This window comes from Gossypium raimondii, chromosome 4 (genome assembly GCF_025698545.1).
Source record: "Gossypium raimondii isolate GPD5lz chromosome 4, ASM2569854v1, whole genome shotgun sequence".
Taxonomy (NCBI): Eukaryota; Viridiplantae; Streptophyta; class Magnoliopsida; order Malvales; family Malvaceae; genus Gossypium; species Gossypium raimondii.
In genome coordinates, this window is record NC_068568.1 from 49,710,148 (window position 1) to 49,781,508 (window position 71,361).

Here is a 71,361-nt window from a genome sequence, read left to right on the forward strand (position 1 = left end):
TTGAGTGGATCAGGCAGCTGGGAATGCATTAGGTTTTGCAGATGATTTGGGCCCACAAGATGCTGCTGCAGGTTTTGAGGAAGACTTAGAGGGAGTTGATGAGTTGGATTAGATGTTTGCTGCTGCTGAAGGATATTGTTACTTTGGACAAGGGCTTGAGGCTGCAAAACTTGACTAGAGGGTAGAGGCTGAGCAACCAAATTTTGCCTCGACTGCTGAGTCATGTCATTCAGCTGTTGCGGCTGAATAATGGATCCCAGTGAGTTCATTGTAGATGGTAGCTTTGGAACTTGATCAAGTTGCTGCACTTTCTGAGGTAGCCTATGAGCATTGAACTGTAAGTTGTTGGGTTGAGGCATTTGTGGTGCTGAAAGGCCCATTTGATGGGAAAGATCTGCTCCGTCAAAGTTTTGCATAGTAGACCCAGCCAGAGACTGCATGAAATTTGGCTGCATAGAGTTTGCCAGCAGAGGATTTTGCTGCATGTTCATCCACTGGACCAAGCTAAGCCCTGGATGGGCATCGGAATCCTTCAGGCATATATCATCACCAAGCCAAGGCATTGGCCTCTTGAATAGATTATCTAAGTCGGAGTATTCATCAGCTGCAAAATTGGTAGGCAAGGTATGCAGCTAAACCGTGTCAATAAATGAAGGATAAAAATGTTAAAGAATCCAATCATCAGCATAACACACTGAGAGAGTGCGATATTTAATAGACCAAAAATATCAATCAACATGGGAGAAAAGAAGGAACATATTCCTAAACCTGGCCCCAATCAATTTGCAGCACTCATTGCACAATCACAATCAGCAGATGCTATTTACTCCTAATCATTTCCACTCTACAGAAGGCAAAGTATCTGAGGGGGAAGAAGGCATACAAACAACCAATAGAAGGCAGCCAGGGTACTTCCGGGGAACAAAACTCCCTAAGTACATGAACTTCTAAGAAACTATTCTGGCATAAAAATAGAACTTGATTATGCAATGATAAGAGGCTATAAGATCTACTACCCGGCATTCCAGGTTGCCTAGGGCGCTTAGATCTGAACAATGGAGATGGACAGATGAAAAATGGAGCTGTAACTGGTTCGATTTCCCAAATGGATACTCGATTACGTCTTTCCCCAGCAGTTGACTCGTCCCAGCCAACCTATTGAGTTAAAAACATCATCACTAAAAGGAAAACACTCGTATTGCTATCATAAATATAATGGAAAAAAAAACTACAAATAGTTATGAAAAATTACCTGCAAATTATGCCATTGTGAGTTTTTCCATCTTACAGGGTCAATATCGCTGATTCCTGTAATTGTACCCATATACCTGAAGGGAAAAAGAGTTATTCCAACCATTTTTTTAACAAACGGACAAATCAAAAGTTTCTGATCCAAGAAAGCAATCAGACTTCTTAATGCTCAAGTCACATCTAAACCAAGGTTTACAATTTCCAAGTTCAATATCAAGTAAGGCAAACAGTAATTTAAATGCTTAAACATCTCTATTTGAGTTTGCCAACATGAGAGCCATAGTTAACATCCACTTTTATAACTCAATATATGGCTAATTCAGAGATACTAATCAATAATAAAAAATGGACAAAGGCTTGAAATACACTACCTTCTTGTTCCTGACTCCTCAGTTTCAAACATCATTCGAAAGCGCATGCCAGGTGATATTTGATGGTTGTACACAGCTTTATAGTACTTGGCTAAAGGAATAACAAATTCAGATAGGCTAGCCCTAAAAAACAAAGATTATTTTAGAATGAAATATGGGAGAGAAATTCTCTTCAGTAATATATACTAATAAACTCTTTTGACAAGGCTGAACTTATTTAAATGTGAGAAAGTTATTGCTTGGACCTTGGGTTATAAAACACGGTAAAGGGGCTATTATTTGCTGCTGCATGAGCAGCTGCAGCGAGGATGCCAATATGCATGCTATCACTAGACAGTACTGATGATGATAGATTGGCAGGTTGCCTGTTAGCACGCCTTATACCCAAGAGAAGCTGCTGTGTTTCATCTCTGCTCACAAATTTTGAACATCATCGTAAGAGTGATAAAACTGCCTTTGTTTTTTCTCTTTGGAAGGGAGCAGTAAAACCATAAAGTTAAGTGATTTGACAATGTTTCTGTAAATAAAGAGACATTTAACTTTGTGAAATCAGTAATTAAAAATAAAGATTCAAGCAGAACCATTACCATTACCTAATGAATAAAACTGAGTCACCAGCAAAAAGTCTCTTTCCACTAACAAATAGACTCCATCCTGTTGTAAGCAAGTGGCGCTGTGGTTTTCCTGAAATTAAAAACGAGGGGATGGAATTAAATAGATAATGTGTATAAAGCACAAGCAAAAGCAAAAGAATTATTAATAATACTGTAATGGCAATCCATAGATACAACAAGTGAAAGTTCTCAAGGCAACAAAATGAACATACCACGATAGATATGGCGGAACTTCCAGACATTTTCATGCAGATCCCTGGCCTCAAGTTCTTGAGCAGGTTTTTGCATCGAGAAATCCTGTCCAAAGAATCAGGAAAGGGATTAATATCTAAAGTTAACACAACCAACCTTCTAGATTAAGTAAAATTGCTTACAAGAGGAGGGAAAATCTTTTCGGCGGCACGTCGAGGAACAGAAAAACCTCCATGAGTGCTCGTATCACTTGCTGTCAACGTCTTACAGAAGAATTCCGGTTGTGGCTTATTTGACTTCAGAGAAAGATCTGATCTCAGTAACGCCTCCTTATCAAACTGCATAAAAATGTCAATAGGTTAAGTTCTTACATCCACTTACATATTCAAAACTCTATGATATAAGATTCTCCTAGGCATTTAGGATTATAAGCTCTTTACAGAAGAAACAGGCTGGAGGGTCATCTGAGCATAGACTTCATCTGTCTCTGGGTCTGCCTGCAAAACCAGTCAAGAAAAAGTGGAGAAACTGAATTTGAAAGCTCTAATCAATATTTCTAAAAGGCAAAGAAACAAAAGAAAGAATGAATTAGGCAGCAGTACATGCAAGGTGACATTATGAAGGAGACATAATAGCTTAGAAGGAAGATTTGGGTAGTTCAGAATTTGAGCATCCACATCTCTCTTCATAGATGCTGCAACCTGAGATTGGGATTTTTATTGAAGTTAGTACACATATTTAACCAAGATGAAGATTAAATGTTAAAACAAACAACTTCTTTCATGTTCCCTATCGTCATGAAAATATATATATCGGAATAATGCGACTTCTTACCACGATAAAATGTCAACTACCTGCTTAGTATCTACTAAACCAAGTTTTCAAAATCCCCATGACAACAACACTCAGGAAATGAACAGGGCGCAACTGACAATGGGAATAGAAGAATAAAAGAGCTGCTGTAAATGCAGTGACAGTAGTATTGCTTTGAAACCAATATGGCAGACGGTGCATATATAGTACTAGAAATGCGAACCAATTGTTTCATAACTATAGTAAATAAATGCACAGAATAGAAGGAACTAAAATTTCTTTTGTCACCAGTAGTATAACATAAGCTACAAGTATGGTAATTCAACTATATGAAAACTAATAAAATTACAAAGACAAAAAGGAAAATTATTCCAAACATTATGTTCTCCTCCCAACTACCTCTGACACGATTCAACACCCAACTACTTGAGTAAAATTCTTACACGAGTTATTAATAAGCAAATAAAATTACCCATATTCATTTTTATATTTATTTATAAAAGAATGGAAATCACTAAAAAAAATAGAAAAGGAAAGAAAAAATTGTTGTAGTTATTGAATGATCCAATTAATGTAAGAGAGTTGGCAATTAGTTTACCTGTTCACTGTGACCTTGAGGAAAGTAGACAACATGGGTCCCAGCAGCCGGCAGGTTCACCAGCGGCCCAGCACACGCCTGCCATAGCTCCGGGTTGATGTGCCTTCTCTCCGGCGCTTCACCTGCATCATCACTCAAGCAACCATCTGTCAACTCGCGTTCCCCCATTTTTCACTCTTTCGCTGGTTTGTTTTCCGTGGAAAATGAAAAAGAATAAACTTTATTTTTCGATTTTAAAGTAGGGATCGATTGAGAGATGTAAGAAATTAGACCTTTTTAGCATAAACAAAGTGAAAAGTCAAAACAAATAAAATCAGTGAAAGGGAAAAAAAAAAAAAAAAAAGAAGAAGAAGCTGACCTTCAGCTGAACCCGGAGCTGCCGGGTTGGATGTAGATTCAACTCCGGCGGCTACCACATTCATTGCTTTTTATTTTATTCCTTCAACTTTCAGACAAGAAACAAAATCTAAACATTTGAGCCACTCATCTCCGATTTGCTTGAAATATAGATTGAGCAAAAGACACTAATAAAAAACGTTGCTGGTTAGCTCAGATCAGCTTATTTAGTAAATTCAAACAGTAGAACTAGAAAAGATAAAATCTTAATTTCTCAAAAAGGAAAAAAATTCTAAGCAGCAAAAGAGAAAAAACCAACAACAACAGAAACAAGAAGGATTCCGGTAAGATGGCTGGAAAAAAGGAGAAAAAGTAGCCGGCCGGGAAAACAGCAGACAAAGGGACAGTAATCTAAAATGTTAAAAATAACATGGGTTTTGAGCTTTGAAGGAATTGTAAAGTTTGTCAAAGACCGAATGCTGCAATTTTCAACTACATACAATGAAAATATACCCACACATTTCCCTTCCTAATCCTTTGTTTTTGTTTTCCTTCTTGGTTCTCTCAGCTCTCTCTCTCTCTCTCTCTCTCTCTCTCTCTCGCTCTATCCATCTGTATTTTCTGTATATTTTCATATTAGGTAATAAAGTCCACCAATCGTCATCCATGTAAGTTTTTCAATTTTTTAATTTTAGTCCTCAATTTTTATACTTTACTAATTTAGTCCTGATTTTACATAAATATTATAAACAATTAAAATTCTTTTAATTTTACAGAATTCAAACTTAAAAACTTTTCTCAACTTCTCCTTCACCCTTGTTTCTGCCTTCCTTGTCATCGTCATCGTAGCATAGTTGTTCCCTCGCCTTCCGTGTCGAGTCTCGCTGCTAACGTCAGTCCAATTACACGGGCTTTAATCGGCGGGGGTCAAAATAACCCAATCATGGAGCCATCCATTTGGACCGTTACGCTGAGAATCTCTGACCCGAATCAGGATTTTGCGAGTCTCCATTGCAAGAGACCGCAAAAGCGAAAATTTATAGAACCCACAGAAGAAAGAAAATCAAAGTATTGAAATCTGAACTTCTCATTTCAAAGCAAAAAAAAAAAAACAATTGAAAGATCATGGCTTTCTTACAGGTTTGCATTTTCTTTTTTTATACTTTTTTCAAAAAAAATTGTATTTTTTTAATTTTAATTTTTTTAGGTTTTTAAAAACTTTATTCAATTTTGATTTATATGTTAACTTTTTATGTATAAATATTTATATTTTTTATTTAATTTTTTAAAATTTATAAAGATATAAATTATTAAAATAGTGAAATTACTTTTTTACTATTGTAAAAATATATAATTTAATTTCGACCCCACCCAACAAAATTTTCTAGCTCTACCAACATTGTCAGTTTAAGAGGACATGAGTTCAAACGCGTTGAACTATATTTATCCTCTTATTTAAGAGTTGAAAGAAGTTATGAATAGTCCTAATTATTGTATAAAAAAATAATCATATTAAAAAATTTTAAAATAATTTTATTTATTTTTATTTTATATCAAATTACAGTCAAAATATTAGACTATATAAAAGTTATAACTAAATTTATCATTCTACCAATTAAAAAAGTGCCACGCCATCCTTAATTTAGTCACTTAACAGCTAAATGTTAAAAAGGTTATAATCTCAAAAACTTTGGTGATTAAATTATAATTTTTTAAATTGATTGATCAAAACAAAATTTATACATACTTAAGTGACTATTGATGTAATTTATCATATATATTATATATAAAATTATTTTTTGCATTTTTACTTAAAACTTTCGATTAACACGAAACTCATTTTTTTCGATTTTTAAAATCGAGTTTTGTTTACTAAGCAATTACAAAAAATTTATTTAGTTATAATATTATATATTGTATAACAAAATTATAATTGTTATATTCACTCCATATATCTATATCTACAATATATAATATAAAAATACGAGTTTGGAAGAATTTTTAAAATGACGAGAATATTTTTATTTTACATCATATTATTATATTCATATTTAAAAATAATTATAATATTTAATTTAAATTTATTAGTTAAAAAAGTTTAATAGAAGTATACATTTAAAAAATGTTACCCTAATTTTAATAGAGTTGATACTTGAATAAAACTCTAAACATAAATTCTAAGAAAAAGTTTTGCTGATTATAATATGCTAAATTTATTTTTAAAATATTGTGCTAATTTTATTGATATAAAATAGAATTATTGCTTACATGAAATTATAAAAAAATGTCACTTAAAATGCTTTAATTATTATTTGAAAATTTTCTATTATAATATTTAAATTTAACGGTTAATATATTTTAATTATATTTCATAATTAAAATAATATTATTATTTCATGTTAATTACTGTAATTAAAAATATAATATTTGAAAAACTAATTAAATATTAAATATGTAAAATCATATACAACACATGTGACATTAAAAGCTAGTATATATAAAAGCACGAGTTAAGTTACATCAGATATATCCCAATATCATTCTTTCAGGATGAGATAAAAGATATTCACTTGATGAACGACACCTTAGTTGCCTAAGTGATGAAAATGGAAATGGTGGTGGAAAAATTCAAATTGAGTGTGACCCCACGCCAAATTTAGGGGAGAGAGGAGATGTTGCACAAGCTAGAAATAATACCACTCCCACTCCTAGAGTTCGACAAAGACCTAATGGTTCGAGAGATTTTTCGGGATTACCCCTTACCAAAAACCGATGACGATTCTTGTATAAACTTGTAGAAAAGCCCGTCATCTGGAATTTTGTGAAGACAATGAAGGAAATGGTACGCCAACATAACCTTCAAATGATGATTATTACTGAAACTAAGGTAAGGACATCTAATGTTCCTGTCATTGTTATTAGCTTACCATTTGATGCCTGAGCCGATACCACAGTTATTGGGCATTGTGGGGGTATCTGGCTTTTGTAGCTTTCACTTGTTGTCACATTGACCGACTCTGCAATATCGAACAAAAGATCTAGGTCATTATGAAGGTACATGCTCTTTACTCTCAGTAATTTTTATTTGTTATATATGCTAGTCCTATATTAGGTGAACGTAAATTACTTTGGTATAATCTTAAAAGCTGTGGCGGATAATCACAATTTACCCTAGCTTGTGACGGGTGATTTTAATGAAGTAATCTCTATCTTTACGAAATTAGGTGGCCTCTCGCCATCCTGTACTAGAATTAGGGAATTTTATGGTTACCTCAATCACTATAACTTGATTGATCTTGATTTTAAAGGGTCGAGATTCACTTGGTCGAATCTTAAGAGCCTCTTAGGCCTTATTTAATAGAGAATTGACTATGCCTTTGCCAACCCTAATTGGCGCTTACAATTTCCTAATGCGATGGTCACTCACCTTCATTAGGTTTGCTCTGACTATTGCCCCTTACTTATCAATTGGGAAATTTTGATTGGCTTGTAAAAAATAGCCCTTTTAGACTTCAGTTGATATGGCTCGATCATTTTGAGTTTAAACACATCATTGAGAGCTTTTGGGTCAATTCTAAAAGCTCGTTGCTAGACATCGTTGAATTGTTTGCACACAACCTAAAGCAATGGAACCGTACTACGTTTGGTAACATTTTCCATAAAAAGAAGAATTTCTTGGCCTGTATGTCAAATATTGAAAGAACTCTAGCGGAAAATCCCTCTGGCTTTCTTAATAACTCCATAAAAGTTTACTAAATGACTTCAATATGGTACTTAGAGAAGAGGAATTGCTTTGGGCCTTGAAATCCCGTGATAATTAGATCACTAATAACGAACGCAAAGCCCGGTTTTTCATCTTTCAACCAAGGTCCGTAAAAATTTTAATAGAATTATTGGGCTGAATGATTCCACATGTAGATGGGTTACGGATAGGAAAGAACTAGAATCACTAGTTCTTAACTACTTTTCCAACCTATTTACACTTTAGAGACTACTTCTACCTCCCATTCCAACCATTGGGATCTTAATTGGATGAAACTTTCTGAAAATGTTGTGTGTGGGAGTCACTAATGTAGAGTTTGGAGAAGGAGCCCTTCCTAGCTTTGAGTTGATATACGAGACAAATGTAGAGATTCATGGGAAGGTAAGCCGAAAATATAGAATAAAGAAGGAGAGGAGAGATGGGTCGGAGCCTTTAATGGCCGAAAACGACTATATGAGATGGTGTGACATCGGAAAAAGGCCTATTCTCTCACAAGTAGCTAAAGGTTCTTTTGAGAGAAAGAAATATGATTTTTTTAATTGCACTTTACGGTAAGATTGAACTACTTCAAATCTTATAGTAATTTAACATTATAAATAGTTTTTCAAAAACCAATCTAACTTGCAAAGTTTTAATGTCCCAAGTTTAACTAAAGATAAATTAGGTATTCTTAGTTTATATTTAAAAATAAAATAAATGAATGAGGCATGAAATTATTCAAGTGATTTGTAAAATTAACATTGAGCTATTCGATTTTTTCAAGTCAACTCGAATAAGTAATTCGAGTTTTGAGTTCGAGTCGAGTTGAATTTTACAATTCAAATAACTTGAATAATTCGAATAACGTATTAGTGTAAATACCTCTTTGGTCCCTGTCAATTTTGAAAACAAACAAATTGATTTTCTCTCAACCAAGATTACAAAAAGAATTCAAAATAATTTTCAAAAATTCTAAATATTTATAAAAATTTTAAAATTTATATTTTAAAAAAATTATAAAAAATTCTAATGAATATATAAAGAAAATTAAAAAATTTAAAATTTTCAAAATAATAATTTTGGGAAGCTAAATAAGTTAATTAATATTTGCTCTAACATGAAATTAATCATATTATAATAATATTTTAATTTCACATGTTTAAGTTTTAATCTAACTCGAATAATTTTACTTAATTTGAATCAACTTGAATTTTATTTCATACAACTTGATCCGAAATTTTCAAATCAAATTAAGATATAAAATATTACTCGTCAACCCAATTAAAAAATATATTTTAAACTTATTTCATAGACGTTGCCCTAGAAGCCAAGTGATTGTTTTGTATCTTATATCATCGGTCATCGTTTTACCGAAAGGTTTTTAGTTATTTGGGATTTAAAGAAAAAGAAATTAAATTCTTTAGTAAGCAAAACCCTAGCCAGTTGCCATAGTTGAGACCAAGGGGAGGAGGAGGTGAGGTTTATATATTACTTAAGGATCAGGGATACATGCATGTAGTAAAGCCTTCCCCTTCGCTCATAGCTTTGAAGCCTCGCCAAGTTGTACTTCTTTCCAACCCGACCATGAAAATGGAGGCTTCTGCTCCGTCCTTAACTCCCCACCAGAACTCTCTCCTCCTCCTCTCCATTGCCCGCTTTCTTCAACGCAATTCCTTCTCTAAAACCCTCAAGAAGTTTCTCTCCGAAGCCCAAATCCAGGTATCTTCTTTTCTATTTTAGTTTTCTCTGTAGGTATATTCGAATGTGATTGTAGATGGGTTGTTTTGGATATTTGAGAACCGATAGTGTAAATCCATTGTTCTGCTCCTAAATGTAAAAGTACATATTTTCTTTTAGATCTCAGTGGTTGTAGTGGCTTATCAGGTTACAATAAACAAACCTACAAGCTCAAAGGCATAAGCCATCTATTTCCCAATGTAAGGACGTTTGTCTTAATCCGCTACTCTGTTTCATCGATTTCATGATTCTTAGACTTAGCTAGTATTTTCCTGAGAGATTTGACCTTTTATTTACTGAATATATTTTGGTTTATTTGCCTGTGGTTTTGATGTTAACCGGGATTGCAAAATAGGCCAAAGGTCAGGTATCATGTGCTTATAACCATTATTTAGGATGCTTTAACTGCAAAAGAGAGGGGTTTCGTGCTGCACAAGCAGCTTCTCTCAAGTTTCTAATGATTAGAAAATGGTTCTTCTGGGAAGATGTCTACTGTATAGTTGGGTCTCTGGCGTTAGTCTACCCAGGAAAGTTATTTGTTTTTCCTTAAAAAGTGACATTTTGGATCTCAGGCTGCAGGAAGTGTATACCACTCCCCCATTAATTGATAAAAATCGTAGAACCATAATAACTTGTGTTTTGAAAATAAAAAATAAAATTGTGCACTAGTTCTTTTTTCCCCTGAACTATAATGTCGAGGATAGTAGCCAATAGTTAACTTAATTTTCCTAATTGTCTCAATTCTTGACATCAGTAGGTGAATCTCGTTTTTTCCTGGAGCATTTGATATTTTTATTTTTGTAAGTTGGAAGGTCATGAATAATAAAGCTTTCTCAGTGTCTCTGTATGTGTGTGGATCCTTTGTTTTGTGTTCTTGAATCATATATTGTTTCCTCTGTTAAGCAGAGAAGCTTGTTTCTGAAATAATGTAACTTTCCCTCCTTTGTCTGCCTTCTTACTGCTTGAGTGTGTGCGCGCCAGTCACTTAATTGCATTATGAGTTTTTATTCATTCTCCCATGCAAAGTTTCTGTTAATTGGCTTGACTCTCAGTAGTAATTTTCTATCTTTTTTTTTTTTGCAGAAAGATGTTTTGGCAGGTTCTTCTCTAGCTTTGGAAGAAATGTGCTGCAAGTATCTGGCGAAGAGGTAGGATGAGATTTTTTTTTCTTGATTGATTAGACTTTTATTTATTAAGCGGGATAATCTCTTTCTCCACGAAGTGAAGGATAAGGCCTCACCAATTGTTGCATGTTTAATCACCTTTGCCTTTACACTTACTGATTTCATTGCAATTATGACTTAACATTAAACTTATGCATGTAATGACATTGAGAGTGCATAAATATAATCGTACAGTTATCTGCATGTGAACACAAAAGTGCATATGGTCTTTTCTTTAGCTTCGTTTCACATGGTTTATGTTTTCCATCTGGAGTGTAGTAAATTGTTATGATGCATGAGTCTCTTTAGTTTACCCTTTAATTCTTAAAAATTTTGATGGTGTCCTATATTGAGGGAAACTTATAGAATGCCACTTATTTTGGAAAAACAGAGGCACAAATAACCGATGTGATATTTGTGTTCTTTAACTTTCTGTCTTTCCAACCTTAACAGGTTTTATTTTGTCATTCAATTCTTATTTTCTTTTTTCATATTTTATTCTCATTTTTCAACTTCTGTATTACGCAGTGATGGACAAGACTGCATTGCTTCTACAGTTGAAGTTGCTCCCAAGAAAAAGAAGAAAAGAGGCAATGAGAGTAGTATGGACATTATAGGTGGTCAATCTGAAGTTGACGATAAATCTGCCAACTCTAAGAAATTTGAGGAGCAAGTTTTCAAGGATGCCGCTAAGGAATCTGCTACTGATAAAACTAAGGATAAGAAAAAAAAGAAAAGCAAGTCAACTTCTGATTCTTTAATTGAAAGTGTTGGACAGCATGGTTCAGAGGACACGCAACATGCTGCAGTTACTTTGAATGCTAGTGACATATCAGTGGAAGACAAGACTTCCAAATCTAAAAAGAAGAAAAAGAAGGATGATTCTGAAGATGTAGAGAAAGAAAAATCCATAGAGGAAAATAAGATCTCGAAGGTGGATTCAACGATCACGGATGATAAAGGTTCCAAGAAAAGGAAAAGGTTGGATTCTGAAGTACATGATTCTCAGCCTGTTGATAAAAATGCTACTGAAGACTCTAAACGGAGAAAGACAGCAGGTTCAGAAGAGCAATTAAATTCACTAGTGGGAGCTGATAAACATGTCGGTGAAGAAAATAAAGGAGAAAGTGGAGAGACTGATGTTGATGTTCTTCCCAAGAAGCCTGCTAAACGGTTTCATGAGCAGGAAAATGGGAACGCTGAGAAAAATGGAAAGCATTCTGAGCAAAAGAGCTCAAAGAAGCAGCAAAATGGTTCAGTTCAGGTAAGTTTATGAATATCTGCTTTACTTGTTGAACATTTTTAGTAAATTATGTATGGAAGTAAAATTCCGACCTCAGTCTGCTTGTTTTCTTTCTTTGATTTAATATGATTTATGTCCAATTGACTCTCCTTTGTCATGTAGAATTCTGGTTTTACATATTTTGCACGTGCAATCAATATGGAATGCAATGTTTTTTAAGAAAACATCCATTTAACTGTATATTAAGTCCCCATTTCTGAAGCCAAATTGGTAATTACAGAGATAGTAATTAAATCTTGTAGGTGTTCTTCACCCTCTACTATACCTTGCGTATTGTGTTTGTTACTAAGTAAGTCTCACAGGCTTATTGACTTATTCTGTAGTGAAACTTTGAGGTTCATAAATGAAGGTGGATGCCACAACCCTAAAGCTATTTTGCTTTTAAAATCTGGCATATGTTTGTAATTTAGATCTGACTTGTTGCTTCATGTTTGAATTTTCTACATTGTAAGTATGGCCTGTTATAAAATTGTCTTTTACATGTTGAATATATTAATTCATCTAGCTGAAGCCTCAATCAATTTTAAGGAACAACATGCTCTGATCTTATATGACTCAGACTCGGGTGTGAGTGTCAGATACGGGTTATGTTGCTCGGACTCTTCATTTTTCTTGAAGTACTTGTGTCCTATACACTAATATGGGGGTATGACCTCTAAAGATCCTCCAAATGCATGGAAAAGCTTAAAAAAGACTAACCATACCCATGTCGGATACATACCCGTACCGGACACTCACACCTAAGTTTGAGTAACACAGGATACATGTATCCATTTGACAAGGGTATTTTCAATTTTTTATGTGCTTTTCCATGTATTTGGAAGGTCTATACTAAATACTCATGTTCTAAAATATGTTGAACATGGGTGTTGGACATGGGTACTTCAAGAAAATGAAGAATCGAAGCAATGTAGCTTCAATAAGGTGTTGCGAGCCTCTTTTTTTCTCCTATACTGCGTGAGTTTTAGTGTTCGGCTTTTTTGTGGTAATTTCTGTTTATTTGACGTCTTTCCTGTGCTCTATTTCTCACTTTGGAGAGTGGTGTTTAGAATTGAGGGAGAATCAATTTTTGGTTCTCTTGAATGGTTCTTATTACAGCAATAGTTTTTTTCAAGGTTCTTAAGTAATGATGATAATAATTGAAATATCAATTAATCTTTGATTCATAAGAATTTTAATTTTGAATCTTGTGTTATTGCAGCCAAAGAAACCATTTCAAAGAGTGAATGTGGATGAGGTAGAATTTGTTGATAGCAGGCTTGAAGATAATTCATACTGGGCGAAGGTATAAAGTACTTGCCCTGCTTTCTTTTTCTAATCTTATGTTTGGGACGAAGTTAGTAAAGAAAAAGAAATAGAGGTTCTAAAGGAAAGGAAAGGACAGGAAAAGATATTTCATTCCTTTTGTCAGATAACTAAATTAAGTAAGAGAAGGAAAAGAGTGGAAAGTTAACAACATTTGTTTGGTTAAGTAGTAGGAAGGAAAAGCATATTATATTTACATTGCTCCAATTATACCTTTCTAAAATAAAAATTTTGTTTAATGAATGATCTTGAGATTGGTTGCTTTAAATAATTTTGAAAGTGAGAAAATTAATTTTGTTTTACCGAAAGGCTTTTTTAATCCATAAAAGAATGCTTTCTTGAAGATAATTTCATACAAAGAAATGTGTTTTCAAAATTAATCTATTACTGAGGAAATTCAAGAATTGAAATATTTATATCAAGATAAAATTAACTATAAACTTGTAAAGTTTTAGCATTTTCTACTATTCAATGTGCTTAATCATGTTCATCTGTTTCGTTTAATAAAAATCCTTAATTAATCTCAAAATAAAAAAGACTCGATGCTTATACTAAATTTAAAAATTACAGAAATCAAGTTACTGATCGATAAAGAAGAAGAAAGAAAAAAGAAGTTGACGAATGGATTTTTATAAGATTTGAAGGTCGTGTTAAGCTTGAATATTATAAAGTAGGTTTCGAAAAATAAAAGATATTATAATAAGGATATAGAAGTAATTTTATATTTGAAACGAGTTTACTTTCTTCCAACCTTTTACTCTAGTTTGGGTTAACTGAAAAGTGACTTTTGAGGAATGGGAGGGATGCTTAGTTCCACTTCATTTATTTTTATTTAAATGATACTAAACAAAGGAAATATTTTCTTACTTACCTTCCTTTCCTTTTGTTTCTCTCACCTCCAATCAATTCCAATGTATTTATTTTGATATTATATGTATATTTTTGGTCACTTGCAAAAATCCTTGTAGGATGGTGCTGAAACTGGATATGGTGCAAAAGCACAAGAAGTTCTAGGTCAAGTAAGAGGAAGGTAAGCGTAAATGTCTGAGATTTATGTATCATTGGTACCCAATTCATATAATTGGAACTTACTGTACCCGTTCTTTATAAGCATGAGTAACGCATAAATAACACAATATGTGAAACCAAGACTAAGATTGTATTCTGTGTTAGTTTAGGTTGAATTTACCATGCTTCTTTCTGACTCCTGAGAAAACTGATATTTCTAGTTAGCTGGACTCCAGTATTAGTTTATTACTTGACAGGCTTGTCAATATTGGTTTGGGTTTTGCTGGAGATTTTGTTAATTATTAGGATTTTGAACTTCCTCAAGTTTGCATATGATTCTTCGATAGATGTTCCGAGGCTTAGGCTTTATCTTTTCCTTGCTACCCTCTACCCTGTTTTCTCTCCATGATCTAAATATTTTCTAACATCTATTTCTGAGCTCGGGAATTGGAATAAGCGGTGCTCTGGCCTCTGGATGCTGAACTTATACAATAATGTACTCCTGAAAATAGTTAGATTTGCCAGGTCAAATTAATCTGGTAATGGTTGATGTCAGTTTATTCTGGCCCATTCTCTGTCAAAGTGTTAATCTTTTACCAGAAATGGTTTGTATTTTTGTTTTACTGTGCTTTGGGTTGTTCTTGTATATGCTTAAGCAAAGATGGTGTCTAAAATACATATTTCTGATTGTAAACACAGGGGTTTCCGGCATGAGAAGACCAAGAAGAAACGTGGATCATACAGGGGAGGGCAGATTGATCTGCAGTCGCACTCTATAAAATTCAATTATTCTGATGAGGAGTAAATGTTGACTTTCTAGTTGGATGATGAGCACTGCTGTACCCTCTAACCCTTTCCATTCATTTGAGTTTATTAAGTGGAACTCAATGGAACTCAATGATAATATGCTTGTGTTCATCCATAGAGTCATCTGTGTTGGTTTTGTTAGGGTCAATCAGTTTCATGCGTCATCTCTAGTTAATTGAAATTATATTTATGTTTTGGTGTGTCTAGTTCTTAAACGTTTGACATATGCTTCTATTTAAGGCAAATTGCTGTTTTGTGTTGTTTTCTGGTGCAAATTTGGAATGAAATGAAGATACATGTGTATTTGTCTTTTACTGGGTTAGAGAAAAAGAATGAATACAAATGGGGTAAACTACCTTGATAGTCACTCAACTTTGAATAGGTTATTTTGGTCACTCAATTTTAAGAACGTTCAATTTTATTATCTAAAATTTTAGTCATCTACCCTTAAATATTTAACATGTAGTTAACGTGGACCTATATTTCTTAGCTTAATAATAAATTTAACCCTTTAATGTTTACACATTTTATAAAGTTGATATTAAATTTAAAATTTTAATAAGTTTAGCCTATAATGTTTATAAAATTTGTCATTTAATTTTAATTTTAAGTAGTTTTAAAAACTTAGCTTTAAATATTTATAAAATTTGCCATTTTAATTTTAAATTTAGAAGTTTTGAAAAGGAAAATATTTAAAAAAGTTAGACAAAAATGATAAAATAATTTTAAAAATTTTAAAAAGCATAAATAAAATACAAATAAAACACCCAACCATACTTATTAAAAAAGTATATTAGTATTAAATAAAATAAATTATAAACATTGTAGCTCTCAAAATTGCTTCTTCCCTGTAGTGATTTGCTTGCTCTTCATTTACATCCCTTCTTTTATTTATTTTTTAATATTTTCTCACAAGGTTCCTTTTTTTTTTTCTTTCCATCTTTTTGGGCATCGGTGGAATTAGAGCTGTCCATGGGCCGGGCCGGTCTAGGTTCGGGCCAGACCCAAATTTTTTTCAGCCCCCTTCTTAGGCCCTGGCCTAGCCCGAAATATGGGCCTGAGATTCTGTCCAGGCCCGACTCGGGGAAAAATATGGAACCCGAGCCCGGCCCGGCCCGGCCCTTTTTTTAATTAAAATTAAAATTATATTTTTTATTAAAATTAAAACTAATTGTTATTAAAATTAATTGTTATCAAAATTAATTGTTATTAAAATTGTATTAAATTATATATTTTTTTGTACTAGTCAACATTTTGTAAAATCTAACATTTTGTTAGTAAAATTATTAATTGTTAATTGTATTAATTGTTACTAAAATTATCAAATTATATCAAATTATTAATTATTAATTGTTACTAAAATTATCAAATTATATCAAATTATTAATTATTAATTGTTACTAACATTTTGTTAGTAAAATTATTAATTGTTAATTGTATTAATTGTTACTAAAATTATCAAATTATATCAAATTATTAATTGTATTAATTGTTGTAACAAAATCTAACATTTTGTAACCTAAAACTTAAAATAAAACTAAAACTAGTATATTTTAAAAATAAAAAATATTTAATATATTTTCGGGCTGGGCCAAAAAATTTTGCCCGAGGCCCAGCCCGTTTTCTAAATGGGTCTCATTTTGTTGCCCAAGCTCATATTTCGAGCCTATATTTTTACCTGAACCCTCTCATATTTCGGGCGGGCAGTCGAGTCGGGTCGGGCCGCCCGGCCCATGGACGCCTCTAAGTGGAATCTAAACATGATTTATGAGTCATTGGGTTGTTATGTGGCTGACCTTTCCTCCTAAGTGTGGAGGGAGTTATGGGGGCTACAATTGCTTATGGGAGTCCTTATCCAAACAAAGATGACCTCTTTTATATGAAGATGTCTTGAAAGACCCCAACTTCAAGGTTTTTAAACTTTTTATTTTATTTTATGTGATTTATGGTAATATTAGTTTTAGAAGTGTTGGTTTTGGATAGAGTTGCTTATGGGTTAGGTTAGATTTGGGTCGGGTCAAGTAAAAAAATCAGGTCTATTTTTTAGGTTTGGTCTCAACTCAAAAAATGTGTCTAAAATTGTCCAATCTCGATCTAGATAAAAATGTTAAAACTCGAGCCCAATTCGCTTGTATTAAATTTTTTATATAAATATAAATTTAAAAATATAATACATTAAATACACTAAAAACATTAAAATAAATATTTCCCAACAAATACAAAAAAATAAAAAAATATACTTAAATAATCTTCAGATAAGTGCAACTTTAATAATAAAATAAGAGTTATATAATATTCAAGCAATAACAAAAAAAAATAGTTATATAACAGTGAGATGATAGCAAAACAATGAAAAATAGTAAAAAAAAGTAATATATTTTTTTGCAAATTGATGAAGCGAGTCGAGGCCAAAAAAGTTTACCCAAGGCTCGACCCGTTTAGAAAACTGGCCTTATTTTTTTCTTGTCTAAACCCGTTTTTTTGACCTATAAAAAAAAGGTATTTTAGGACCAAAATAAGTTAATCGAAGAAAAAATTTTACATTTAACTCAAAAACGTTTGCTTTTTCTTGGACCTTTCTTCTACACAACAATGAAAAGTTTTTGTTGTTTGTTTTATTAAGTTAGTCTTTTTGGTATTATTATTCTCATGTAGGGGTGAGCAAAATTCGATTTGATTTGAAAAAATTGAAAAAAAAAGTTAAAATTTGAGTTAATTAAATTGAGTTATTAGAGTCAACTCGAATAAGTAATTCGAGTTCAAAGTTAAATTTTACAATTGAATAACTCGGAATAATTTAAATAACATATTGATATAAATACCCTTTTAGTCCCTATTAAGTTGGAGAATGAGTAAACCGTCTCTCTCTTAACAAAAATTATAAAAAATTCAAAATGATTTTAGAATTCAAAATATTTATAAAAATTTCAAAATTTATATTTTTAAAAATGACAAGAAAGTTAAAAATAAAAAATTTTAGAATAATAATTTTGGGGACCTAAATAAGTTAATTAATGGTTCTAGTTTATTATACTAAAGTATATTTTTTAATTATTTTGCTTTGAATTTTTTCAGATATATGTGTTCTAACATGAATTTAGTTATATGTAACAATATTTCAATTTCACATGTTGAATTTTTAATTTAACTCAAACAATTTCACTCGATTTGACTCGACTTGAATTTTATTTCACTCGATTCAATTCAAAAATTTTAAAAATCAATTTAGAATAATAAAATATGATTCACCAGCTTAAAATTTTTCACTCAATTTAACCTAACACTCCCCTCTACTCTCATGTAATTTTGGACTAAGTTGGCATAATATGTCATGTATCGATATTGAATCCGATGATGTATGCGACGCTATTACAATATCGCCCATCATTTCATTAAAGGATATTCCTTCTATTATGTGTTACCCTATTGAGCTTAGGGCGGGGAAAAGCCTACAATATGGTCCCAGTATTTTACCCACTACTTCTAATACTTGCACTTGAGAGTTAGAACAAAATTGATAAATTTTGTAATTATTTAGGGAGTAGAATTAAAATAACAAAATTCCTAAACATTGAGGGTTAATTTATTGAATATTTTAGATTTAGGATCAAATTGATATAATATGTAAATATTTGAGGGCTAAATTTATTATTAGACTAATAAAAATCTCATGTTAGACTTTGAATAAAGTTTTTAATTTTAAAAAGTTGAATGGCTAAATGAAAAAATTAATAGTCGGGATACCAAAATAGAATCGATGCACATTTAGATGAGATTATATTAAGGGTGTTTAAACGGTTAACTAAACCGAATTAGTATTAATTGAATTAATCGAACTTTTAATCATTTAACCGTTAAGCGATCCAAAATTATATGTGATTAACCGAATTAATCGAAATTTATATGTTTTTTGTTGTTGAAAAAGTATATAACATATAAAAAATTGTTCATTTGACTGAATTAACCGAATAGAATTAACGAATTAAAAGTTTAAATAATTTGTATTATTAATTATTTAACTTTGACTAATTTAGTTAATTATTCAATTTGAATCGAATTAACCGATAATTGAATTTTCAAAAAATTAGTAATCGACCTTCAACTGAATTAGATCGATTAATCAACCAATTAATTGAATTAGATCGATTTCGTCGATTAACTTGATTTTAACTAAAATTTGAACAACCCTAGATTATATCTCAAAAAGAAAAAATAGAGGTTATATTCGCAATTTAACAGAGTACAAGGACGATTGCATATTTAGCCCAAAGATACAGAAAGACGATGACAAAGAGATGAGCACCCCCGTCCATTTAACGACAAATGGACGGAAAAGCTTAAAAAGCTGCAGTGGTAGTGGGCCACTTAATCTCTTCTTATTAGCTACACAAAGCGAGACAGAGAGTTCAGTAGAAGTTCTGTAGACTCAAATCCACTGATTGAGCAAAGAAAAAACAAAGAAAAATACGTTTCTCATGAACAGATCTCATTTGATACGTCTCAAATGGACTTAATCCGTTGCACTTCCTGCTTCCAGCATTCTCCCACACTCATCGCTCCAACATTCCGCCACCGTACCACTCCAAAACCTAACTTGACTACAATATCCAACAACCATGCAACAGTATCAACGACTAGAATGGTGGTTAAAGCACGCGGAGGTGGAGCGGCTGAGGCCGAAACTGCTTTGGTTGACAAGCCTAAGGTTTTAAAGAGATTTCAGGTGTCTGATGGCCATCCCGCTCCATTTGGTGCCACTATTCAGGACGGTGGCGTCAATTTTGCGATATATTCGGCCAATGCCACTTCTGCTACTCTCTGCCTCATTGCTCTCTCGGATTTGCAACAGGTTACTCAAATTTTGATGTTACATTGCTTTATATTATGTTCAGTAATCAGTATGTTAAACTTTGAAACTTGGGCGGCTCCTCTGATCGTTGAACCGTCACCAAGCAATTAAAATGTAACAGTTTTTCCAACGTAATTATTCCATATGATATAAAAAATTATGCATTTTGATTCTCATAAATTGTAAAGCTTTTAAATGTTTAACCGTGGTATTTACTTGTTTATACATTTCTACTGTTCTCTTCTACACGCAAAAAGCTAGCAGTAAAGGTAACAACCAAGACGAGCCTTATTCTCCTTTTGCGGTTTTTCCGTTGAAGGGATTTGTTTCATTCTAGAATTGGCTGTTTGAAAATAATTTCGTAGTTTGACATTTTAACAATCTAATCTTTGTTTCTGGTGAGTAATTTGGATAAAATGGCTGGTTTCTTATCCAGAATAGAGTTACGGAGCAGATACCACTTGATCCATTGGCTAATAAGACTGGAGATGTGTGGCATGTATTTTTGAAAGGAAATTTTAAAGATATGCTATATGGATACATATTTGACGGGGAGTTTTCTCCTGAAATTGGTCATTACTATGATTCTTCCAGGATTTTATTGGATCCGTATGCAAAGGTAAATAAGGGCCTTTTATTTTAGTGACCAAGTTTCCATTATTTTCAGTTTGCTGTTTTTCTTGTGAAATGAAGGGCTGATTTACTTGTCCCTTTTCTAGGCAGTTATAAGCAGAGGGGAGTTTGGGGCTTTAGGGCCTGAAGATAATTGTTGGCCCCAAATGGCCGGAATGGTGCCTACTTCAGAAGATCAGGTACTTAACTCGAATTTATTGCTGTGACTGCTTTTTGCCCATGTGAGGGAAAATATAGGTTATAATAGTGACGTTCCAGATGGCCTTTGTCTGGATCTTGCAAGCAATTTCTCCCTAAAATTTATTTCTCAAGTTGTTGATGGTGGAGGGTAGTGTACTATCCAGGTATTCATTATTATTTCATTATACTTAATTTATGATATAAGTTTGTATGTAATGAAGCATGACTTACTCTGTTGCAATTTCACAATTAGATTACAATCCTCTCCTGTTTAGATTTACTTCAAAATATTGGTGAAGAACTGAAAACCTTTGAGGGAAAATTAAATAAGTAAAGAGCAATATTTGATATGTCTTCACCATCCCATAGAGTTTAAATCTCTAAATGGTTGAAAAGATGTTGCTTGAGATGGATAATGCCTCATCTCCTACAATAGCAATATTATTCACATATACTACTAGATAGACACACTTGCCTTGATTGTTGTGACGGTAAAATGTTGAATGATTCGCTTCACTTATTTTCATTCCAAGCTCTTGCATAACAACATTGAAATGTCTAAACCAAGCCCTAGAAGATTGTTTCAACCCATTAAGAACGTACTAACCTAGACTCCCCTTGAGCATTGAAATATGGTGGTTGTTTTATATAGACTTCTTCAGTTAAATCACCATAAATAAATGCATTGTTAATATCTAATTGATTAATATTCCAATGATTCATTGTTGTTAGGGAGATTAGTAGTCGAACCGAGGCAATTTTGGCAACTAGGGAGAAAGTCTCTCCATAGTCGAGACTAGGAATTTGTGTATACCCTTATGCAACTTGATGAGTCTTCAATCATTTTATTGATGAGTCTTCAATCATTTTATCTTTTCAATAAAATCTACTTTAATGTGCATGCCCAATTATAGTTTTACCCGATGGTAAAGGAATAAGATGCTGAGTGTGATTGGCATGAAGAGCATTCATCTTTTCCACCGTAGCTTGTTGCCATCCAAGATCTGTCTTTGTTGCACTAATAGTCTTAGGAATGGACACAACAGATAAAAGCAGGGTTGATGTCATAATATGAAGGTAATAGTAAGTGATAACTCAAAAAATTGTAAATAGGACGAGGGTTACAAGAAAAACAGATATGTTTTCAAAGAGCAATAGTTTTGCTTGCTTGAGGCATGATCGAAGATGGATAATATGGTAGTTGAGGAGTCACATGGAACGTGCTCTTGTTTTGAATCTGTAAGATCATTATTAGAAGAATGTATAAAGTATTTTGAAATAGGTATGATATTAAGAACGATAAAAATAAAAATTGGAAGAGTTTCTTCAACTTTCTTTTGGAAGGAGATGTTTAAAAGAAGGTTACATCTAGAGAAATAAAGTATTTATTTGTGGTAGGTTGATAACATTTATACTTGATGACGAGAACATCTTAAGAAAATATATTTAGTGGATTTTGGAAGGAGTTTATTTTTGTCTTGGTGTATGATTATGAATAAAATAGGTACAACCAAAGACATGTGTAAAAAGAGGATAAATTGATTGATTTGAAAATACAATAGAATTAGGACTTTGATTTTGCAAAATAAAAGACATGAGATTATTAAGACAGTTAAAACAACATTACCCCAAAAATGAAGTGATACTTTATGATGAATAAGCATAGTCTGAGTGGTTTCAATGAGATGATGATTTTTCGTTCAACCATTTGAAGATGACTGAGTGAAGCAAGTAAAAGTACTTGGTGGAGCAACAAAGACTGGTAGAAGATTGTTGTTTTGAAGCTTGGTATTGTAAATACTCATCATAATTTGATCTAGACAATGTGATAGATTTGACCCTTTGTGCATGGGCGGTTGGAAGCAGAAGAACTCTATTTTCTTGATTTTGGGCTAAATGAGCAGTGGGCTGACTATCATGAGAAGGCTGTTCATGTGAAGCTCAACAAGGATCATGTGTGTGATCACTTTTGTCACAATAAGTACTATGAGGTTGTGGCCTTTTGCCTTTCTTCTTTGATTATCTCTTTGCTGGTTAGTGTTCTGTATTGTTAGCATAGAGGATTCTGCCTCTACTTGGGCTTGGCTTGAGAAGATGTGAATTAACCAAATAGTTACAATCATCAAGAGTAGGAACAGTTGGGCTATTAAGAATTTGATCTCAAATTGAGGCTAAATCTTCTCACAATACTATCAAAGCAAGTACCATAAACAATCTATCCCTCTGTTGGTCTTGATCAACCACATTTTCAGAAAGAGGAATGAGAACAATGAATTCATCCTTCAAAGTTTCAACCTGACCTAAATAGCTAGCCATATCTTGTTGGTTTTGTTGTAGATGAACAAGATCCGAGGCAACTTTATAAGTCTGTTGAATTTAATGTATAAAGTCTTGGCTTTAGTTCAAATTTTGTAATAGATATTGCAGGACTAAAACAAAGTAACTTTTTCTCAAGTGAATGTTACAATAGACTACATAAATGTGCATAAAGTTTGGCCTAAATATGCCTATTCTTTTCATCAATTTTATTAACTTCTTTTTCTAAATGATTCGACACAGCAGCCCAAGATATGTAATTATTGTTACCTTGAAGTTTGACAGTAATGTTAGTCGGAGAACTAGGTATTGGAGAGAAAGAATTGTTTATAAAACTTGAGGCATCCATATTGAAGATAAAAATTCAATGAAAAATAGCAAATGGGGTTGGTACGGCAAGTAGACAGCACCATTGGAGCTGGGTGAGTAGGATGAACCTTTAGGGAGACTTGCGTCGAAGAATGGTGATCGGATGGTGGCTCATGCACCTCATGCGTGGTAGAGAGGTAGAAAACTTTATGGCAGCATGTGGCCCGCACGCAAATTTTGGTGACTAGTTTTTGTTGGAAGAGTTAACTGGGGTTGGGATTTTTAATGGAATGAGTAGTGAAAGTAGTTAGGTTGGTACCATGTAAATTGAGAAGAAATTGAAGGAAGAAAATGAGAAGGAGCTGCTACTAAGTTGATGGAGCAATGAGAAAAATAGGATGAAAGAAAATGGTGAGAAATAGAAGAGTTGTATGTTTTGAAAATTTAGCTTAATTCAATCCCTCAAGCATGAATAGATATTTATACTATTAACCAACTATGCAAAAAAAGGAAAGGCCAAGATTACATCAATTACACAGATTTTATAGCCTATTTACACCTTAATTTCATGCCACCAACCCCTAAAATCACACTACTATTGATCTCTAAGATTATATTTATCACAACAAAATGAAAGAGAAAATATAGTTTAATATTGAGAGTATAGTTAACAAAACCTATTTTGGGTATGAAAGTAAAAAAAAAAAAAACATTGGCTATTTGGATATTATCTTTTTCTTGACGTAGAGAGTAGTTAAGTAAGTTTTTAGAGAATCCTGTCATTTTTATATTCGCTCTAGAATCAATTATCTATGATTCAATATTAATGTTGGTGTTAAAAGCATTACTTGACTTCACAAGTTTAGATGCTACGTTGGAGGAAGAGTCAATTTGAGATAGGAGACCCTTAAGATGTTTAATTTCATCTATGGATGACTCTATGGTTTCAGTCAAATTGGCTTGAGCTTGAGTTGAATTAACTCGTTTTCCTTCCTGGACTTTGGTGGGTTGACTATGTAATTTTAGCAAGTCTCTTTAATCTGCTGCGGCTTTCCACAATAATCACACTGCAAATGGTCTTTGTCAAAATTCTTGGCTTTTGATTACTCTTGAGAGCCACTAGTGGTGAATCCTACCTTTTCAAATGGTGTTGTGTACAGCATAACACTTCAATGGCTCTCTTCTTGCCAAACATAAGAATATGTTTTCTCAAGATAAGTAAAAGGTGTCTTATCAGGTGCTTGGACCTTTATTTGATCATACACATTATTTAATCTGGTTAAAACATCATAAACTCGTTCCTTTTTTCCTAGCTTCTAGAATTTGATTGCATTTCTGCTGCAATTTGCTTTAAAAACTTGATAATAATCTTTGCTTTAAAATCTTGATAATAGTCTCATTCTTGCCATAAGCCACTTAGTTCAAAATAATACTAAGAAATTGTCATCTTACCTTGTTTGGTGTTTTGACTTTGTAACAGTTTTTTTAATATCTAAGCATCATTCCCAATTTGTGAGTATGTGAGAGCAGTTGCCTTCCACATCTTTATCGCACTATCAAGCAATAGATATGTTCATAATATTTGAGGCACCATTGAGTTGATAAGCCACACCATAATAAGGGAACTTTTTGAGTCCCACTGGTTAAAGGCAGGGTCATTTGTTGCGGGTTTTTTTGTATCATAGGTAACATAACCCCACAATCCTCTAAGCTTTGGTGAATGATAAAGCTTGGCGAAAGGTCAAGCCCCCAAAAAGGAAACTTTAACTGTGTACTTACAAAAACCAATAATAGTCAACAAATGACTTTTAGATAGAGCCAATTAGGGTCTATAGTAGTAGTTAGAGGTTGGACATACATCTATAAATGGTTGGCAACCGGAAGTTGAAAACTTTGGTGAGGTTGACGTCGTGTGCTGCGTAAAGAATTGCCCAAAAGGTGTTGGTGGCACGTGAGATACAAGTGCAAGGTGGATGACTATTGGGCTTCTAAGGTTGGCAGATGATGATGCTCCAATGCTACTGAAGGTGGCAATAAGAAAAGAAAATGAGGCTAAAGTGGTAAGTGCCAAATTTTTGGTTTATAGGGTTTTGGGGGAAAAGTTTTTGTAAAAAAGAGGAATTAAGACCCCAAATATGGATTTTAGGCTTTGATACTATGTCAAAAATAGAGATATTCTGAGATTGATAGAGAAACTGACAGTGACTTGCTTCTCTTGTATACAACTTTTCTATTCCTATATAAGGGAATTGCAAGGCTGTACAGAAATGAGTAATCCCAACAAATCAATAATCAGATCATAAATCTAATTTTTAAGATCATGCTAATTAGGTTAGCTGTTATTTAGTTATTTAATCTGGTCAACTACTGTTAGTAAGCTGTCAACATTTTCTTTTGGCATCCTAATTATCATCAATATGCATAAATATACATGCATTCATATATTTATACATCGGAATGTAAAATCATTTTACCTCATTATTTATGAAAAAGATTACAGGAAAATAGAACATTATGAATTTGAAAGAAATATGACAACAAATTGTTATTGTTCTTTAAATGATTGTATGGTTTGCACTTTGTCATGGTTTTTGAATGTTGGACTTGGTTTCATCCTCGCCATGGGATACTATTTGATATTTCTTCTTTAACTTTTTATTCCTTGACTGTGTATTTGGTTATTTGATATTTCTAGTTTGATTGGGAAGGTGATTTACCTTTGAGACATCCAGGCAGAGATCTCATAATTTACGAAATGCATGTGCGTGGATATACAAGGCATGAATCTAGCGGGACAAAATTTCCCGGCACGTATTGTGGTGTGGTGGAAAAGCTTGACCACTTAAAGGTAGAGCCTATAACATTGTATACAACAATTTGTGGTGCTTTCTCTGAAATGTTTTCTTTTTCACTATAAGATGACATCAGATAGTGGTAAAGTAGGTGTCTTGCTTTACAAGTGACTTAGGTCTTGTTCGTAAATCGTTGAAAAAAATAAATAAATAAAAATAATCCGATAGAATATTTTTATACAAAAGTGTGAAAAATAATAAGTAAATAAAAGTTATTTATCACTTAATGGAGGATATTTTGAAATTAAATTAATTTATTTTAATATTATATTATCTTATAAAAATTTACATTTAAAATTTGGCTTTTGTTTAGAATAAGGTAAAATGATTAAAATTAAAGATAAAATGTAGATTATAATTTTGTATAATTTAAAATCTATATGCATCAAATAATCTAATTACATTCCATAATTAATTTTGAGTAATATATCTAATAAATATTATAACTTCAATTCCATACTTATCAATACTTAATTTTTCAGCTTACAAACAGCACCTTAATCTATTCTTTACCTCATGGCTATATGAAAGAACAAAGAATTGTTTCTAAAAAGGAAACAAAGTAGATTTTGATCAACCATCATAGATTATTTTGTGAAATTTTACCAGGAAAAATTGTCAACTATTTTTACATTAACACAAAAATTGATATAACTGCTGATACTATAGAAGATAAACAAGTTAGATGCACCAATTGATTGTTGTGTCCAGCTATCATTTTTTTTTCTCACTAATTGATTGTTGTGTCCAGCTATCATTTTTTTTTCTCTTACTTCCTATTACTTGCATGAATATTCTTAATGGATATAAGTGTACTTGTGTGCTTGTATTCTGGTGAGACTAATGCATCTACTAAAATTTTAACTAAAACATATTAGAATACAAAAACAAAAAGGAAAAGATAGATTAGCAACACATACCACCTTTAAATTGTTTAAATATTAAAGCATCTTAACCTAAAATAAGTTGAGACTTAAATGAGTTGAAATTTTTAATAATAAAATCTAAATTAATTAGGACTAGAAAGGCTTTGTATTCAAAATGACTTGGCATAAAATAACCTGAACTTGATGTTACTCAAATTGAACAACATAATAGTTGCAACAGGATGAACATAATGACTCAACCAGAACATGACAACTTGATAGGACCCATACTTGAACGAAGTAAAATTGAAAAGACTTGGCCTACCTTGATTGTTTGCTGCATTGCTATAACTAGGGTGGCCTATGTGGTTTAGTTGGATTGTTGCTCCCCTGATAGAGTTTATTGATACCTTTTAGGTCATATTAAGGTGTAGTTATTTTTTGTTTTTCTTTTCGTTGTCTTCTCTTGTACGCGTTCTTTAAATATGGAGCTCTCTTTCTTGGTCCTCCTTTTAACACCATTTAATTTATTCATAAGAAAGTTTTGTGGTTTTCTTGTATAAATGAGTTTAATTGTTTAGTTTTGTCAAAATTGTAGCTTGTTGCCTTTTGGAATTATGAAACAAACGTTACTAAATTACTTTAAAGGGAACCTTTGGTAGAATCTTGGCTTAGCTAAATAGTCAACTCTAAATGATTTTTAGACTTAGAGACATTTGAATTTTTTAAAGTTGAGAGAGAGAAAGTGAGGAAAAGAGAGAAAAAGAAGAAAAGGGGCAGTTTGCGCCTATTCTGTTTCAGCTATGAAAACAGAGAAGAAGAGACAAAAATAGGGAAGAAAACAGAGAGAGGAAGAGAGAATAATATTCTGATTATGTTACTTACCAAATATACAATCTAATACATCACTATTTATACTAGTTGACACGTACAAAGAAGGAAAGTCAAAAATTATATACAGCCTCATTAGATGCTAGTCAATCCCTAAAATCTCTATATTAATAATAATAATATTATTATCAACAGTTAAAGTTCATACTAGAACCATAGATGAGGGTTTTGTCAAGACCATGATGTGTTTAAGGTTGGTACAATACTTTTACTGGTCGTATCGGTTGGTACATATTGTTTCGGTCCTAAATACATACTAAGTAGTTTAAGGTTTGTTTTTGTCAAAATTTCGATGTGTTTAGACTATTTTGGTGTGTTTCTGTCAATATCGGTTTGCACCAACTCGTGCGGGTTGGTACAAGATTTTGATATTTTAAATAATCTTTTAATTATTTTTATCTTAACCATATTTGTTTTTTATAATTACCTTTAAAATTAAAATACAATATTAGGTTATTGAACCTATTTAATAATTTTAAAATTTATATTTGAATATATATATTTATGTAATTGATATATATTTGTATGTAAATGTAATATATATTTGTTTCGAAACTAAAGCTATAAAATATATGTGAAAAATGTTTAAAAAAATCAATAAACTTGAAATGGTACAATGAAACACATTAGTACTGGTATGCACTAGTACCAAGACAAAAATGGTACCCCTATGGGTAAGCAATATGATTTTGATTTTAAAGCATTGGTCTAGACAATTAATGTTGGGTTTTGATACTCGACCACCTCTCATGCTTGATGGAGCTTATTTTAATATAGTTAGGACACATTCTATTTATCCAAAGCAATTGTTCCACAAGCATATGCTTTTGTGAAAGAAATTGTTCCTATTTTGGTTTACCAAGAACAATTATATGAATTGTTTGTTCTTAAATGGAGTAACATTTGACTACAAATCGTTTAGTTTCTTTGCCTAACCTGTTTGCTTAGTAACAAACACTGTATACTTAAGAATATTTAAGTTATATCCTTCAAATACATTATTGAGATGATGAAATGAGATAACAGAATAACAATTATTTGGTTTGTTTATTTACTATGTGTTTATATGGTTTGTAGGAACTTGGAGTCAACTGCATAGAATTAATGCCATGTCATGAATTCAATGAGTTGGAGTACTACAGCTACAATTCTGTTTTGGGTGACTATAAGTATGAAATTTCAACCTTTGATTCCGAGCTATTTTTGGTTATCATGCTAGTTTTAATTAAGTAGCAAAAGATTTGAAACTGGTTGCATCTAAACAAGCTTCTAGCTAACCCATTAGTCATGATAACATTTTACTTTCGTCAAAGTTGCACAGATGGTAGAAGACTGTCAAATTTTCTAGACTTTGTGATGCTATAATAGGGGTGGGTATTCTATCTGCTTAGTGTTTGTTTAGAATAAAATTGGATATAGGATTTATCATTGCTGTTGGAATCTGGGTAGGGTGTATGAATCACATAGATTGTTCAGTTTAGTTTGGATCTTAAAAGAGGGATAAAATTTGAGGTAAAAGGTGTTGGAATTTAATGGTACCTATAATACTAGGATGAGACAAGCTTGTGACTGGTATTATGTTTTGAACTGTATTTACAAGTTGTGGTTGTAGAGATGGGAAAAGAGACAAAATACCTAGCATAATTTATTTAAAGGAGGCATAATGATAAATTTTGCTTTTAACATTTTCCTTTTTTGTCACTTTGGTCCTAATTCTTTTTTTAATAATTTTGGCTGTTAACCTGTAAAATTTATTTCAATTGCTTTTTTTAGATGAAAAAAGTTAATTGGAGTGTTAAAATTTTGATGGCATTGATGTGGAAGTTTGCGTGACAAGCCATGTATACTTTATGAAAATTAATAAAAAATATTAAAAAATTCAACAAATTTAAAAGTTCATAAAATTATTTAGAAAAATGATTAATGTCAGCAGTGAAATACATGTAGACTCACATCAATGTCATTAAAATTTTAACAGTTTAATTAAGTTAGCTATGGAGTATGAAGTTCTTGTCAGAAACAAGATCAAGGCAGAAACTCAACATTTTATAAGATTCTACGCTCAGTATTATAATGTGAGCCAATTAGGCGACTTTCTTTTCTTTAATTCCCTCACCTGTACATGTTTTGATTCTCATTTTCTTCAAAAATTTCTGGGTTTCATGTAAGAATCTGGATCCAATTTTAGGAATTCAAGGCCACAAAATACTGTGATCTGGCTTATCATTACCAGATTTAATTTCAATTGGGGGTGTCAACGAACCTGTCTACTATGATTTGATCATTGTGGTTTCTAAAAAACTGTGGATACTTCTCCCTTAATTCACTCTCAAGTTCCATGTGGCCTCTTCAGTGGAGTGAGTTGCCATAACACTTTCATGAGGGCAATCACTTCATATGCTACATTTTTTTCCTTCTATCTAGAATATTGATATAATTTCTCTTGTAACTCATCTTTTATTTCTGTAGATTCATAATAACTAACATGTCAAATCTTCTTTTTCCTCAACGTACGAATGAAATGCATTATTAACTGATGAAAATTTGAGGGTAGGCTATGCAACTTCACCAATACCGTGGAATTTCAAATGAACCAAGAAACCTAGTACCCTGCTTTCCTCTTTAATCTTGTGCCATGGCAGATCATCTGCATGTTGTAGATTTCTTCTCTAATTTATACATAAATCTTCTTTCATGTGTCTAAATATAGGATTGACATGCCAAATTAATTGCTCTTTACAAATAAATCTTTTCTTTGTGGTCTATGCTAAAAAATAAGACATTTTAGGGAAAAAAATCAACAGTGTTAGTCTTCTAAACAAGTCTGAGTAGTCCATAAAATTCAGAAGAGTTAAGTTTGCTAGAAAAACAAACAAATTCCTTGTGTGTAATTCTAAAATCCTAAGATTGGGTTATGTTATTTAATAGCTAAGAGACAATTCATAGGATGCTGGATTTTTTTCAGTTTGCCAATTTCTTTTGCATCCATCGAATAGTTTTGCATCTTTATTGATGAAGTTAAGTTTGAAAAGTTGTACTTTAGCAACATTTGTCTAACTTAAAATTTCATGTTTGCAACTTCCTGTCATACTTACACATCAGTACCTTCTTGTCAAGGTTGAACTTTTGGGGATATTCAACAATCAATTATTTTTCCCCCATGATAAGGTATTCATCTTCTGGTATTCGTAGCTGTGGTCGTGATGCAATTAATGAATTCAAATATCTTGTTAAAGAAGCACATAAACGCGGAATTGAGGTCAGAGCATAGCAGATTCCAATCTCAATAAGCAAATTCACTTGAGAAAATTTTAGTTTTTTTACTAGTTGAGTTTTTTTGTATAGGTTATCATGGATGTTGTTTTCAATCACACAGCTGAAGGCAATGAGAAAGGTCTCAGTGTGTCATTTAGAGGTGTTGATAACTGTGTCTATTACATGCTGGCACCTAAGGTATAACTGTTCTGAAACTTTATATGACACAAACAAATGTATTGTACTATTGCAGTTAAATCCTCTGCCTCAAGAGGTTAATGAAATCTTTATAATAGTATTATTGGCATGCTGCTCCTTTATTTAGACACACGATATTACCATCTACATACTGTGATATATTTTAATTTGTTCATAGTGAGTTGTTTGTTTTATTGACCAAGTATTTTTCTTTAACTTTACATGATGTCTATCTTGTGATATTTTACTCGTGATGATTAATATTTCTATCTTCTACAACCATATTTAAGTTATGGTTGGGAACTCACTTTCCATATTGATCATGCATGTAAGATTTAGCACTGAATTTTCTAGTTTCCGTTGGTGTCATAAGAATCTTAATCACAATTGAAACAAGAACAGGCTTCATTGATGGAATGGTTATAGACATACGTTGGCTGCAAAAGGGGCTTGGAAGACATATATGAACTAACTTAACTAGTTGAGTAGGGTTTATAGCAAAGAAAAAAGAAAAAAAGGAAAACAGTATTGAGCAAAACCCAAGACTACAGCAGTAAGAGTTGCTAACTAGATATCTAGTGCCAGTTGATCCCGCACGCTACTATCTTTCTTTCCTTATTATAATATCATTCTAGGTCAATGATCACTATGACTTCAGTATCATTTGTGTTGTTTCCAGGGAGAGTACTACAATTATTCAGGTTGTGGAAACACATTCAACTGTAATCATCCTGTGGTGCGTCAATTTATATTAGACTGCCTAAGGTAGATGACATGTTCCTATTTTATTGCTTGCTACTTCCTCATGTTGGTCTTACCTTTTTGGGCATATATGTTTCGGTTTTTTGTTCCTGGTAAATTTATTATATGATAGTAATTACTTTCAAGTGGAAAAGAGAAATAGAAACAAAGATGAGTGATATGATAAACAAAAGGCCACACACTCTTTTGCATAAGTCATCCATAACACTCCCTCAACAAGTCTGGTTTGTTTATTTTATATACATCTAGCTTGTTACAAATATAAATCAATCTTGGACCTTCTAAAGGACTCGTAAGCATGAGCATTGACTGCCAGATTTATTTGTGTTTGTGCACTTCCCTTATGTTCAAATCTATGTCTAACTGAATCAAGATCAATTTTATTTGTGGTTCATTCAAGAATTTTTGATTAGATGCAGTGTATATTGGTGCTCAGTTGTCACAATGGAAATCTAGAGGTTGCAATGTCCAAATCCTTGCTCTTCTATCAGTTCTTTTAACCAAACTAATTCACGCATTGTTAGAGCCTTGGCACTCAGATTCAAAATCTCCCACAATTGTTGTGTTCCTTATTTTCCATATCCCTCCTCATCAAGGATGCCAAATAAATTGAAAGTTAAGACTAGTCATCAATTGAATGAGTCATTTGTTGCTAGTTTAGTTAGTTTCTTCCCTTTTTCTTTCTTCTTTAGAAGGATTACATTTTTGTGGTCTAATTTTCTTCTAGTTTCTCTCTCGTTAATGAGAGAATTGGTTCTCTTGCTCCATTTTCTTTCCAACGTTCTCAATTCTTCTTATACCCTTTTCCTACCAAACAAATTGTTTAATAGCAGCATTTTGCTAAAGAAAGTTATACACAGATAAGAATGAGCTTAATTCTAGGATAAAGAATAAGGTCATACTCCTTTATTGCCAGGTATGTCTGTAAAATTTCATTGCTTTTGTTTGTTTGAAGTTGCTTCTAGAAGATTTTTACACATTAGCATAACATATTCTCTACTATCTACTTAGGCTCTTATTCTTCAAATTGTGATTGTTGTTCCTTTGAACTCTTCTTTCTTATGCAAGCTAAGGCTCGTATTTAAGTACTATCCCTTTTATTGCCAATTTATTTGTAATAACCCCAATCGTCTTGGAGATCTATGTGTTACTTCTTCACTTCATGCAACAGATATTGGGTAGCAGAAATGCATGTCGATGGGTTTCGCTTTGATCTTGCTTCCATTATGACCAGGAGTAGCAGGTTAATCTAAACAAACAACTAATACACATTTACTTCTATTTGTGTTGGCTTTCTTCTCTTATGTGGTTTTCTTTGTCTTATGTTAATAGTCTTTGGGATTCAGTAAATGTATATGGAGATCCTTTAGAAGGTGACTTGATAACAACTGGTACCCCTCTCAGCAATCCCCCATTGATTGACATGATGAGTAATGATCCTGTACTTCATGGAGTGAAGGTATACATCTTAGATTTGTTTCCTTAATTCCGTTTGTTAACTTGTTTTTTTAATATGAGAATAGTTATCTGTTCTTCATGAAGATAGTTTTGAATCTCTTAGGATATCTTGGTACCATGCCTAGGGTCACCAGGGAAAGAATTTGCCATACTATCAGGTTAAAATACATGGTTATTGAGACTAGTAATAATTAGTTGTTTCATATGAATCAATTTTATTCTTTCTTTTTTCGTTTGTCTTATTAATAGATTAACTATTAGAAATATAGTTAGTTTGGAAAGAATACAATTATTGCAAATAATCTTCAATGTTTAAATGAGTTGCACACTGTTTATGCATCGATAGAAAATTTCTTCGTAAAATTAAATTCTTCAGTAAGCTCATGCATGTTAAGTTTTCTGTGATTTTTTCTACTTCTGAAATGATTTAAATAAAATGTAGGATCTAATTAACTAAATTTATTCAAATTGCAATGAATGAGAAATTAGTTCTTTGACTCATGTAAAACATCCAATTACTTCATATTTTTGAATAAGTGCACAAGTTCAGTGTAGAATAAATAGAACATCTTGAAACTTAAATTGTATTATCATGGTATTTGCATTAATATATAAGTACACTTTAGTTGATTTTCTTGTAAATGCTCCATGCTTCATATATAGTGATGCAGTTTAGTCTTTTCAGCCAACGCCTACAAAGAATATAATTTATGTGGAGAAAATCATTTTCATAAGTAAAAAATCAAATTGGATATATATTTGTGGGGAAAAAAAAATCAGATTGGAACTAAATAAACAAGAACAATAACAGATGAAGTCTAATGTAATATAGCAAAGCTATAAAAACTAGAAAAGAGTAAGATTTGGGGATTGAGAAGGTTAAAAATACATTGCTATGTTATTCGTACTGGGGTGTGTTTGGATATGGGTGCGTTTAATTCGTTTCTTAGTTCTTCCATGTATTTGGAGGATCTTTTCAAGGTCATATCCTGTGACAGGCAATGCGTTGGACAGTGATACTTTAAGAAAAAGAAAATGAAGAATCGAAGTAGCATAGATACTTAGGGCTGCTGTTGAGGTTTGGTATAGGTTCCCAACAAGCACATTTTGTATGACCATGTCCAATTTCATAGTAATAACAGATTGGTTTATTTTGATTTTTTTGTCCATTACCCCTACTCCAACCAAATCCACACCCACCATTGGAAACCACCTCAAGAATTATTATTATGTTGACCTTCTCTACCTCAACAATTTCCTCTACCAGCATCATTCCTAGTACCTTGGCTCATAAGGGCATTGGTAGCATTAGGAGAAGACAGATTGCTCAATACACAATGAAATTGTTGAGTTTTCACATTAGCTTTAAAAAGAACATTTAGCTGCTCATACACATTTAATTTCCATAAAATACTCGATAAGAAATCTTTCCTGAGATTATTTTTGCTTCCCCAAACTATAAAACCCGTTACATATGAATGATCTCCTTTCTAGAATACGAACCAGTCAAATAATCGAGAAGTTAATAGCTCGTTTATAATGATTAACTAAACCAATTACAGACAAAGATGATGATGATGTCATAATAATAACAATAATAATACAATTACCTTGGATACAATAGAATCCTTAATCTGAAAAATTATTCTTGTATCCTCTCTCAACCAGTCTTTTTTGCTCAGTATTGCTTTTGAAAAAGAAAGTGACTCAACATAGTCACAACACAAACAGAAAAGACTTAGGAAGAAAGGGACTGATAGGCTTTGATTCCATGTTAAGTCATTCAAATTAAAATCACTTCCAATAGACAGAGGGGTCCAACATGATATAAGATCACAAGAAACCTAAGACTTAATATGTGTGGGATGATACCTATTAATATTAGCTAAACCTATGAAATAGTTTTAGTAGAATGCTTTGGCAAAATGGTCAAACTGCCATTTATATTCATTTCTTTACTTTTTATCTTACATTTTTTAGGCATTTATTTCCTTTCTCCCCTGTTTCTCCTTTTAAAAAAAAAAAAAAAAAATTCATTTTCTCTGTGTTCTTGACATTACTTGAAGAGAAACTAACAAAAGTTGGTCTTATGTCCGTTTTAGCTTATAGCTGAAGCATGGGATGCAGGTGGCCTTTACCAAGTTGGCAGATTTCCTCACTGGGGTGTTTGGTCAGAATGGAATGGGAAGGTAACTGGAGATTTAATAACACTGATGAATTTAAAAATTTATAGCATTGTATTATTCCCTTTTCCTTATTTGTTCTATATTAAGGAAAGCTCTCAGTGCTAGCATTTGAAGCTGATGCCTCGCCTCTTGGCATCGAAAGATGCATTTTGTATTCCCATGCATGAACTTAGATGCTTATTATTAGCTTCCTCTCAGCTCTCAAAGTTTGAAAAGGTTAATAAAGTTTGCGATCTTATGGTTCTTGTTTCTACTTTAGGCATAATTGCTAGATTTGTAATGTGCTGAGAGTTGGTCAAATACAATTTTTGGTTTTCCTAGTAGTTCTTTAGCTGATAAATGAACTCCTACTGACTACTAATTTTTACTTCCACACACGGTTAATCTTTATAAACCATATTTGTCAATTCTTAATTTTCAGATATTGACTTCACTACTTGCTCGGGATTCAAATATACTGAAATGAAAATCTTAGTTACTAAAAAATCTGGGTTAATGCTAGTTTTATTTTTCCATGTCCAAGCTTCTTTTTTCCTATCTTCGCCATGCACTGCAGTTCAGTTGAGCTAGGCAAATCCAGCTGACCTTTCTAGATGCATCTACATTTTATTTTATGAAGTGGTTCTGTATTTATATGCATATTCCTTTCTGTTTCAGTATCGAGACATTGTACGACAGTTTATCAAGGGTACAGATGGGCTTTCTGGGGCTTTTGCTGAATGCCTTTGTGGAAGCCCAAACTTATATCAGGTTTGTCTTCTATGATCTGAGACTAGAACACACTTGGCGCCAAACAGGTGATAGTTATGGTCTCATTATCTTTCTCATAAAAGATTTCCTATGTTTTTTTTTTTGAAAAAAAAAGAAAAGAAAAGAAAGGAAAGAATCATTTTGGTATGCAAATATGGAATTTTGATTTAAAATTCCCCGTCATAGAATACTTGATAGTTATTAGCCATTTCTGGGTCATATCTTATCCTACATTGTCTCAAATGCAATATTTTTGAACTCCAAAGAAATCATCTATTTTTTTTTACATTCATTCCTTTGCATCCTTGCTGTGTCTGTGAATCAGAAAGGAGGAGGGAAACCATGGAACAGTGTCAACTTTATATGTGCCCATGATGGTTTTACTTTGGCTGATCTAGTTACCTATAACAACAAACACAACTTAGCAAATGGGGAAGACAACAATGATGGAGAAAGTCATAACTATAGCTGGAACTGTGGACAGGTAGATATTTTGGTTAAACTTTAAACTTTGTGCTTTTATTTGGTTTGAATTTCAAGGAGTATATGAAATTGGCACGGAGGATAGAATTTGTCCAGCTTGATGGCGTGAATTGGAAACACTACCATTTCCTGTGCACTTGAATTGCAGACACTACCATTGCCAGCATCCATTAGATATATGTTATGATTTAACTGACCTCAATGTTTTGCAAATGTCTGTTTCAGTACCAAATTCAGAATTTAAAGAAGTGACCATTTGCTTTACCAAAAATGGCCAAAGAGAAACAATTGCTTTTGATGATTTAAATTGCTTGAATAAGAAATATGGCTACTGAAAGCATGTTATTCCCACTCTTCTTATGCATTTGATTACTTGAGGACCCATTGACAATTAGATAGGTTGAGGAAAAGCTAAAGGAAAAAATGTGACTAGTGAAATTAACATTATTGTACCTTCATCGTAGTTAGTTAATTTGAAGTTCATCAAAATTGTGATTCTGCCATTGCAAATACATGATTTGAATCTGTCACATTGTACTTTTTATCAACTAAGCTGTTGCATCAAGCATCAAACCCATTCCTTAGGTCATTTGAAGAAGTCACCTTTACACATGCAACCTCATGTCAAAATTTTTTCTGTAAATGCCATGCTTTTTATCCTGCTATCCAAATATTCTTTTTGGACTTTTCACTTTAATTGGCTCTATTAACTTGGATACACAATGGTCATTTAGGAGGGGGAGTTTGCAAGTATTTCGGTAAAGAAACTGAGGAAACGCCAAATGCGGAATTTCTTCCTCTGCCTTATGGTTTCCCAAGTAAGGTTAAATCATTGTTATGCACATTGGATTATTTTGTCGCATGGGACTACAGTTACCTGTATTTATGTCAGAAGTAGACACTACAATTAAAGGAAATTAAACTGTAAGTTTCTCTCAGTTGGATATTTGTGGAATTCATTTAACACAGATTTCTAAATGCTACATGTTTTTTTTTTTTTTTGGTATACATTCAAATACATTTTTTGCTTGCTTTAGGAAGCAGAGATGTAGTAAAAGTCACAACTAAAAGGCCTTAGTAGATGATGTTGGGTTGGAAAGAACCCACGCTCAACTTGCTCTTGGTCAAACTTGTTCATGAGCAGCTCCATTAAATCTTGTTTATGGACTTATTTGTGAACTTCATTGACTTGGTTATGAGCTCAATTGAAGGGGAGAGTAAAATTTATACTATTAGATGATTTTTAAAGGATAGAACATGTATCATTCTTTACTAGTGATCCAAATTTAGAGTTAAGACTAAATGGCAATGAGGGAGAGAGGCTTAGCAAATTCTAAACTCATCCGATGTAGGCTAGCACCCTTACAACACCCCTACCCTTTAAGGGCCCTTGCTAACAATTGAAACTAATATGTGAAACATGTGACAACAACAGAAGAAACAAACAACATAACTAATGGGAAAAACAATATGGGTTCTAATATCATGCTAAGAATCTGATTGAACCCAATTGGAAACAAGTGGGAGCTTTTAACTAATTTCCATCCAGTCAATGGTTCAATTAGGTTAAAATAGTTGACTGTTCATTTGATTGCAATAAAACAATAGGGGCTTGATGATTATTTAATTTTTCTTCTAGGTCCTTTTTTATATTTAAACCATTTTATCTGACGTTGTGGGAGATAAAAGGCTGCAATTGGCCATCTATTCACCGCCCACTTAAAGCTAATATCACATTTGAGAAAAATTTTGTTGGTATGACTAATACGACCCAAAATAAATTATATTTACTAACTATGATCTTTATTTAACCAGGGTGTCCCAATGATTCACATGGGTGATGAATATGGTCACACAAAAGGGGGGAACAACAACACATACTGCCATGATAATTATGTGATCCTCTAAACCCTCATTAGGTCCAAATTTATCTTGACTGTTATTGTTGATTTTGTTAATTAGTGCTGTGATGCAGATCAACTACTTTCGGTGGGATAAAAAGGAAGAGTCTGCATCTGATCTCTTCAGGTTCTTCTGTCTTATGACCATGTTCCGCCGGTGAGCACCTTTTTTGAGGACCATGCCCTCATAATTCCCTGTTCTGCATTTTGATTATTTGATTTGTGTTGAAATCTTGCAGTGAATGTGAGTCACTTGGCTTAAATGACTTCCCAACGGCAGAGAGGTTGCAGTGGCATGGTCATACTCCTGGAAAGCCAGACTGGTCTGACACAAGTCGTTTTGTTGCTTTCACATTGGTACTTTCTCATCAAACCTTCATGTCACATTTGTGATTTTGTACTTTTATACACTGGTATTTGTATCTGTGAGGATAAGGAATATATGATCTAGTGTAAGATATAACAATTAACAAGCTCCAGAAACAAAGTGGTCTCATCTCTAGTTGACTATCTGAACTGGAATTAGGTTGTTCCATTTTAGAGCCCTGCTTGCTATAGAGCCTATTAACTTGCATGATGCAGTTTTAATGAAATATGTGGAAGTATAACCAACTAGGATTGCAATTTGGTAATTTCATTTTTCTAGTGTATATGCTACAAGAACATGTTAACATACGTGCGGTAACCATAATTGCATATACAAGAATAAATGTAGATGCACAGAACATGCTGGACAATGGTTTGGGCACATGCTTAAAACAGCAGGTTCATAGATAAGTTGGGGGAGGGGTGTTACTAGTCATGTTTTGTGATGCTCTATGCCGTATTATTATTCTACTGAGCGATGTTTACAGAAATCAACTCGGTATAAAAGAACAAAGTAAATGCTTTAGTAATTAAACTGTCCACTGATGTTGAATCTATTTCTACTGGTATCAAGTGGAGTTGAATATATACACATAAATATCAATTCCTAAATGGTCAATCCGCAAGTCTTGATAACGACAGTTTCAATATCTCAATCCTCAAGTTTAATAATCCAAATTTCTTGGGATTGAAAAAAGAATTCATACATGCATGTAGACCTGTCAATTTTGACTTGAATTTGAAAACCCAATTGGATTAACCTTAACCCAAACTCGACCCAACCTGATTTGATTGCAAAAAGGCAACAATTAACCCGAATTGATCCATGAAACAACCAACTTTTAACTAATCCCTAAAGAAGCCGCTAACCTTTACTCCATACCTAAACAAACCCATAACATAAATCGACCTTTCACTTGAACCTAGGGCATATACTGATACAAATAAAAGGATAAGAGCTTATTTAAGCACAAAAGATGTAGAGGGGCTTATCTAAAGAACGTGGTAAAGGTCATGGGATATTTTTCATATATATTTAGCCATCAAACACCTAGCAAATAATAAACTTGCTTTTTCTTTTGACCAGAGGAGTGACTTGCTTGATAATTCAAAAGTTTAGGGCAACCTTATGTAATAGCAGGAGATTCACTATCTACACAGTTTTGAGGGAAGTCAAATGTTGTTAATAGAATAGCGTATTGCCTCAAAATCTTTGGTGAGATCAACTAACGCTGTTCTGTTCTTGCTTATATTGCTGTTTATTCGGTAGGTTATTGAGAAATCTTTATTTACCTGTATCCACAACCCCTTCTGTTCTTCTAATTTCCATTGCAGTACTTTGACTGGATTATCATTTGCTTCTACCCAGATTGATTCTGTGAAGGGAGAAATCTATGTTGCTTTCAACACCAGTCATTTACCGGTTACAATTACATTGCCGGATCGCCCAGGATATAGATGGGAGCCATTGGTGGATACTAGTAAGCCTGCACCATTTGATTTTCTATCCAATGAAGTCCCAGAAAGAGATTTGGCCATCAAACAATATGCTCATTTCCTTGATGCCAATCTATACCCTATGCTCAGTTATTCTTCAATTGTTCTTCTACTTTCACCAGATGAAAATGCTTAGTTTAAAAATCCTATCAACATTTACTAGGTAAATCTTATACGACTGAAAATGAAATGCATATTGTATAAAATCTATGCATCAAACCATTGACATGAAGTAAAATTAGTCTCAGATCTATACAGTATATTTCTAAAGTTTGCAGTAAATAATAGCTCTTGTTGATTGAAGAAGGTACTTTATTTTATCTAGGTTACGATTTGTGCAGAAGAAAACTCTGTTGCATTTTATTATATATTCCTTAGGTGAGGTATAGTAATAATGATATTTGCATAAAATTCTCGAGATAGAAATTTAGTACTATTTGCTGGACATTTTGATTTTGTTATATATCCAACATACCAACTTTCAACTTACTACTTCGAGATGCATAAGTTTTTGATACATTAAACTATATAAGTTATGCATACATTGTCATTCACTTATTCAATATTTAGATAAGTCGCACTATGAACTGATCCATAAATGGATCTAGGATTATTTCAACTTAGGTTTGAGCTAATGTAGTTTAGGCCTAGTTTAGAAATGCTTCTCAAAAGTGCTTTGTTTGGAAAAAAACATTTTTGGAGAGAAGTTAAAATTTTCAGCTTCTGAAAAAAGTACTTTTGGGTCAATTTTTAGCTTGAGAGAAGTATTTTTTCTCTCAAAAAGCAGCTTATTTAGGAATGCTTTTATTGGCTAATTTTTGGCTTGAGAGAGTACTCTTTCTCTCAAAAAGCATCTTGTTTAGGAATGCTTTTGTCCCAAAAGTGCTTATCAGAAGCAGTACTAAACAACCCTTAGTCTAATGAGGGTTGCGCACATGTGAATGGACTTGTGCCAATGAAGTACCACCAAATTTTAGCACAACATTGATTTTTAGTTGGTAGTTTTTGACTTGGTAATTTTTCTTTCTCATAATACGTAATAAAATTGTGTACTTAGACTAAGCAATAGTAATTGTATGCAGACTCTTTACGAGGTAAGAGGATAATGACTTGTGAACCTAAGTACTATGTAAGGATTACATTGACTATCCAAAACACCTATTTAAGCAAAAGAATCAGTTGATTTACTCAACAAGAGTAAGATGATATTGTGGTTTGACATCTGCTAATTTGGGGAAGCTTTTATTTGAGGGAGTGAGAATTGAATTATGATGGAAAAAGGTTAGGCTGCTGTAACATCTCATGACCCAATTGGCGGGTTCGAGTTACGGAATGCTACATTCATTACTGTAGCAATAGCTATATCATTTGAAATTCAATTCAATAATTAATACATGCTATTAGGTTTAATGCCTAATTACAACATGTTATATAATCATATTCAGGATTTAAACAAGCTTATGGAAGTTCTTTCGATAACTCGAGGTTGTTTGAGTACAAAAATGTAACATTTTCAAAATTATTGGGTTGGTGTTGCGACGTTAAGGGTATCACGTCGCGACTTCGGTAAATAGTGAGTGTTGTCGTAATATTGAAGGTCTGAAGTGGCGACATCACTCTCTATTAATTTTACTGTTACGACTTTATCTACTATTTTTACAACACCTGTTGAACATATCTAAGTTCATTTAGTACCTATGCTCATACATATATAAAATCTCAATTCATATGCCTATAATAGAATCCACTTTTTTTTTTTCATTTAAGATACCAAAATGTCAATATACTGCACCTTAACATGTAAATGACCATTTGCATAACATGACCATTTAAATCTTATACTACCTACATGATAACTTTAACAATTCATATGCTTTAATTCAATTTTGACATCTACTAATTCAAGTTCTAAAATGACAGTTTACATTATAAAATCGACTCAACTTTATGTACATGCTATATATTAGAACGTAAAGGATTTATACAAAATTTGTTGAGTCAAGAGCTGCAGGTTGGATGTTGAATCACTCATTGAGACTACGAGATCTAATGATACCTACGTACGGAGTAAACAAACCATATGCTGAGCAATAAAACTTAGTAGTACTTTCATGATTTAAGTCAATAATACAAAAGCATTAACGTGTTAAAGATACAATCAATACATGATCAATTATCAACTATTTCAATTCACCTATTCATGTCTCATATACCCAATTAATGTAGAATCCCATTTTACAATCTACATATATTACCATGCTTCCAATAACAAATTACAGTTTATCTATGTGTAAACATGATATACCAATCTCATCAATATTTCATTTATCTAGTTCATATTTCATAGTTTTTATTTTACTTTGTCATCTTAAATTGCTCGCTAATGATAACTTTTAGAATTTACATATTCTACCGTCCCGAGTGGCCTACCAACGATGGCTTTTACTATTTGTATATTCTACCATCCTGAGTGGCCCGATCATGATGACTTTCACTATTTGCATATTCTATCATATTCACAATATACCTTGGAAGGTGTTGTTTGCTTTTACTTTATGGAAAGTATGGTTTACTCAAAACAACACGATTTTTGCAGCAAAAGAACTGTAACGAGGTCACTAATAAAGCCATGTGTAAAGCCACAGAGTATGTTGCTATCTCAGCCCCTACTAAGTCCTTTCCAATCCTTAGTATTGTTGGCGTTCGGTGGCATCCTCCTCCCCAAGGTTGGTTTAAGCTGAACACAAATGGCTTTGCACTTTCTAACCCAGGGAATGTAGAAGCATGAGCGTTGATTAGGGATTGTAAAGGAGATTGGATCGTGGGAAGCAATCGGCACATTCCCCTAGCCACGAGCGTGTGTGCAGAACTGTGGGCACTTAGGGATGGGTTGCATTTTGTTAAAAATCTTAATATCAGAAATATTAATGTTGAACTTGATGCTATTGTTCTCACTGCTTACATCAAGAATGACACTATCACTAACCCCCTATTATTTTCCCTTGCTCATGAGTGCAGGACCATTATCTCCCAATTTGAACGCCATAAGTTTCAACACACATTCAGGGAAGGCAACCGCTGTACGAACATGCTGGCCGAACTTGGAAGCTCTATTCTTGTTTGTTCCACTGACTGTATTTTGCCTTGCTTGTATTCATTTTGTCAACAACCTTCACACTGTTTAAGCCCCCCTTTTACATTCTGATGTTGTTGGGGTGATGTTGTTTCGAGATACTATCTTATGTTAGACTTTTACATGCTTTTATAATTAAAAAAAAAAGTAAAAAATACTAAATTGTTATTATCCTAATATTAAAAGCTTTTATGTTATCTTTTCGTTAGTGAACTGTTTATTAAAAAAAAGATATATTAGATGATAATTTATAACTTTTCATGATCTAAGTAAAGAAAACAATTAGAATAGTCGATTGGGTTTTATCTTGATTGACATAAATATTATTCTTAAAATAAGAGTATGTTGAAACGCATTATGCTCCTATTAAAAAGTTTATAAAATAAAACAGTTTACAGAAATGCCCCCATTGTATTTGTGATTTTAATATTTTATATTGGGTAGAAACGGAAAATCAAGTTCTAATTAAAATTTTATATAAAATTATAGTATAAAAGAAAAAGGCTCTACCGCTCTCAACACTTCCATTTTGGAATACTCTAGAGATTTCTCCAGAGACTATCAGAAATTTCTTGATCCCTCGTTTAAATTTCTCAAGTACCCTCCAAATTCTCAACTATTTAGGAATGATTTGTTGAGAGAGGAAGAGAAAAGAAAATGGGCTTGATTGGGAAGTTGAAGCGAAAGGAGATCGACCAAGTTAACGACGACTTCTCCGATTTCTCGCTTTCGTCGCCGGCCACCAAGATTCGTCGTCTGGATGCTGATTTGCCCCCCATAATTGAGGAAGACTCCCTCCCTGAGAATCACGAAAAGGCCATCGTTCTCTTTAACCCAAACCCACTTCTTCTTCATGACACACCTCCCTTGTCTTCCCCTCCTTCTACCCTCTCCTTCTCTTTCGATTCTCACCTCCTCTCCGGCTTTAAGAGTACGTTTCTTATGATTCCATTTCTAGTTTGTCGCTGTTTCGATTTTACGGTATTTTTCTAGTTCTGATTTTGGACTTTTGTTGTGCAGACCAAATTCTACGGGCAGCTGACATGAAATCAGCCGAAACTGAAGAGAGCAAGATGGAAAACGAAGGATGTCTAGCAGTTGTTCCATGGGTTCCCTCTCAGATTGCTTCAGTAGAAACTAGAGATAGCGAACAGCAAGTTCCAGCGTTGATGGAAACTGATGAAATGGATGTAGAAGAGAGCTGTAGCAACAGTGGAAGTATGCAGGAAGAGCATGGGTATGAATTGGATGGGTTGAAGCCAAGAGACGCCCTCCATAACTGGGCGCAGCAGCAACATTGCATGCTTCCCCAGCCTCCTCAAAACCCTTTTACTCCAATCACATGGTCTGATTGATAACTGGGGATTATAGTGTTGCCTTTTCCTTTTGTAAATGGTTTTGTCGTGTAATGTTAGGGGTTAAGAAATGAGATGGACAGAGCCTGAGTAAGAGGTGATGGGGGTTTCCTCTTTTGCTTGCCTGCTTCATTCAACGATTTTGAGGGGCATAAATGCTTGAAACCTTTCCTCTACTGGGTGGGATGTATCTTCTCCTCTTATGGTAATTGAAGCTAAATTTATGTGCCTTTTTGTTTTAACGACTGCTCTGTTTCAGTCCTTAGCATTACCATGGTATGTACTGAATGTTAAGTAGATTTTGCTTTTGAACAAAACCAACATTGGGATAAAATATTAAATTAATCAGTGATTGATACATCTCTGTATCTCAGAAAACAAAACAAAACATACTGTTGATTTGAATATCAGATTTTGCATCTACATGTATAGTGCCATTTTGATTATGCTCATGAGTCTGAGGATCTTGGATTTAGATCCAAGTGATTGGTTGATCCGTGGCCTTTTGTTTCTAAAAGGTTCCCCAAAAGTGTTCTTTGATGTGACCAAATAATGGCTAATATCAGAACTGGTTTCATCTCTTGGAAGATGGGGAAAATATGGTTGATGATTAAACAAATTGTGTTCTTTGGTTCAATGTTAATGTTCTTCTTTGTGTTATTTGTGGATTGAGTTTTAGTGTCAGTTTGTTTTAAGGTAAAGTTCTCATGAAAAATATTTTCATCTTTTCTAATATTTGTTTTAACAGAAATTATTTATTATTCTCGTAAAATATCTTAGTAATTTTGTTTTGTAAGAAATTTTTAAACTGATAAGGCTCTGTTCATTGTAACATCTCATATCTGACTCGAGCACCAAAATATTATATTCTCTACTACATTTTTCACTTATAAAATATATTCTTATGAACTTTTATAATTTGGTTATTCATAATGTATGAGGATACCCGCTAAGTATCCATGGCTGAATAGTTAAAGCATTTAACTCATAATTGGTGAATTCGTAGGTTTAATTCTTACTGGATGCATGCGAATGAGACCTTCCAATAAGTTTATTAGAATTGGTTCTGTATCAATGGAATCTCATCATTTATACATATCGAATTGGTGTGGTATATTCATATCATAACATATAAAGAGAAGTTAATTTATTTAATTATTTAATATTTTACTACTGGTTGTTACTTAATTTCTTTATTTTTATTCTTTTAAAATGTTACTTCTCTCAATTATTTTTTTAAAATCAATGGACTTTTATCATATATTAGACCACTTCTCATTTAATTAGTAAATATCTTTTAAATTGAATAATATATTAGTTAATACATTTAACAATTAAATATGTAAAATCATGTACAATGTATATGATACGAGAATTAGAGGTGCTCATGGGTCAGGTTAGGTCGGGTCCTTACAATCTAGATAATTTTTTTTTAAGTTCAAACTCGGCCTGGCCCAAAAAATGGGTTTACTTTTTTGTCCAAGCTCGACCCAAGTTAAGAAAGGTAAATCCGAGCCTGACCCGACTTTTTCATATTTGATTTTTTTAAATTAATTTTTAGTTAAAAATAATTTTTAAAAAAAATATAATACACTAAATACACTAAAGCAAAAATTCTTTAACATATTAAAAATTATTTATATTACAAACACTACCATAAATATAACAAATGTTCTATTATATTAAAAATATAAACATAAATAATAAATATTTTATTGTATTAAATATAATTTTAAAATTTTATATTTTGGTTCAAAGTTATTTAGTTCGATAGGTTTTTTTTTTAAGTTTGAGTAATAAGTTTAATTGTTATTGAGTTAGTGATTTAATATAAATATAAACATATAATTATTATTTAATATATATAATTAATATAATATTTTTTTATAACATAATATATTCAGGTCAGGCTAAATTTAGGCAAAAATATCTAACCCAAAGTGTGACTTACATGAAAATAGGCCTTAAACTTGACTAATATCTATTTTTCCGACAGATCTTCAAGCTTGGACGAGTGACCCAAGTTATGAGCAAGTCTAATGAGAACCGGTCTTTATTAAAAAGAAAACCTAAAGCAAAGTAAAAATAAATGAGTAAATTACATTGCAGGTCACTCAGCTCTGCTTATATTTCTTTCTTGAATACTCAATTATAAAAATTTCTAAATTGGTCACCCAATTAATTATGTTTGTCTTTTTTTTAATTTGGTTCTATTAAGTTTTGTCACCTTTATGACAAAAAGATGATATGGCAATTCTAAAATCAGTATAATAACAAAATTTAACCTTTAACCTTTTTATATTATCTTAATTTGATCATAATTTTAAAAAAAATTAATCCTCAACATATACACATTATTTCAATTTACTCCTAATTTTAAAAAAATATAAAATAGAACAACAGCACAAACCAAGTAGAATGAGAGTCATGCCATGCAAGGGTAGCCAAAACCACCATTTTCAAAAGCCAAACTAATAAACCTTAGAATTCAACTATAAGCAAAAAAAATAAAAATACATACAACAAAACCTAGGAAAATATTTGGGTCTTGGCTTTGAATATTCTTATTTTCTCTTAAAAACCGAAGGATTTTAAAGTTGATTTCAGATCCAAAAATAGAAAATTTTGTTAAAAGCGTAAAGAAAGCATATGCATGAGGCAAAATAGCAATTATATGAGGAGGACAACACTTACAAATGCAAAAATCCAGAAAAGTAAATTGATTAAGTTAGCACAAACTTTTGTTCATCTTGTTCTTAGGGTAAAAAGGTAAAATAAAATAAGAGAGAAAACTCGTATATACAAAGATTAGATTACTTTTGTGATAGTATATAATAGTGTTGAGGTTCTTTTCTGTCTTTTCTTTCATGGAGGCTATTCTTTATATTTATAAGACATGGTTCCATGATATGATGTGCTAGAGGTAATTAGATGTCATGCATAACGATACGTTATTCCCTTAGGCTCAACACATATCCTTAAAGTTATCCCTGCTGAGATCTCGCGTGCTAATGAGGTGGAGAACTAGCGAGTTAGCAGAGTGGTGAACTAGCGAGGAGATGTCATCCCTTCTTTCATCGGGTTAGTTTCTGGGTCACTTGGATAAATTAAATTTTGTGATATATTCTATATCAAATGCCTCCTATCTTGTCGAAGAAGAATCATAAAATGACTTTTCTGATACCGGCATACACATGTAAATCGTGCGTTTTAGACCTATGAAATTTAATTCTCATCAACTAATTAATTATCTCAATTTCTTATAATTTATCTAACACTAACCTATAAACTTTATATTAGATATCTTTTTCATGACCAAAACATTCCACTATTATTCAAATTTTATAACAATTAGAAGTAGAATTTCAATAAAATTAAATTGCAATTTTCCTATATGATTTTGTGCGTTCAATTATCATTTAATTTCAAAATTTTAAGTTTAATTTTTAATTGATTTTAAGTTGATTTCATACTCGTTCATATTTTCTAACATATGAAATAAAAAAATAGTAATAACTCTTTATTTAAAACTCATTGAAACATTTTCTAGTTTTTCTTTTACATTCTTTAAAAAATTTAAAGTGGAAGAACTCAACATCACCTCTGATATTGATATAGACTATGATACCAAGAGGGGGGCAGGTGAGTAAGAAACAAGAGATCAGCAATTAACGATTCTTAACAGCAGGTATGCTATGCCAAAACACATGCCTTTTCTCTCCTTTTGGCCATCAACAAGGCACTGCCTTTTAGCTGTTAAAATTCTTTAATCACTGAACTCCTTCTTCAAACTCATCTAAACCTAATAGTATCCTCTATCAGGTTTAATTGCTGATGTGCAGGATCCATAAGTATGGCAAGCACAGAGCATACTCTTAAACTTATGAGAGATTTTCTTCCATAGAAATCCTATTTTCAAGTAAGAAGAGATGAGAGGGATTTAGAAAGCCATAGATTTTAAAACTCGTTTGGGTTTTATTTCAAATGTTACTCTTATTTTACAACTGACTCTTCTCCATTCTTATATAGAGGAGAATTAAGATAAGCAGATAAGGAATCTGCTTTTTCAGACACACAGGACATGACTCATACATAAAGGACATAAGCAGATAAGGAGGAATCTGCTTTTACAAGACTCATACATAAAGGACATAAGCAGATAAGGAGGAATCTGCTTTTACATTAACCTATCTATTATTGATACATCTGTATCCGTATCATAGTCTGTATCAATATCAGAGGTGATGTTGAGTTCTTCCACTTTCTGTCTTTTCTTTTCACGGGCTCTGTAACACCTAAGCTCCAGCTTTTCAATCATTCTTTCCAGGTCATCTGGTGGTATCACATCATCATTATTGCTTCTGGAAAGTGGATCTTGTGAAATACTTGGTCCTTCTTCATCCTTCCAGACATGCGTGTCTTGAATTATCTGGCTGCAATGCATAGGATAATCTTGAGACCATTCTTTTAGATCTGGTATGTTGGACCAATACTCATTCAGGGCTTCTTTCAGCTGGTTTTGATAGGATGTCGGTGGATTCCTTTGAACATCCCATAGTGCTTCTTCTGAAGGCCATATCTCCGAGGGAATTATCTTATTAATCTGGCACAAATATTTCTGAATTTTCTTGAGATCAAAAGGATTCTCATAAACCTCTTCAAAATATGTATTATGGATCCAGGAACTAGGAAGAGAGGCTAACTGTGTCGCTGATCCATTTTGCATGAAGTATTGAGGTTTGTAGAAGATGATTACTATCCATTGGACACGGGTATTTTTGTAGAATTCAAACATGAGCATATCTACCCAATATTCTAAAGGATAGAACCATTTTAAAAATGTGACTAGGTTTTTCATCTCAGGAGTTTCTTCATTGCGGACAGCCATGGTTAAGAAATGTTGGAGGTCAGGCATAAAGAACTCTATCCCTATGTGAAAGAGATGAGTTAAATACCAAAACATCCATTTCAATTCTTCAGGAAACTCACCAAATTAGAACTTGATAGGGTTTATAAATGGGTAATCAGGATGAAGTCCTAAAGGTTTAAGAAATAATCCTCCAAAATTCCTAAAGACATCTAATTGATATGATAACATCATGTTCATGGCTTCTTTATGGAATTTTTTCTCTAGGATTAGACTTAAGACTTAGGAGGTGGTCCGGATGGGAATTTGGTTTCTGAGGAAGGGAAAAAGGTGAAGGTGGTTGTTGGATTTGTTTCTTTTTTCCTTTTGAGGAAGGAGAGGGTTGAAACATGAAAACTTCAATAGGATTTGAGGTTTGGATTTGAGTGGGTTTTTCAGTGGTTTCGGGTAACCTGGTGAGAATATCTGCAAGAACATTGTCTTTCCCTTTAATGTGAATAACATCAAAAGAGAATCTGGAAAACCATTCGCCCACACGATTTGGGAATGAGGAACTTCTTTCTGTTTAAACTTTAACATCTTTGGAAAGGATGACATGTCCATTTCAACAAGAAAATGATATCCTGTCAGATGAAATTGGAATTTAGTAATTTCGTATTTCACAGCAATGATTTCCTTGAAAGTGGAGTGATAATGGATTTCTGCATCTGTGAATCTTCCACTTTTATATCCACACAGTTGTCTCTTTCCATGTTTTTCTTCAAAGAGAATGGCTCCCCAATACTTGTCACCTGCATCAGTTGGCAAAATTCTTTTCTCTGCAGATGGGATCTGTAATGGTGGTAAATGGCTCGTTTTCTCCTTGATCTGCTGAACAGCTTTTGTCTGTTTGGATTTCCAAGGAGGTGGATCTTTTTTGAACATTTTTCTCAGAGGATTTGTTAATTTGGCTATCTTGGGAACAAAATCCCTAAGATAATTAACTATCCCAAGAAATTGTTGAACTTGCTTATGAGAGAGATTTGTATTAGGAAATTTCTTCAGTTCTTCTGCAATATTTGGACATGGCTGGTACCTTCCATTTTTTATGATCATCCCAAGAAATTCTGTATCTTGCTTATTGATTTGCATCTTCCTTTCAGAAAGCATTATTCCAAAATCAAGAATAATTTGCTTGAATTTGTTAAGGAGAAGTGCATGATCCTGTTCATCAGGGCTGTAGAGGAGGATGTCATCAATGTAAATTATGGCCTGATCCATGATAGGTTGGAAAATTCTGATCATGGCTTTTTGAAACTTTGAAGGGGCTGTTTTGAGTCCAAAGGGCATCACAGTCCATTGAAAATGTTTGTTTGGTATACAGAAACCTGTCTTGGGCCTGTCTTCAGGTTCTATACCCAATTGCAAAAATCCTGCTTTAAGATCAAACTTTGAAAACACCTAGGCTTTCGCAAGACTAGAGAATAGGCAATTTCTTTTGGGTAAAGGAAATTTATCATCTTGGAGAAAATGATTGAGAGGCTGATAATTGATTACCAGTCTAAGTTTTCCACGAGCTTGCTTAGATCTTTTGTTGACATAGAACGCTTCACATGCCCATTGTGAATCTGAAGCTTCTATCAATCCTTCTGTCTGTAGCTGTTGGCATTCTTGTTCAGCTAATTTGAGATGGTCTGGATTCATCCCCATATGACTGGCTTTTGTAGGATTGATATCTTCATTCTTTTTGAAGGGAAGTTTGATGAAGAATGTTAAATTTTTCCATAAAGGATGATTGCATTTCTTTAGGAAATCTGAATGAGATTCTGCACATGTTCTTTGCTTTAATTCTTCAACAACTTCTTGGATCTTGTCAGCATCAATAGTAAATAATCTGGGAATTGGAACATAAGGTTTAAACATTTGTTTATACCTTATTCCATCTGGAAGAATTCTTAATTGTTTGGCTTTAAGATATAAATCAAAACCGACAATAAGATCTTTTCTCGGAAGTTTTGATCCCAAGACTGTAGTGATAATGGAACATGTTGGGAAAAACTGGATCTTGATGGGCTTACTTCTTAAGTCTGTTGAAAAGACTTTTCCTGATGCTGAGCTGAAATATCTGGTATGGGGCTCCCAATGTTCTCTTGGCAAATTTCTGGATTCATGATGGATTCTGCCACTCCAGTGTCAATAAAAGCAATTAAAGTAACAGGTTTACTGTATTGACTTGTATAGATAGAAACTGGAATGTGAGGGGCTGTGGCTTTCATGGATGCTTCTTGAGAAAGATTAGAGAGAGAACAACAATTTTTCTGAGGCTGTATCATCAATGATGATTCTGATAAAGAGAATTCTGAGTCTTCTGAATCACTGGATACAAAGCTTTGAATAGCACATATTGATTTATCATTAGGCTCATCATCAATAGAGAATAAAGACTCTATGTCATCTTCATCTGTTATCTTGACTCTTGATCTTTGTTGGATCTATCTGATCATCTTTGCTCCTTTCTTGTTCTTTGGATAATCTTTTGCAAAGTGACCTTTTTTGTTGCAGATGTAGCATCTTGTGGATTTGCCCTTCTTAGAAAATCTTTTTTTTTCTTGAGATATCTCCATCTGAATTTCTTCTTAGGTCTCATCCTTCTGGCTCTTTCTTCTTTTTTGAAGTGCTTCTTTTTCTTTGTTGGACAATAACATGATTTACCCTCTTTGCCGCATTTAATCTTCAAATGTGAATCAGTGCAGGCTTTGTCTATCCTCTTGTCTCTATGGAGATAATCTTTAAAGACTTTTCTTCTGTTGCAGATATCTTCAAGAGTAATAAAAGTCTCTTGCTGAATTTCTCCCATAGTTAGATTGAAGATATTTTTGTTTTGCCTATAAAGATTCTGATTAATTGTGGCTTGAATAGGATCTGGAAGGGATGCAACAACTGCTTGCTTCAGGCTTGGTTCTGATCCAAGAGCATAAAAAAGCTTCATCATAACATAAAAATGTTTTGATAAATCTTTCTTCTGATAAGAGCAGCATTTTCTTTTGAAAAACTCCCTTCTCTTCAAAGTTAATGATCTTGAGATTACCTATAAAGTAACTATGGATAATCCTTATGTTACGTGAGAAGTCATTAATACCGAAGCGCAATTGATCTCGCTTGAGTAATCGAATTCCACCAATCTTTTAACATTCTGTGAATCTTGAAACAAATTCGACGGGATGTTGTAATGACTCTCTTCTGTAAGCTTCCTGGTATCAAGCCATGAGTGGAATTCTTGTAATCTCGCTGGCCATTTTGATATCATCTAAAGTGAAGACCATCTTTGTTGTAGAGACATGTGGAGTTGTTCTGACATTTGATGGTTCTGCTTCAGTCATATCTTCATCTGATGGTTCTTCTACTTTTACTCCTGGAGTGGCCATTACTTCTGGCAGATCTGATTGATTGTCATCAATTTCCTCTTGCGAAAAAGGATTGGATTGTGTTTCAATAGATTCTGATTCATCAGTTCCTGAGAAGGATACTGAATCTTCTTCATTTGGGACAGGTTCAAAATCTGGAACTGGGGTCATTTCTGATTCCTTTTGAGCAATAGATATCTTTGGCAAAATATCATGGCTATAATCCCTTAAAATTCTTGATAAAGGATTAGTAGGACATGTGTTATTTTGCATCATCAAAGACTTAGATATCTGTTTTGATGGCGGAGATGGTGGTGGTGAAGAGAATTGGCTTTCTTCATTATCATCATCTGGCTTTTCTACTGGTCTCTTACCTCGAGCCTTTTCTTTCTTTCTTTTTTCTTCTTCAGCTTCTTTCTTTTCTTTTGCTTTTTGAGCTTTGATCTGCTGCAATAATTCACTAATTGTAGCTTTTTTCTTTGGCTCAGGCGGGGGAAAGATAAGTGATTGAGTACCAAAATGTCGAGGACCTTCTGTCTGTCTGACTGACGGGAAAAGCTCAATTCCGTTTCTGGCTGGTTGTGGTGGTGGCAGCTTCCCATTTTCTTTCAGATATTTTATCTGTTCTTTGAGGTTTTGGATTTCTTTTTCTCTTTGAGCAATATGGGAAAAGAAATCTTGTCATGGGGCAGCTGGCTCATGAGCAACTTCTTTGAGTATTTTCTGGAAGATCTTAATAAGGTTTTTGATCATCTCAGAGTTTTCATCTGTTGTTCTTTCGATCTTTGAAACCTTATTATCAATCTGACTCACTTTATGATCAATCTTCTTAATTGCAGCATTCTGGGTTACAGCATTTTCTGTCTGCCAATTTAAAGTGGCTTCTGCTGCTGCAATTTTAACTTGCCTTCCTTCTGCATCAACTTGGAGTTTCGAAGAGATTTTGGGCGCATGGAGATGTTCATTTTTTGTGAATTCTTCAAGCGGCGGAAAATCTTGATCATAAGAGGAAGTCGCTGCGTACATCTGAACTTGTGGAATTGATTGAACAGGAGTTGGAATCTTCAACTTGTGTTCTTGGTTACAAGTCATGAACTGATCATTTTTCTGGACCCATTTATTGATTTTTTTGTAACATGGCTGCTTCAAGGGCTTAGCTAGCCATTTCTTGTCAAGGTCTGTTTTTGGAGAAGATGATGGAGAGGAATTTTGTGGTAGATCTTGGATCTTAGGAGATTGTGGCTTTCCTGCAGAATAGTCCACAAGATATATGAATTTGACGTTATCTTCTCCTAAGGGGCCGATATCTGGATCTCCATTTATCCATCTCTCATAAAAATCTGATTGTGTTGATTTTTTGCTGAATTTTTTCTTCCTGGTGCGTTTGATGTCTTCATCAAGTTCTTCAAAAACATCATTTCTGTACCCTTCACATGAACAGTTGATATCCCACGGACAATGTCCTGAAGGATCTTTGAAATAATACAAAGGCTCTCCATCTGGTTGAAAACTCTGGATTAACTTTGCCTCTGGTCCAGGTACTACTTCTTCTGTAGAAAATGGCTGGAACATCATCTGAGTAATAAAGACAGGAGGTGTTGAAAGCTGTTTTAGGTGACTGTGATCAAATTGGATTTCACTAGTCCCATCAGCTTTTGTTGTGATTTGACTTCTGGTGGATTTAATCGGCTGGCTATGTTGGTGGATCTGCTCGTAGTTGGTCACTCATTTTTCTGGTAAAAGCTTTAAAAGCTCTTGTTTAGGTATGTGTTTAGGCACATGAATACAATGGGGCACTTCTTTTGTGTTTACAGAGATCAAAAAAGAATCTTTAGATCCTTGACTTGTCAGCTTGAAGGCATGATCTTGGACCCTATACACTATTTGATAGTGCAGGGTTGCAGTTACCGCCGATTCAACCATTTCTGCTCCAATAATCTGGATCTGGACCTTGAGAGCATCAAGCAAATTGGAATCTTGTAGGGACATGGTAAAGTTGGGGAACAGAGTTACCATGCCCATTCCCGAGCTTAAAGTTGCTTCTACCGTTCCAATACAGGCATCCTGGTAGCGTTTGTATCTGGAATCTAACAAAGCAATTCTGGATACTACCGGTTTCCATGAAGTTCCGTGATAATTTAACGCCAATCGGACTGCTCCAAAATGGATATGAGAATATCCATGTTGACTCCATTCTTGTGGAAAATGAGAGGGGATCTCTAAAGTGACAAATTGTTCTTCTTGGCCTCCATAGATAAGATGTTTGTCAAATTTAGAGGACTGGACATATTCTTTAACATTTATTCTTCTGGTAGTTATAAGGGACTTTATACTTTTTACAGGAGAAAAAGAGGGTTTTTGGTAAGCGGAGTATGGGTTTATTAAAGGAAGATTAGTAGCCTGGTTTTTTCTTCCTCTGTGAAATATTCAACTTCATAAAGGGAGGAGATTTTTCCAGCAGAATGAGAAAGGAAAGGGGATTCTGGTAATGAAAGTGAGGCTTTTGTAGTAGATAACCTAGGAGATTCCATAATTCCAAACTCTCATCTTACTTGATCGTAGTCTTTCTGATGAAAGAAAATCTGAACTTTTTCTGGCTCTGATACCAAGAGGGGGCAGGTGAGTAAGAAGCATGAGATCAGCAATTAACGATTCTTAACAGCAGGTATGCTATGCCAAAACACAGGCCTTTTCTCTTCCTTTGGCCATCAACAATGTACTGCCTTTTAGCTGTTAAAATTCTTTAATCACTGAACTCCTTCTTCAAACTCATCTGAACCTAATAGTATCTTCTATCAGGTTTAATTTTTGATGTGCAGGATCCATAAGTATGGCAAGCACAGAGCATACTCTTAAACTTATGATAGATTTCTTCCATAGAAATCCTATTTTCAAGTAGGAAGAGATGAGAGGGATTTAGAAAGCCATAGATTTTAAAACTCGTCTGGGTTTTATTTCAAAGGTTACTCTTATTTTACAACTGACTCTTCTCCATTCTTATATAGAGGAGAATTAAGATAAGCAGATAAGAAGGAATCTGTTTTTTCAGACACAAATGACATGACTCATACATAAAGGACATAAGCAGATAAGGATGAATCTACTTTTACATGACTCATACATAAAGGACATAAGCAGATAAGGAGGAATCTGCTTTTATATTAACCTATCTATTATTGATACATCTGTATCCGTATCATAGTCTGTATCAATATTAGAGGTGATGTTGAGTTCTTCCACTTTCTGTCTTTTCTTTTCACGGGCTCTGTAACACCTAAGCTCCAGCTTTTCTCATATTAACAAGGCACTGCCTTTTAGCTGTTAAAATTCTTTAATCACTGAACTCCTTCTTCAAACTCATCTGAACCTAATAGTATCTTCTATCAGGTTTAATTTCTGATGTGCAGGATCCATAAGTATGGCAAGCACAGAGCATACTCTTAAACTTATGAGAGATTTTCTTCCATAGAAATCCTATTTTCAAGTAAGAAGAGATGAGAGGGATTTAGAAAGCCATAGATTTTAAAACTCGTCTGGGTTTTATTTCAAATGTTACTCTTATTTTACAACTGACTCTTCTCCATTCTTATATAGAGGAGAATTAAGATAAGCAGATAAGGAATCTGCTTTTTCAGACACAAAGGACATGACTCATACATAAAGGACATAAGCAGATAAGGAGGAATCTGCTTTTACATGACTCATACATAAATGACATAAGCAGATAAGGAGGAATCTGCTTTTACATTAACCTATCTATTATTAATACATCTGTATCCGTATCATAGTCTGTATCAATATCAGAGGTGATGTTGAGTTCTTCCACTTTCTGTCTTTTCTTTTCACGGGCTCTGTAACACCTAAGCTCCAGCTTTTCAATCATTCTTTCCAGGTCATCTGGTGGTATCACATCATCATTATTGCTTCTGGAAAGTGCATCTTGTGAAATACTTGGTCCTTCTTCATTCTTCCAGACATGCGTGTCTTGAATTATCTGGCTGCAATGCATAGGATAATCTTGAGACCATTCTTTTGGATCTGGTATGTTGGACCAATACTCATTCAGGGCTTCTTTCAGCTGGTTTTGATAGGATGTCGGTGGATTCCTTTGAACATCCCATGATGCTTCTCCTGAAGGCCATATCTCCGAGGGAATTATCTTATTAATCTGGCACAAATATTTCTGAATTTTCTTGAGATCAAAAAGATTCTCATAAACCTCTTCAAAATATGTATTATGGATCCAGGAACTAGGAAGAGAGGCTAACTGTGTCGCTGATCCATTTTGCATGAAGTATTGAGGTTTACAGAAGATGATTACTATCCATTTGACACTGGTATTTTTGTAGAATTCAAACATGAGCATATCTACCCAATATTCTAAAGGATAGAACCATTTTAAAAATGTGGCTAGGTTTTTCATCTCAGGAGTTTCTTCATTGCGGACAGCCATGGTTAAGAAATGTTGGAGGTCAGGCATAAAGAACTCTATCCCTATGTGAAAGAGATGAGTTAAATACCAAAACATCCATTTCAATTCTTCAGGAAACTCACCAAATTAGAACTTGATAGGGTTTATAAATGGGTAATCAGGATGAAGTCCTAAAGGTTTAAGAAATAATCCTCCAAAATTTCTAAAGACATCTAATTGATATGATAACATCATGTTCATGGCTTCTTTATGGAATTTTTTCTCTAGGATTAGACTTAAGACTTCCGGAGGGTGGTCTGGATGGGAATTTGGTTTACAGGGAAGGGAAAAAGGTGAATGTGGTTGTTGGATTTGTTTCTTTTTTCCTTTTGAGGAAGGAGAGGGTTGAAACATGAAAACTTCAATAGGATTTGAGGTTTGGATTTGAGTGGGTTTTTCAGTGGTTTCGGGTAACCTGGTGAGAATATCTGCAAGAACATTGTTTTTCCCTTTAATGTGAATAACATCAAAATAGAATCTGGAAAACCATTCCGCCCACCTGAGAAGCTGGGAATGAGGAACTTCTTTCTGTTTAAACTTTAACATCTTTGGAAAGGATGACATGTCCATTTCAACAAGAAAATGATATCCTGTCAGATGAAATTGGAATTTAGTAATTCCATATTTCACAGCAAGGATTTCCTTGAAAGTGAGTGATAATGGATTTCTGCATCTGTGAATCTTCCACTTTTATATCCACATAGTTGTCTCTTTCCATGTTTTTCTTAAAAGAGAATGGCTCCCCAATACTTGTCACTTGCATCAGTTTGCAAAATTCTTTTCTCTGCAGATGGGATCTGTAATGGTGGTAAATGGCTTGTTTTCTCATTGATCTGCTGAACAGCTTTTGTCTGTTTGGATTTCCAAGGAGGTGGATCTTTTTTGAGCATTTTTCTCAGAGGATTTGTTAATTTGGCTATCTTGGGAACAAAATCCCTGAGATAATTAACTATCCCAAGAAATTGTGGAACTTGCTAATGAGAGAGATTTGTATCAGGAAATTTCTTCAGTTCTTCTGCAATATTTGGACATGGCTGGTACCTTCCATTTTTGTTGATCATCCCGAGAAATTCTATCTCTTGCTTATTGATTTGCATCTTCCTTTCAGAAAGCATTATTCCAAAATCAAGAATAATCTGCTTGAATTTGTTGAGGAGAAGTGCATGATCCTATTCATTAGGGCTGTAGATGAGGATGTCATCAATGTAAATTAGGGCCTGATCCATGATAGGTTGGAAAATTTTGATCATGGCTTTTTGAAACTTTGAAGGGGCTGTTTTGAGTCCAAAGGGCATCACAGTCCATTGGAAATGTTTGTTTGGTATACAGAAACCTGTCTTGGGCCTGTCTTCAGGTTCTATACCCAATTGCCAAAATCCTGCTTTAAGATCAAACTTTGAAAACACCTGGGCTTTCGCAAGACTAGAGAATAGGCAATTTCTGTTGGGTAAAGGAAATTTGTTATCTTGGAGAAAATGATTGAGAGGCTGATAATTGATTACCAGTCTAAGTTTTCCACGAGCTTGCTCAGATCTTTTGTTGACATAGAACGCTTCACATGCCCATTGTGAATCTGAAACTTCTATCAATCCTTCTGTCTGTAGCTGTTGGCATTCTTGTTCAGCTAATTTGAGATGGTCTGGATTCATCCCGATGTGATTGGCTTTTGCAGGATTGATATCTTCATTCTTTTTGAAGGGAAGTTTGATGAAGAATGTTGAATTTTTCCATAAAGGATGATTGCATTTCTTCAGGAAATCTGAATGAGATTCTGCACACGTTCTTTGCTTTAATTCTTCAACAACTTCTTGAATCTTGTCAGCATCAATAGTAAATAATCTGGGAATTGGAACATAAGGTTTAAACATTTGTTTATACCTTATTCCATCTGGAAGAATTCTTAATTGTTTGGCTTTAAGATATAAATCAAAACCAGCAATAAGATCTTTTCCCGGAAGTTTTGATCCCAAGACTGTAGTGATAATGGAACATGTTGGGAAAAACTGGATCTTGATGGGCTTACTTCTTAAGTCTGTTGAAAAGACTTTTCCTGATGCTGAAATATCTGGTATGGGGCTCCCAATGTTCTCTTGGCAAAATTTCTGGATTCATGATGGATTCTGCCGCTCCAGTGTCAATAAAAGCAATTACGAGAATAAAGTTCATCAGATTTACTTGTCTGATAAAAGCTGGAATGTGAGTATTGTGGCTTCCATGGATGCTTCTTGAGAAAGAATAGAGAGAGAACAGTAATTTTTCTGAGGCTGTATCATCAATGATGATTCTGATAAAGAGAATTCTGAGTCTTCTGAATCCTTGGATACAAAGCTTTGAATAGCACATATTGATTGATCATTAGGCTCATCATCAATAGAGAATAAGGACTCTATGTCATCTTCATCTGTTATCTTAACTCCTGATCTTTGTTGGATCTGTCTGATCATCTTTGCTCTTTTCTTGTTCTTTGGACAATCTTTTGCAAAGTGACCTTTTTTGTTGCAGATGTAGCATCTTGTGGATTTGCCCTTCTTAGAAAATCTTTTCTTTTTCTTGAGATATCTCCATCTGAATTTCTTCTTAGGTCTCATCCTTCTGGCTCTTTCTTCTTTTTTGAAGTGCTTCTTTTTCTTTGTTGGACAATAACATGATTTATCCTCTTTGCCGCATTTAATTTTCAAATGTGAATCAGTGCAGGCTTTGTCTATCCTCTTGTCTCCATGGAGATAATCTTTAAAGACTTTTCTTCTGTTGCAGATATCTTCAAGAGCAATAAAAGTCTCTTGCTGAATTTCTCCCATAGTTAGATTGAGGATTTTTTGTTTTGCCTATAAAGATTCTGATTAATTGCGACTTGAATAGGATCGGAAGGATGCAACAACCGCTTGCTTGAGCTTGGTTACGATCCAAGAGCATAAAAAGCTTCATCATAACATAAAAATGTTTTGATAAATCTTTCTTCTGATAAGAGCAGCATTTTCTTTTGAAAGACTCCCTTCTCTTCAAAGTTAACAGATCTTCAGGATTACCTATAAAGTAACTATGGATAATCCTCTGTGAGAAGTCTGTTAATACCAGAAACTGCAATTGATCTGCTTGAGTAACTGAATTCCACCAATCTTTTAACATCCCTGTGAATTTTGAAACAAATTCAGACAGGATGTTGTAATGACTCTCTTCTGTAACCTTCCTGGTATCAAGCCATGAGTGGAATTCTTGTAATCTCGCTGGCCATTTTGATATCATCTAAAGTGAAGACCATCTTTGTTGTAGAGACATGTAGAGTTGTTCTGAAATTTGATGGTTCTGCTTCAGTCATATCTTCATCTGATGGTTCTTCTACTTTTACTCCTGGAGTGGCCATTACTTCTGGCAGATCTGATTGATTGTCATCAATTTCCTCTTGCGAAAAAGGATTGGATTGTGTTTCAATAGATTCTGATTCATCAGTTCCTGAGAAGGATACTGAATCTTCTTCATTTGGGACAGGTTCAAAATCTGGAACTAGGGTAATTTCTGATTCCTTTTGAGCAACAGATATCTTTGGCAAAATATCATGGCTATAATCCCTTAAAATTCTTGATAAAGGATTAGTAGGACATGTGTTATTTTGCATCATCAAAGACTTAGATATCTGTTTTGATGGCGGAGATGTTGGTGGTGAAGAGGATTGGCTTTCTTCATCATCATATGGCTTTTCTACTGGTCTCTTACCTCGAGCCTTTTCTTTCTTTCTTTTTTCTTCTTCAGCTTCTTTCTTTTCTTTTGCTTTCTGAGCTTTGATCTGCTGCAATAATTCACTAATTGTAGCTTTTTTCTTTGGCTCAGGCGGGGGAAAGATAAGTGATTGAGTACCAAAATGTCGAGGACCTTCTGTCTGTCTGACTGACGGGAAAAGCTCAATTCCATTTCTGGCTGGTTGTGGTAGTGGCAGCTTCCCATTTTCTTTCAGATATTTTATCTGTTCTTTGAGGTTTTGGATTTCTTTTTCTCTTTGAGCAATATGGGAAAGGAAATCTTGTCATGGGGCAGCTGGCTCATGAGCAACTTCTTTGAGTATTTTCTGGAAGATCTTAATAAGGTTTTTGATCATCTCAGAGTTTTCATCTGTTGTTCTTTCGATCTTTGAAACCTTATTATCAATCTGACTCACTTTATGATCAATCTTCTTAATTGCAAGATTCAGGCTCTGAGATTTTACGTACGCCAATTTAAAGTGGCTTCTGCTGCTGCAATTTTAACTTGCCTTCCTTCTGCATCAACTTGGAGTTTTGAAGAGATTTTAGGCGCATGGAGATGTTCATTTTTTGTGAATTCTTCAAGCGGCGAAAAATCTTGATCATAAGAGGAAGTCGCTGCGTACATCTGAACTTGTGGAATTGATTGAACAGGAGTTGGAATCTTCAACTTGTGTTCCTGGTTACAAGTCATGAACTGATCATTTTTCTGGACCCATTTATTATTTTTTTGTAACATGGCTGCTTCAAGGGCTTAGCTAGCCATTTCTGGTCAGGGTCTGTTTTTGGAGAAGATGATGGAGAGGAATTTTGTGGTAGATCTTGGATCTTAGGAGATTGTGGCTTTTCTGCAGAATAGTCCACAAGATATACGAATTTGCCGTTATCTTTTCCTAATGGGCCGATATCTGGATCTCCATTTATCCATCTCTCATAAAAATCTGATTGTGTTGATTTTTTGCTGGATTTTTTCTTCCTGGTGCGTTTGATGTCTTCATCGAGTTCTTCAAAAACATCATTTCTGCACCCTTCACATGAACAGTTGATATCCCACGGACAATGTCCTGAAGGATCTTTGAAATAATACAAAGGCTTTCCTTCTGGTTGAAAACTCTGGATTAACTTTGCCTCTGGTCCTGGTACTACTTCTTCTGTAGATAATGGCTGGAACATCATCTGAGTAGTAAAGACAGGAGGTGTTGAAAGCTGTTTTAGGTGACTGTGATCAAATCGGATTTCACTAGTCCCATCAGCTTTTGTTGTGATTTGACTTCTGGTGGATTTAATCGGCTGGCTATGTTGATGGATCTGCTCGTAGTTGGTCACCCATTTTTCTGGTAAAAGTTGTAAAAGCTCTTGTTTAGGTATCTGTTTAGGCACATGAATACAATGGGGCTCTTCTTTTGTGTTTACAGATATCAAAAGAGAATCTTCAGATCCTTGATTTGTCAGCTTAAAGGCATGATCTTAGACCTTATACACTATTTGATAGTGCAGGGTTGCAGTTACCGCCGATTCAACCATTTCTGCTCCAATAATCTGGATCTGGACCTTGAGAGCATCAAGCAAATTGGAATCTTGCAGGGACATGGTAAAGTTGGGGAACAGAGTTACCATGCCCATTCCCGAGCTTAAAGTTGCTTCTATCGTTCCAATACAGGCATCATGTAGCGTTTGTATCTTCAAAAACATCATGTAGCGTTTGTACCGGTTTCCCTGAAGTTCCGTGATAATTTAACGCCAATCGGACTGCTCCAAAATGGATATGAGAATATCCATGTTGACTCCATTCTTGTGGAAAATGAGAGGGGATCTCTAAAGTGACATTGTTCTTCTTGGCCTCCATAGATAAGATGTTTGTCAAATTTAGAGGACTGGACATATTCTTTAACATTTCTTCTTCTGGTAGTTATGAGGGACTTTATACTTTTTACAGGAGAAAAAGAGGGTTTTTGGTAAGCGGAGTATGGGTTTACTAAAGGAAGATTAGTAGCCTGGATTTTTTCTTCCTCTGTGAAATATTCAACTTCATAGAGGGAGGAGATTTTTCTAGTAGAATGAGAACGGAAAGGGGATTCTGGTAATGAAAGTGGGGCTTTTGTAGTAGATAACCTAGGAGATTCCATAATTCCAAACTCTCATCTTACTTAATCGTAGTCTTTCTGATGAAAGAAAATCTAAACTTTTTCTGGCTCTGATACCAAGAGGGGGGAATTATGGAATCTCCTAGGTTATCTACTACGTAGGAGATTTTTCTGAATTTTTCTGAATTATGGAATTTTTGTTGACATAGAACGCTTCACATGCCTATTGTGAATCTGAAGCTTCTATCAATCCTTTTGTCTGTAGCTGTTGGCATTCTTGTTCAGCTAATTTGAGATGGTCTGGATTCATCCCGATGTGACTGGCTTTTGTAGGATTGATATCTTCATTCTTTTTTAAGGGAAGTTTGATGAAGAATGTTGAATTTTTCCATAAAGGATGATTGCATTTCTTTAGGAAATCTGAATGAGATTCTGCACACGTTCTTTGCTTTAATTCTTCAACAACTTCTTGGATCTTGTCAGCATCAATAGTAAATAATCTGGGAATTGGAACATAAGGTTTAAACATTTGTTTATACCTTATTCCATCTGGAAGAATTCTTAATTGTTTGGCTTTAAGATATAAATCAAAACCAACAATAAGATCTTTTTCCGGAAGTTTTGATTCCAAGACTGTAGTGATAATGGAACATGTTGGGAAAAATTGGATCTTGATGGGCTTACTTCTTAAGTCTGTTGAAAAGACTTTTCCTGATGCTGAGCTGAAATATCTGGTATGGGGCTCCCAATGTTCTCTTGGCAAAATTTCTGGATTCATGATGGATTCTGCCGCTCCAGTGTCAATAAAAGCAATTACGATAAAGTTTCTTGTATTTACTTGTCTGATAGAAAGCGGAATGTGGTATTGTGGCTTCCATGGATGCTTCTTGAGAAAGAATAGAGAGAACGATAATTTTTCGAGGTCAGATCATCAATGATGATTCTGATAAAGAGAATTCTGAGTCTTCTGAATCACTGGATACAAAGCTTTGAATAGCACATATTGATTGATCATTAGGCTCATCATCAATAGAGAATAAGGACTCTATGTCATCTTCATCTGTTATCTTGACTCCTGATCTTTGTTGGATCTGTCTGATCATCTTTGCTCCTTTCTTGTTCTTTGGACAATCTTTTGCAAAGTGACCTTTTTTGTTGCAGATGTAGCATCTTGTGGATTTGCCCTTCTTAGAAAATCTTTTCTTTTCTAAGAAGCACCATGGGATGTTCAAAGGAATCCACCGACATCCTATCAAAACCAGCTGAAAGAAGCCCTGAATGAGTATTGATCCAACATACCAGATCCAAAAGAATGGTCTCAAGATTATCCTATGCATTGCAGCCAGATAATTCAAGACACGCATGTCTGGAAGGATGAAGAAGGACCAAGTATTTCACAAGATCCACTTTCCAGAAGCAATAATGATGATGTGATACCACCAGATGACCAGGAAAGAAGGATTGAAAAGCTGGAGCTTAGGTGTTACAGAGCCCGTGAAAAGAAAAGACAGAAAGTGGAAGAACTCAACATCACCTCTGATATTGATACAGACTATGATACGAATACAGATGTATCAATAATAGATAGGTTAATGTAAAAGCAGATTCCTCCTTATCTGCTTATGTCCTTTATGTATGAGTCATGTAAAAGCAGATTCCTCCTTATCTGCTTATGTCCTTTATGTATGAGTCATGTCCTTTGTGTCTGAAAAAGCAGATTCCTTCTTATCTGCTTATCTTAATTCTCCTCTATATAAGAATGGAGGAAAGTCAGTTGTAAAATAAGAGTAACCTTTGAAATAAAACCCAAACGAGTTTTAAAATCTATGGCTTTCTAAATCCCTCTCATCTCTTCTTACTTGAAAATAGGATTTCTATGGAAGAAAATCTCTCATAAGTTTAAGAGTATGCTCTGTGCTTGCCATACTTATGGATCCTGCACATCAGAAATTAAACCTGATAGAAGATACTATTAGGTTCAGATGAGTTTGAAGAAGGAGTTCAGTGATTAAAGAATTTTAACAGCTAAAAGGCAGTGCCTTGTTGATGGCCAAAAGGAGAGAAAAGGCCTATGTTTTGGCATAGCATACCTGCTGTTAAGAATGGTTAATTGCTGATCTCTTGCTTCTTACTCACCTGCCCCCTCTTGCATATAACTTATTTTACCCATCAACTTTACAAAAAAAAATCATTTTAACATTCATTTAATTTTTCCTTTCTTTTAGCTGTTAAACTCACTGTTTGTCAAAATACCCCCAAAATAAATGGAGAAATTAACGTCTAACTTTGTTGACGTGATTAACTTTTTCATCTCTTTTGAGATGATTTGACAAACAATACAAATTTAAGAGCCAAAAAGATAAAAATTTAAATGAAAGGCTAAATTTTTTGTGTAAAGCTATTATTACAATTTGCTCATTCCATTGCATTCCACCCAACTAAATAATTATTATATGTTTATATTATGTTACAAATTTATACCATACCCATGGAATAGATTTTCAATCATAACTCTATTCCATTCTAGCTACCATGCCAGAAGTGTTCCTCTCGCTCCTATCCATCAAGACTTCACTCCCCAAATGTGTTCACTATCTCCCCAAAACCCTCTCATCTTTCCCCCTATTCTCCCTTGCCTCCTCCCCCTCATATACATGAATACCAAGGACTACCCGTACGCCTTTCTCACTCTTTCCTTATTCGATAAATGCTAAGCAGCAGTTTAGAAAAGCATTCGGCAAACAGAAGAAAATTCTCAAATGTTTTTCCCATACAAGGTGAATTAGTTTATGAGATTATCATAAAGCAGACAATGGAAATGATGCATGGCCTTCTCAACATTTGGCGCATACCTTCCAGTACTATATGCAGGTGATTCAATACCCTTTTGAACACCTTCACACAGTCTAATGTCTTCCATCTGCGTATTTTCCTTGGTTATTAAACAGGTTTTCGAGGTTGCAAGATAACAGTAAATTTTGAGCATACAAAAAAATCCAGAGATTATTTGCTAGTACCTGAACTTTTTCACTATCCGCTAGACTTCTCTCAATGAAAGCTTTGTCATCCTAAGGCCAAAACAAGTGCTCGGTTAAATAGGAACCATATTACCAATACATGAAAAACGAAATGAGTTACAGAATACATGCCGCACAGAAAATCTTCTCTATAATAAAATAGAAAAATGGTTGAATTCTACAGACTGCAACTATGGATAACAAGTAGAAAACATCAATATTATGTAAGAGGAACTTTCAAACCCTGGTTAATGTCAGCATCCCACACACGCATGCACTTTGAACTGCCCAACATACATAAACACAACATTTGAGAGGCTAATGCATATGAAACCAAGCATAAGTCTCCTCTAAAACAACATTACCTATCATTAACCTTGTATACTCTAAAACTTACACAAAAATAGAAGCATGTATCTAGTATATGTGCAGAATTCAGAGCTCAAGACATAGAGGTACAGTAAAAGATTTTGCGGTATATATATGCCTTCATTACTCTTTACATAGACATATTCTTTGCATTTAATATTTGCCATCCAAAAGTTGAAGGAGCTTTTCACCTAAACCATTCAGTGATAACCAACAACACTAGATAGTTTCAAGAAAGTTCAATTTGGAATTAGAACAATTCTCAAGGTGCCTTATTTATAAATGTTAGTTTTAGTTTCTATAATCTATATTATTAGCAACACTTAAGTTATTGAGCCCACGAAGATTATATACTGTCAATCTAATGAAAAGAAGCTGAATGGTTTCTTTATGCAGGATAAGATCAAAGCCGTGATCTAAACAGTCTTTTAAACAAAATATTTTCATAATTCGCAGCTTTACATGCAGAATCTTTCACATTTTAAACAAACGCTTAATTATCTTTTCACCAATACAAAATCAGACTTTTTTTTTCGACAAAACGAAGTCAAATATTTGATACAGGGAAAAGAGACAATTATGTATATGCATCTGCGACTGAGGGCAGGTGAACAATGGTTGATGCAATCATCATTCTCCAAGTACATATTGTGCATAGAGAAGCACATAGACATGGTTGCAGAGTGACACTCAGTATCTGTAATCAAAAGGCTACTATTTTCTTTATCCGGGATAATATGGTGCATGCATTAGATGATTGTTTTACTCAGTATTACAGTATCCTTCCTTTCATTCCTGAACAAATAACAACATCAGGAAATATGTCATCCTTCGTCTACCCTCGGAAGACTACAACCAACATTCATGTCTCAAAAACAGACAGGTTTCCACCAGTTATCTCCCATAGATAATTAGAAGTACCCAACCTTGCTTTTGATAGAACAACTTGGGGTGGAAGGGCTTCTGTCTTTCTAAAAGTTACCAACCTCAAATCTCAAGTCTTCAACTAGGAAAATTGATCCAGTGCCAAGTCTGAAATTTTTGCTGCCTGTGTGAATCCTGTATTCTTCAGGAGATGCAACAGGTTATATGCTTTCAACCTGGTAGTTGCCTGTAAGCATGCAGGAGTTCCTCTAATTTCTGGTAGGCTCACTGCTCACATTGTCAGTGATGCTTAATCCACAAATTAATAAAAGGAAATAGCTGGGCATCTAAGAGGCAACTATTCTATGCAGGCCATTTACAGCTCATCCAGTTTAAAAACCTGACGGTGATTGCTTATATCCTAAAACACTTATGGACCCTTTCTCTTTTTTTTCAGTTCTGAGTCCATATGAGCTGCTTGTGTTCATGCATATCCTAGAAGAACTTATTTCTAGCAAGCTAACGTGCCAACTATATGTAGAGAGAATTGTCACCTGCAGACTGTGTGATAGACAAGGCTTTATGGGTGGTTTCAAAGTCCGGAAGTTTACTAGTGTTTATACATGGAACAGTAGATGGAAGAAGCAGAGTCCTTTAAGATGAATATAAACAACATTCTCTTCTTCCATCTACTGTCCTTACAAGAACCGACATAGAGAAAATCCAGACCTGCTGCATCTTGTCGTCGCTATTCCTCTGTCTTGTATATTACAAGTGAAAGCATAAAAAAGAAGGCATTGCTATTCAAGCCTAGTAACTAAACATGTCAGTTCACGTTTGTCTTATGTATTTGACTAACAACACGGGTAGAATCCAAAAACATGCCGTAAACAACATTTATCCTCTTTTTACATGATGTATTTATCCTTTCTTTAATCGTTGCAAGTGTCATACTTTACCTTGCTCAAAGTATCTAGCTTATAGGTACAAAATAAAATTATTCACTTGCTTACTACTATGCATTGTGAATACTATGTTTTCACGTGTTTGATATTCTAAAACTACAATGAGCATATAATATCATATAATAAATAAAATTACCTTAAAAGAAGCTTCAAGAAAATAGTCGAACACTACCAGGCATTTCCTTGGTCCCAATGGGATTGCCAGATTGGTGTCCATCCAAGGTCCATACCTACAAGATCAATAGAAAAATATATATTACTGGAATGAGTGGAAAGACAAAAGGCAAGTGATAAAATGTGAACAGACATAAAGACCTGTTAATCATGAAATTTGGATAAATGAAAGCATAAAAAGCTTTTGATCCAAGCCGATCATCTTCCTTCTCTTTAGAGCCACCTTCAGCACTTTGGATGCTAACCTTTTCAAATATCTATTCATAAACAATTATCACTGTTACACTGTGATGCAATATAAGAAAAGAGTAAATCAGAAACATCAAACATGACATGTTTAAGCATGTCCGTATTACATTACAAGCCAAACAAATAGCATTTTAATCTTAAATATAACTAGCAGAAAGGTCAGACCGAAGCATACTGAGGTGGTATATGAATCAAGTGAAAGACCAGATGCAAGGCCTTTGTGTGCAAATGGCACATGGTAACCACCATCCAAGTAGTTGTCGCAGAATACCTGTAAGTAAAAGAAACAAAATACAACTAGCCATCTCCATGTATGTTCAGCAAGCTTTGGACAACAATCATATAATCATTAACATGGAGAATATGAAATTTAATATTCAAGACAACATAATGTCGTTAGTGCTAGTGATAATAATAATTAATGCTTTATCAGAAGACAAAGCATACAGACAGCATCATTAAAGCTACAAGGAAACTCCATATATCATTTAGGTATTATCATAAAAAGCTAAGAGCAAGAAATTAAATTGAAGGAGCTGCCATGAACCACAGAGACGCACCTTCCAGTTACATTCAATGATGTACTCACGTCGACAAACATAAGTTAGTGTGGTATCAACTCCATTAAGGCTAAATAATTCAGAGGAGCTACCAAGCCATTCACTTGCAACGTTGTCAGTATCAATATTGTCCTTTTGTAAAATCTCATTGTCCATATTAAGAATAACAAATGGTCCCCAAGTAGCAACTTTTATAGGTACAAGTCCAAAATCCTATCATCAATCACAACAAATATCCAGAGTTATTAATTTGATAGGAAATTATCACACAAGAAAAAGAAAGATTGCTGTTGTATTAACAAAAAGGCAAACAATTATGTTAAAGTACTCGACGGAATACATTTATGGAGAAGTCCTCTATTCCTGAAATTCTAGTCGCTTTACGAAGTTCTCCATTTAAACCATATGTCCACCCCTGCAGAAAATATTGGATTTGGATTATATCTAGTGCATAAACTGGTTGGCATCTTAGTAGTAAATGGTAAGTAAAGAAGAGTTTAATCAAACTACTGCGATTTTCAAGTCATAATTGGAATATCGGAACAGCACAAATGGTGCAAAGATGTCACTTATAAAAAAGGAATTGTTGTTTATTCAAGAGAGGAATCGTTATTTTGCCACAAATTAATTTGTGAGGATTTTCCACTTTGGAATATTTGGATGTGTAAAGTACCATCTGTTGATAAAAGCAACTTGAACAATAGTCAACAAAAATAACATAAAGTGGAAAAGGGAAATTTGAGGGGAACAGCATAAGGTCCCAATTGCAGATTAGGATGAAGTTTCACATCGAGACAGAAATAAAAGAAGCTAAAACAATTTAAGGTCAAAAACATGGAAAAATCAGGATGTTGATTAAGTCAATCACAAAAGAGACAAACAGATTTACATGGTAAGGGCATGTAAAACAAGACGTTTTCCCACTTCCAGACACAAGAAGAGAGGCATGATGTCTACAAACATTGTGAAAAGCAGCTATTTTTCCATTATCATCCCTGCATACCACAAACTCTACATTTCCCAGTCTGCATGAACACAAGAAAACTTCAATCCTTCTTACACGTGAAAAAAAAATTGATCATATTTCATTTGCTCTACCCTTAAATTTCCCAAGGACCACAAGATAGTAGCAGTATTATTTCAA

The 71,361-nt window shown here is 33.8% G+C and overlaps 5 protein-coding genes across 13 annotated transcripts in view; 3 read left to right on the top strand and 2 right to left on the bottom strand.

Moving 5' to 3' along the window:
- The window catches only part of LOC105779492 (auxin response factor 19), a 6,988-nt gene extending 2,192 nt beyond the window's left edge, over positions 1-4,796 (bottom strand). The window contains exons 1-12 of one of the 3 annotated variants that reach the window (XM_012603271.2): positions 4,198-4,796; positions 3,840-3,961; positions 3,031-3,129; positions 2,869-2,925; positions 2,611-2,766; positions 2,449-2,533; positions 2,216-2,306; positions 1,868-2,032; positions 1,623-1,739; positions 1,253-1,328; positions 1,017-1,155; positions 1-604 (exon numbers count right to left, since the gene is read on the bottom strand). The exon at positions 1-604 is cut by the window's left edge and continues 1,201 nt beyond it. In XM_012603271.2, the coding sequence (XP_012458725.1) occupies positions 1-604; positions 1,017-1,155; positions 1,253-1,328; positions 1,623-1,739; positions 1,868-2,032; positions 2,216-2,306; positions 2,449-2,533; positions 2,611-2,766; positions 2,869-2,925; positions 3,031-3,129; positions 3,840-3,961; positions 4,198-4,261 (1,775 nt within the window). In that variant the 5' untranslated portion in view covers positions 4,262-4,796. Of the gene's footprint in view, positions 605-1,016; positions 1,156-1,252; positions 1,329-1,622; positions 1,746-1,867; positions 2,033-2,215; positions 2,307-2,448; positions 2,534-2,610; positions 2,767-2,868; positions 2,926-3,030; positions 3,130-3,839; positions 4,022-4,197 lie in introns of all 3 variants that reach the window. The other 2 variants (XM_012603267.2, XM_012603272.2) reach the window with 2 other exon arrangements.
- A 4,484-nt stretch (positions 4,797-9,280) lies between these two features.
- On the top strand, positions 9,281-15,554 carry LOC105779491 (uncharacterized). Of its 2 annotated transcripts, XM_012603266.2 has the most exons (7): positions 9,281-9,636; positions 9,802-9,854; positions 10,738-10,802; positions 11,346-12,081; positions 13,322-13,405; positions 14,394-14,455; positions 15,133-15,554. In XM_012603266.2, the coding sequence occupies exons 3-7, from the start codon at positions 10,777-10,779 to the stop codon at positions 15,236-15,238; spliced, it is 1,014 nt and encodes a 337-aa protein (XP_012458720.1). In that variant the 5' UTR covers positions 9,281-9,636; positions 9,802-9,854; positions 10,738-10,776; the 3' UTR covers positions 15,239-15,554. The 2 variants fall into 2 exon arrangements, with proteins under 2 accessions (XP_012458720.1, XP_012458719.1); XM_012603265.2 differs by lacking the exon at positions 9,802-9,854 and having other exon boundaries at positions 9,282-9,636.
- A 4,020-nt stretch (positions 15,555-19,574) lies between these two features.
- On the top strand, positions 19,575-41,262 carry LOC105779770 (isoamylase 1, chloroplastic). 4 transcript variants are annotated; one of them, XR_008195423.1, is made up of 19 exons: positions 19,578-20,089; positions 20,526-20,708; positions 20,809-20,901; positions 26,223-26,375; positions 29,214-29,305; positions 31,254-31,395; positions 31,482-31,589; positions 32,269-32,354; positions 33,523-33,594; positions 33,684-33,810; positions 35,912-35,998; positions 36,653-36,745; positions 37,071-37,229; positions 37,963-38,046; positions 39,044-39,124; positions 39,204-39,286; positions 39,369-39,486; positions 40,583-40,711; positions 40,865-41,004. XR_008195423.1 is itself a non-coding variant. In XM_012603693.2 (18 exons), the coding sequence occupies exons 1-18, from the start codon at positions 19,745-19,747 to the stop codon at positions 41,126-41,128; spliced, it is 2,370 nt and encodes a 789-aa protein (XP_012459147.1). In that variant the 5' UTR covers positions 19,581-19,744; the 3' UTR covers positions 41,129-41,262. The 4 variants fall into 4 exon arrangements, 2 of the variants coding, with proteins under 2 accessions (XP_052485773.1, XP_012459147.1); XM_012603693.2 differs by lacking the exon at positions 40,583-40,711 and having other exon boundaries at positions 19,581-20,089; positions 40,865-41,262; XR_001129125.2 differs by lacking the exons at positions 40,583-40,711; positions 40,865-41,004 and having other exon boundaries at positions 19,576-20,089; positions 39,191-39,286.
- Positions 41,263-44,632: 3,370 nt separating this feature from the next.
- LOC105780527 (uncharacterized) lies at positions 44,633-45,903 on the top strand. The gene is made up of 2 exons (XM_012604911.2): positions 44,633-45,056; positions 45,146-45,903. Exons 1-2 carry the CDS (start codon positions 44,783-44,785, stop codon positions 45,478-45,480), a joined length of 609 nt encoding a protein of 202 aa, XP_012460365.1. The 5' UTR covers positions 44,633-44,782; the 3' UTR covers positions 45,481-45,903.
- A 20,482-nt stretch (positions 45,904-66,385) lies between these two features.
- Positions 66,386-71,361, bottom strand: part of LOC105779921 (choline monooxygenase, chloroplastic) — a 5,542-nt gene continuing 566 nt past the window's right edge. Inside the window, exons 3-10 of one of the 3 annotated variants that reach the window (XM_052629816.1) lie at positions 71,179-71,242; positions 70,558-70,632; positions 70,218-70,430; positions 69,833-69,928; positions 69,550-69,665; positions 69,371-69,464; positions 67,037-67,087; positions 66,386-66,951 (exon numbers count right to left, since the gene is read on the bottom strand). In XM_052629816.1, coding sequence (XP_052485776.1) covers positions 66,802-66,951; positions 67,037-67,087; positions 69,371-69,464; positions 69,550-69,665; positions 69,833-69,928; positions 70,218-70,430; positions 70,558-70,632; positions 71,179-71,242 — 859 coding nt within the window. In that variant the 3' untranslated portion in view covers positions 66,386-66,801. Of the gene's footprint in view, positions 66,952-67,036; positions 67,088-69,370; positions 69,465-69,549; positions 69,666-69,832; positions 69,929-70,217; positions 70,431-70,557; positions 70,633-71,106; positions 71,243-71,361 lie in introns of all 3 variants that reach the window. The other 2 variants (XM_052629814.1, XM_052629815.1) reach the window with 2 other exon arrangements.

Coding starts and splice junctions, on each gene's coding strand:
- LOC105779491 (XM_012603265.2), top strand. CDS start 9,427: ATGCATGTAGTAAAGCCTTCCCCTTCGCTCATAGCTTTGAAGCCTCGC. Junction 13,406..14,393: donor ATAATTCATACTGGGCGAAG/GTATAAAGTACT, acceptor AAATCCTTGTAG/GATGGTGCTGAAACTGGATA. Junction 14,456..15,132: donor CTAGGTCAAGTAAGAGGAAG/GTAAGCGTAAAT, acceptor TTGTAAACACAG/GGGTTTCCGGCATGAGAAGA.
- LOC105779770 (XM_012603693.2), top strand. CDS start 19,745: ATGGACTTAATCCGTTGCACTTCCTGCTTCCAGCATTCTCCCACACTC. Junction 20,902..26,222: donor TGCCTACTTCAGAAGATCAG/GTACTTAACTCG, acceptor TGATATTTCTAG/TTTGATTGGGAAGGTGATTT. Junction 29,306..31,253: donor TCTGTTTTGGGTGACTATAA/GTATGAAATTTC, acceptor CTTCTTGTCAAG/GTTGAACTTTTGGGGATATT.
- LOC105780527 (XM_012604911.2), top strand. CDS start 44,783: ATGGGCTTGATTGGGAAGTTGAAGCGAAAGGAGATCGACCAAGTTAAC. Junction 45,057..45,145: donor CCTCCTCTCCGGCTTTAAGA/GTACGTTTCTTA, acceptor TTTGTTGTGCAG/ACCAAATTCTACGGGCAGCT.